Source organism: Lepidochelys kempii, chromosome 3 (genome assembly GCF_965140265.1).
Source record: "Lepidochelys kempii isolate rLepKem1 chromosome 3, rLepKem1.hap2, whole genome shotgun sequence".
Classification (NCBI taxonomy): domain Eukaryota; kingdom Metazoa; phylum Chordata; order Testudines; family Cheloniidae; genus Lepidochelys; species Lepidochelys kempii.
The window spans coordinates 130879580-130951668 of record NC_133258.1 but is presented as its reverse complement, the minus strand read 5'-3'; the positions used below and the strand labels follow the sequence as shown (position 1 = coordinate 130951668).

The 72089-nt window shown below is 44.2% G+C and overlaps 1 protein-coding gene across 2 annotated transcripts; it reads left to right on the top strand.

Annotated features, from left to right (window-relative positions):
* The first annotated feature begins 39140 nt into the window (after nucleotides 1-39140).
* Nucleotides 39141-71417, top strand: RAB4A (RAB4A, member RAS oncogene family). 2 transcript variants are annotated; one of them, XM_073338059.1, is made up of 8 exons: nucleotides 39141-39379; nucleotides 46340-46420; nucleotides 50839-50953; nucleotides 52780-52842; nucleotides 56937-57091; nucleotides 59471-59566; nucleotides 60597-60622; nucleotides 61707-61791. In XM_073338059.1, the coding sequence occupies exons 1-7, from the start codon at nucleotides 39349-39351 to the stop codon at nucleotides 60599-60601; spliced, it is 546 nt and encodes a 181-aa protein (XP_073194160.1). In that variant the 5' UTR covers nucleotides 39141-39348; the 3' UTR covers nucleotides 60602-60622; nucleotides 61707-61791. The 2 variants fall into 2 exon arrangements, with proteins under 2 accessions (XP_073194160.1, XP_073194159.1); XM_073338058.1 differs by lacking the exon at nucleotides 60597-60622 and adding an exon at nucleotides 70289-71417 and having other exon boundaries at nucleotides 39142-39379; nucleotides 61707-61868.
* Nucleotides 71418-72089: the final 672 nt, after the last annotated feature.

Here is a 72089-nt window from a genome sequence, read left to right as displayed (position 1 = left end):
TATAGGACAGGCCCAACAAAGAAAATAACAGAACACCACTAGCCGTCACCTTCAGCCCCAAACTAAAACCTCTCCAACGCATCATCAAGGATCTACAACCTATCCTGAAGGACGACCCATCATTCTCACAAATCTTGGGAGACAGGCCAGTCCTTGCCTACAGACAGCCCCCCAACCTGAAGCAAATACTCACCAGCAACCACATACCACACAACAGAACCACTAACCCAGGAACCTATCCTTGCAACAAAGCCCGTTGCCAACTGTGCCCACATATCTATTCAGGGGACACCATCATAGGGCCTAATCACATCAGCCACACTATCAGAGGCTCGTTCACCTGCACATCTACCAGTGTGATATATGCCATCATGTGCCAGCAATGCCCCTCTGCCGTGTACATTGGGCAAACTGGACAGTCTCTACGTAAAAGAATAAATGGACACAAATCAGATTTTAAGAATTATAACATTCATAAACCAGTCGGAGAACACTTCAATCTCTCTGGTCACTCGATTTCTGATCTAAAAGTGACTATTCTTCAACAAAAAAACTTCGAACAGACTCCAACGAGAGACTGCTGAATTGGAATTAATTTGCAAATTGGATACAATTAACTTAGGCTTGAATAGAGACTGGGAGTGGTTGAGTCATTATACAAAGTAAAACTATTTCCCCTTGTTTATTCCCCCCTCCCCCCACCCCCACTGTTCCTCAGACGTTCTTGAACAGCAAAGTGGCCCTCAACAATCTGGGAGACTGTTTCAGAGAGAAAAGTACCACTTACGAGATAATCAATACAACTTCATGCAGCGTTTACTGCAGGTCTTCCATTTAAGTACTGATCCAGACTAACCCTACTTCACTTAGGAGAGCTGACAGGATCATAGCACAAGGAGATGTAGCAAGCTACATACATGAGAACCAGCATGAAGTTATTTATATGCTTGTTTGCATTTTTAGTGTATATAGTGTCATACATTGTGTCATTAAATATTACTATATGCACTGATCTAGTGTGTCTTGTCTTTACCTGAGTGTGGTGTCTTGAATGCACTTTAATTAGAAAATCCTTTCTAATTTGATCTTCTGACAGAAATTTGATAAAGCATTATAGAAACTCTTACTGAAATTCCAGTAATATCCATGGAGTTTCACTGGTCTAAAACTGGGGTAGCACAGTGGTGAATCAGGTACCCACATTTTGGGTGGATTTGGAAAAAACAAAATGGGATATATTCTGGTCATTAACAACATTGAAAGTTGAAGTGAGCTGTAGCTCACGAAAGCTTATGCTCAAATAAATTCGTTAGCCTCTAAGGTGCCACAAGTACTCCTTTTCTTTTTGTGAATACAGACTAACACGGCTGCTACTCTGAAACCATTGAAAGTTATGTAAGTCACATTAAGGGTAATCAATTCTCATTCGTTAGGACATAAATTGATCACCTGCAGGAGACCAGAAGGAATTTTTTGTTAATGTACAGCATAGCATAATTGGTTACTTGAATTATAGGGTAGGGGATTTGGTTTCCCTCAGCAGCACTAGATATTGTCCATTGCTGGAGGCAGAATACCAAATTTGATGGACCAATGGTCTGATCTGGGATGGCAAATCCTTCTTTGCCATGGGGAAAACAGATATTTCAGTAAAGAATGACATCATCTTTAATAGTATAGGATCGACCGCGCCCAAATCCAGCTGTCCTGATTAACAACCTGAGTAGCCCGCTCAGACAATGAGACTTGGTTAGCATTTGTGGTTACAGACCTAATCAGATAGAACCAGAGACTTGAAATTTTGCAGAGGTGAGTAGATTCCATATTGGTTAATTTGAGGTTACCTGGGGAAGAATTTCACCAGGCCAAGAAGTGCTCTATCTCATTACTTTTCCTCTGACAGTAGTTGCTTTGGAAAGTCTACATCGCTGGCAGAAATGCAGTGTTTTAAATGCAGAATGATGGGGACCAGTGGTAGTTTTAAGGCATCTAAATATCAGAGGTCAAAAGTTTCACATGGCCCGTTCATTACGTACAATTGTAATAAACTCCTGACAAGGCATTGTTACCAGGTTTGAACCCTGAATCTTCAGCACAGATTTCAACTACTTGAGCTACAGGACTAACTACATTTCATTTTCAAACTAGATGAGAGAGAGTGAGTGAGAGAGGGAGAGAGAGAGGGTATATGTGTGTGAGAGTGACAGAGGAAGGAGCAGGAGAGGAAATCACAAATTTTCTTTCTAGGGATATTCTGTCTGACAATCAGCAAATACTCAATGGGGCAATTTCTCCTAAGTCTTTCCCTGCTGTATGCCCCTCCTATTCCATTCCCCATGCTCTGAATTAGAAATCTATGCTATCATTTGTCCCTAAGGTCTTGTCTACATGGGGAAGATGTACCCATTATACCAACATTATACTGGTATGACCCCTCTCCCCCCCTCCTCCCCCAGTGTGGACACTTATTCACATATAAGAACGGCTTTGTTTGATTTAGTTTAAACATCTTCTCAAGTGGCATAGACTAAACTGGAAAAGGTACTCAAAGTAATAAAAGCATCCACACAGGGAGTTATACTGGAATAACTATAGTTGTTTAAATTCATACATTGGATTATACTAAAAAAAATCCTTTCCTGTGCAAACAAGACCTAAATTACTTCCAAACAGGACAATTCCATTTCAAAAAGCAATACAAAATCAGTTCCTGCAAAGCTTAAAGATAGTTCCTGTAAAGAGGTCTCTTAAGCAACCCACAAGGACAGACAGGCGCCTGCAGATTTTACATGCCTTTACTTGAAAAACTGATCTTGCAAAAGCGGTTCATGATCCTTTGTACTGTCCACCTTAAATCTCTGAAGCTGCTGACCCTGTATGGAATAGTATCACTCATGACCTTTATCCCTTAAGGAATATGACTGTGCAATACCCATTGCTGTCTCATAGCAGTGCAGTTAATTTCTGAAATACTGCCACCTAGTGACAATTTAGAGATGAAGCTCAATCAACTCCACAGATTTCAGTGTGCCAGTTTTATTTATTTTTGTTTTTGTGTGTTTTGTATTTTGCTATTTTATTTTGGTTCGGTTTGGGGATTTTTGTATTTACCTTTATACCACATGCCATGGCAACCTCAGTCCTGCCCCTGACATCATCCTTATCTCATCTAGTTGTTGTTTATTGTTAGAAATCTCTTGCAGCACATTGTGAATGCCCACAACACTTTACAAACTGAGGGGCACCTCATGCACTCCCTTTAGAAGTATGGTGGTGAGGAAAACAGACTAAAAAGTCTTACATTGTATCAGTGGGAGAAGGAACAAGCCAATGGAGAATCCTCCCCCTTCCCTCCAACTCTACAGAAACATTTAGGTCAAACTCTGGACAATTGAGGCTCTTCAGAGGCCCTGAGAGAGTTGGCCAATGGGAGGCCTGTTCTCCAGAGCATCAGCAGGAGTAGCTGGGTGAGATTCTGTGGCCTGCATTGTGCAGGAGGTCAGACTAGATGATCACAATGGTCCCTTCTGACCTTAATATCTATGAGTCTATGAGCCCCCTCCGGACTCATCTGGATTTCCCTATCAGATTTCTCTTATGCAGAATCCCATTCCACAAAATCAAGCCTGCTTTGAAAGGCAAGTGTTGGCCCAGGTATGGAGTGGGAGCAAGTTTCCCAGGAGAGCTGCCATGGGAGACAGGAACCCTGGGGAGAAGTGCAGATGCACTAGGATACCCTATTAATTCCTTGGCCTTCTGCATACATATCTAGAGATTTTGCTGTGGATCCGTAGACTTCCATTATTTGGGAGGGTCATGCCCCCCTCGCAACACACACCCATCACTATGGACCCTACCCCACTGCATGGCTGGATGATTTGTAGAAACTCCACAAGCTGAAACACATGGCGTTTTCTGGCCCTTGCACAGTTTTCTCCTGCAGAAGGTGTGAGTTGGCTCATAAAACACATTCCCATGCCCTGGAGTTTTAAGACATCCACATTACTGAGGTTAGCAATTATAACATCAATAATGAGAGGTAGGTCAGAAAAGGAGGGAGTCACTTCTATGTTGAAGTAGATTTTTGTGCTTGAAACTGGAACAAAATGCATTTGCTCAGTTTAGATTATGGTGTATTTTACAAGAATGCTCACATCACTTCTGGCCAGAGAGAGAGGCTACTTGAGACACAATGGGCAGGTCTATTGTACAAAGGTGAAATATAGGTCATTTCCTCAGCATGTTGTGCAGAAATCTGGGAGTGTGGGACCAACCCTGCGTGCACTTGTGGAATATGGAAGAGGGAGCAGAGACTCAAGAGTGCACCACAGCAGATGCAAAAAACAACATTGCGAGGGCACAGGTACCAGCCTTCGTCTTGCACAAACACAGGGCATGAATGCCCCACAGGCCTGAGAGAGCCATTAAGGTGCCATCTGGAATTGGAGGCAGAGTTGGGTTTACTTTCTTATTGGTAGGGCCCTACCAAATTCATGGTCCATTTTGGTGAATTTCCTGGTCAGAGGATTTTAAAAATTGTAAATCTCATGATTTCAGCTATTTAAATCTGAAATTTCATGGTGTTGTAATTGTAGGGGTCCTGACCCAAAACGGAGTTGTGGGGAGTCGCATGGTTACTGTAGAGGGGTTGCGGTACTGCTAACCATACTTCTGCACTGCTGCTGGCTGTGTTGCCTTCAGAGCCGGACAGCTGGAGAGCGGTGGCTGCTGGCCGGGAGCCCAGCTCTGAAGGCAGAGCCACTGCCAGCAGCAGCACAGAAGGAAGGATGGCCTGGTATGGAATTCTCACCCTTACTTCTGCACTGCTGCTGGTGGGGCACTGCCTTCAGAGCTGGGCGCCTAGCCAACAGCCACTGCTCCCCAGCCAACCAGCTCTAAAGGCAGCACGGAAGCAAGGGTGGCAATATCACGACCCCCCTAAAATAACCTTGTGAACCCCTGCAACTCCCTTTTGGGTCAGGACCCCCAATTTGAGAAACTCTGGTCTCCCCCATAAAATTAGTATAGGATAAAAGCACACAAAAGAGCAGATTTCACAGTCCATGAGGTGTTTTTCATGGCTGTAAATTTGTTAGGGCCCTAACTATTGGGCTAGGTGGGAAGCACGCACTGAAAGGATAGTGCATTTCCTGCACTCCCTGGGAGCTCCTGGAAATAATGTGCTTCTTGCAGCTCCCAGGGTGTGCAGCCCATGCAACACCTTTTTAGAGGGTGCAGTGTGAGTGTCCCACCTAGTTGTGAAGTCTTCTTCCAGCTAATAATTTTGCCAATGTTAATATTTACGGTGGTATACTGTTTTCAATCATAGATTTCCAAGTGCTTTATCAAAGGAAGTATCATTGATCCCGTTTTACAGACAGGGAAACTGAGGCACATATATATTTCCGTGGTCACACAGCAGGTCAGTGACAGAATCAGGAAGAGAACACAGGTCTCCTAATTCCCTGTTCTGTGACCTATCCACTAGGACATGCTGCCTCATGTCCAAGACTCCACCAAAATCAATTCCTGTCAGAGAAGCAACTTCCTGTATATGTATTAACTATTTTTATTATAATCAGGCACTTTTAAAAAATTAGTCCAAGTATATCATTTTTTAAATAATAATATTTTGGAGCTTTGGTCTAAGAAACTGGTATGATAACACCCTCTTTACCCATAATCCAACCCCTCTTTAACCAAAACATTTTTATATCTGAATCATGTTTGGTCCCCTTGAATGAAGCACTTACCCATTAACTCCCCTGACTGTCCTAAGCCCTTTTTATCCGAATGCTGTTGATGTTGCTGACACGTCTCTGTCTCTTCGGATAAATAAGGCTGCGCTGCAATCAGATGTCCTAAGCCAGATAAGCCCTGCACACTGTGCATGACTATATCTATTAATGTTTTCTTATGTTTGCTTTTTTTAGAGCATGAATAAACTGTTAAAGTTTAAAGGGCTGGCAAATCTCGCAACATGAGGTTTTCTCGAAATTACACGCTCGGTGTGGTGCAGTAAACTAAGTCTCCACATTTTTGCCTCTGTGTATGCTTCATCCCTGCAAACTAAGTGGAACACCTTTTATGGAACCCCAGTGCTTAGCTTTGCTGCACAATAACACCACAGATCCTGAGCCCCTGAGGCTGTTTTCTGCCACTAAGGATGCTTTATGCTTCCAGAAAGTTGGATTAACCAGTGTGACAGGGTCAGGCCAGATGGCTACAGGAGATTAATTTTTTAATTTTGAAGCAAAAAAGGTGTTTTTTTATTTGCATAACACACTTACAAAACAAAACAACAGCATATGCAATGTGTAACACAGCAACCAATCACACTTGTTTTCTCATTAGCTTCAGGGGAGGGAAGTGTTCAAGCTTGCCTGGGCCCAGAGCGGGGGGCTTCCTCGACTCTCATGGTCTTCCACGCTTCTGAGTTACCTGGTGGTCCAGAGCGAGGGGGCTTCATTGACTCTCAAGGTCTGCCACCCCCTTGAGTTACCTGGCGCCACACCCGAGTGTCACCAACAATTCCCTCCTCCTCTGAAAGCACCCAACAAAAGAGGCAGGCTGTGAGGTTGACAACCCGGAGGGGGCACGTGCACCCACATGTGAAAGGACCCCTCTAAGGTGGTGGTGTCCACACTAGCACTGGCTGGGGCTGGGGTCCCTTACTCTCTCTCCCAATCAAAGGGTCAAACAAAGGGAGCCGGACGGGGACACCGAGCAGAGAGCCTCGGACAGCGCCCACCGCTCCTCAAAAGCATCAAGAGAGTCAGTGGATGCCGCCCAGAGGAACTCCGCCTGGATACATGAACGGACCGAGGATCGGAAAACGACCCCACAGTCACAGGAAACTCCATCAGCCAACCTCCTCTCTCTGGTTTTATAGATGGCTGTTTTAGCCAGGGCCAGGAGGAGGTTAACGCGGAGATCCCGCGACTTTGTGAGGCTACGGATTGGGAGTGCATAAATAAAAAGGTGAGGGGAATAATGCAACCAAAAACATAATAAAAGATTTGTGAGGAGCCGGAACAGGGGCTGCAGGCTGGCACACTCCAAATATACATGCACCAGGGTTTCCTTCACACCGCAAAAGGGACAAGTATCTGGGATGGGGTTGAACCACGCCAAGTACGTGCCCGTGCTCACAGCTCCGTGAAGGAGCTGCCAACTGATGTCCCCGACGGGCCTCGGAACCAAGGTGGAATATAGGCTGGCCCACCGGGGCTGCTCACCCTCCAAAGGTGGCAGAAGTCTTGCCACTTTGTGTTGGGGTGGGACACTAGGGTGAGGGGGTGAAGGGTGTGGAGCACGAGGGTGTATAGATGTTTCCTTGGCGCGGTTTGGAAGCGTACCGGCTGCAGTTCATGCAGCCGCTCATTGTAAAGGGGTGAGGGGGTCGATTGGGTCTACGTGGCAGGGGTCCAATTAAAAAGTCTGGCGGGCCTGGGGTAGAGGGTGGGCGGGGCGTGCCCTCGAGCAGGACCCAATCGAGGTAAGCTCTAGCAGCGGGCGGCAAAACGGCCTTCACCTCCTGAAGTACGCGCCAGGGAGTATGAGGTCTGGAGACCCTCATGCGCTGAGTGAGCATCAGGGGATCCAGCCAGTCTCCCCGGTTGTAGTCCAGGAGGTCTCCGACTCTCGTGACTTCTGCCAGGATCAAGCTCTGGCGCACCGAGCGGGACTCCGCCACCTACACACGGAGCTGGGGGTTGTGTAGCAGGGGCTCTGCGAGGAGATCTGCCCCCCTGGTGGCCACCACGGACCTGGTCGTTAAAAACAGTTTCCAAGTCCGGAGGAGGTCCTGGTAGAAGACCAGCAGCCCGGAGAGGTCTCACGGAAGACCTCCCCGACAGAGATAAAAGAGCTGCCAGTCATATCGGAGCCCTCAGATGCAGCGCAGGATGGCGTGCACCAGTACGCTCCACGCCGAACTGCCTGCACCATAAAGGAGCCTCTGTAGGGCCTGGAGGCGGAAGACGCAGGCCTGAGTGTGCAGACACTTCAGGCCCTCTCCTCCTTCGTTCAGGGGTAGATGAAGAACCCCTCCAGGGGCCCAGTGCATTCCTGACCAAAAGAACCCCAGAACTGATGTCCGGAGGTTGGTCAGGAAACCCGGGGCCAGGATCAGGGTGTTGAGCCGGTACCAGAGCTTGGACAGGACTAGTTGATTAAGCACCAGCGCTCTCCTACGAAGGGAGAGACATCGGAGTAGTCCCGTCCATTTCCGGAGCCGCTCTATCACCCTGCCCTCTAAATTTTCCCAGTTCTCTGGCGGAAAGGGATGCGTGGCAGAAAGGTAAATGCCAAGGTAGAGCAGCGGACCCGCGCTCCACCGGATGGTCTGAAGCACGGGTGGGAGGGAGCTCGCCTGCCGCCAGTCTCCTACCGCCAAGCCAGAGCTCTTGACCCAGTTGACCCGGGCAGAGGAGGCTGCCAAATAGATGGCCTGGCAAGCCTCCACCCGTGCCAAGTCACCCGAGTCCTGGACCACGAGGAGCATGTCATCAGCGTACGCCGACAGGACCAGCCGCAACTCCGGCTCCCGCAGCACCAACCCTGTCAATCTCCTGCAGAGGAGGCAGAGGAAGGGCTCGATCGCCAGAGCGTACAGCTGGCCCGAGAGGGGGCACCCCTGCCGTACTCCTCTCCCAAAGCTGACCAGTTCGGTCAGGGTCCAGTTGACCTTAACCAGACACTCTGCGGAGGCGTATAGCACCCGGAGAAAACCCACAAATTGGGGTCTGAAGCCAAACGCTTGCAGAGTGTTCAGGAGGTACCCATGGTCCACCCTATCGAACGCCTTCTCCTGATCTAGGGACAGGAGGGCGAACGACAGACCGTCTCTACGCCCGAGTTCCAAAAAGGTCCCAAACCAGAAATAGGTCATCAAAGATACTGCAGTCCGAGACGGTGTAGGTCTGGTCTGGGTGGATCATGTCCGCCAGCACAGACCCTAGCTGCAGCGAGATTGCTTTCGCTACGATTTTGTAGTCCGTGCTGAGGAGCGAGACGGGACGCCAATTTCGTAAATCACAGAGGTCCCCCTTCTTTGGCAATAAGGTGAGCACGGCTCGCCTGCACGAAAGAGGGAGTACCCCGCTCTGCAAAGACTCAGCCCAGACGGTGACTAGGTCTGGGCCGCAGATGTCCCAAAACACGTGGTAGAACTCCACGGTCAGCCCATCCATGCCTGGAGACTTATTAGTGGGCATACGAAGGAGGGCTTCCAAGAACTCAACCTGAGTGAGAGGCAACTCTAGCCGGTCTCAGTTGCTCGCGCTGACCGTAGGGAGCTCCTCCCAGAGCACTCTGCAAGCGCCAGGGTCGGTCGGATCCGGGGAGAAAAGACTTGCGTAGAAGGCTCGGGCCCTCCAGCACATCTCCACTGGTTCCGTGAGGGGGGTGCCATCTTCTGCCAGGAGACAGGTGACGTGTTTCTTGGCCCCCCTAATTTTCTCCAGGGCATAGAAGAAGCGGGAGCCGCGATCCATCTCCCGAAGGAGGCGGGTGCGGGATCGAACAAAGGTGCCCTGGGCCCGATGGTCCTCGAGGGCCCGGAGCTCCTCCGCTTCTCCCGGCACACTCCGCAGACTGCTGGCGGCCAGACGCCTCTCCAGCTCTAAGACTTCCCATTCCAACTGCTCTATCGCCACATTTCTCTGTCGGCTGGTGCCCCAAGCGTAGTCATGGCAGAAAAGCCAGGCGCGCACCTTCCCCAGGTCCCACCGTCGCCGTGCCAAGGGAAAGACACGCCGCTGCCCTCACCAGGCCAGCCAGAATTTCCGGAAGGACGTCACAAAGCCCTCATCCTCCAACAGGCTGTTGTTAAAATGCCAATAGGCCAGCCCCGGCCTCTCTGCACAGAGGGAGGCTGTCACAGTGGCTAGATGATGGTCAGAAAATGGGGCCAGCCGAATGCTGGAGGAGTGGGCTCATGAGAGATGGAAGCGTGATAAATAAATGCGGTCCAACCGGGAGTGGCTTGACCGATGGGCCTCCACCCGGACAAAGGTGAACGTGGAAGTGTCATCCGGGTGGTGGTCGCGCCAGATGTCCACTAGGGAGTGATGTTCGACTATCTCCCGGAGGGTGTCCGCGGCAGACAGGCTCTGCTCGGTCCCCGAGCAGTCTTGCTCCTCGAGGACGGTATTAAAATCCCCTCCCAGGACCAGGCACTCGTGAGAATCTAAGGTGCTGAGGAAGACAGACGCCTGCTGGTAGAATTGCAGCCACTCTGGGCCCGATGTCGGGGCATAGACGTTAACGAGGTTAACCACGAGCCCCTCCATACGGACCCAGAGATGCAGCAGGTGACCCGGCACGGCCTCAGCGACCCCTAGCACCTCAGGCCATAGGTCGGGGGAAAACAGGGTCGCCACTCTAGCCTGTCGAACCGTGGCATGGCTAAAGTAGACCCTGTCCCCCCCCCTCCAGCCACCAACTGTCTTTGGCGGTCGGATACGTATGTGTTTCCTACAGGAAAACCACAGAGTACCCTCCCTCCCGAAGGAAGGGGAGCACCTGGGACCTGTGGAGAGCCATCCTACAACCCCGGGTGTTCAACGTTGCGATGGTGAGAGGTGTCATGGGGAGGGCTGGGGGGGATCCTCACTGGCAGGGACGCTCACATCTCCCATCGGGCCGCGCAACAGCCTGTGACACATCCCGTAGGTGAGTAATTGGTCACGGAAGACACGGACCCGCCAGTAGGCCGCGGCATCCTACTTTCCCATCCCTTTACCTTCCCCCATGAGGGCCCTTGTGGCCTGGAGGATTTGAGAAAAATCCCCTCATCGCTGGAGAGCAAGTTGTACCTTGTTGCGGGAGCCATGGACATCCTCTAAAAACTTCCGCAGCTCTCCTTGCAGCTCATGGGGGGGTGGGGTTACGGTTTCCCAGTTGTTCCCCGGTGGGGCCCTTGGTGCAGCCCTGTGGTCCACTAAAACGGACAAGCAGGCTGCAGATCCCCGATGGGGTGCCTGATGGGCTGGAGCTTCTAGGCCCGCCTCAAGCTCTGGGGCGATAGGGGACGGTGGAGGGAAAATAGCAGCTCCTAATGGTTTGGGGCAGGAGAACACAAAGGCTGCTCCCTGGGGGTCATCAGTTGGGAAAGGGAAGGAAACAGCCCCGAGGGGGGGGGGGGGAAGGGCAATGACATTGTAGGAGATAAATTGGATAGGGGTAGGGGCAGGAGCAAGGGCAGAGGCGAGGTTCTGGGTTTCGGGAGGCAAGCAGATGGATGGTGGCGCCTCCCGATCAGGCTCGAGGGTTAAGGGGGTGGGGAGAGAGCTCTCAGTGACACTGGGCGCACGCTCTGTGGTGGATTTAGCGGCCACAGCATCAGGAGGTGGATTATCTTCTGTAGGGCCCCCGCCTGGGAAGGAAGTCGATTGCTCCGCACCAACGGGGGGTGCCCCTGGCGACTTGTGTCCCGGCCGTGTGGCACCGGCTGTCACCTGAGCAGGCTCAGTGGTTGTCAGTGGGGTGCCATCAGCGGCCGGGTCGATGGAGGAGTCCAGGGGTTCCTTAGAGGTGGGAGCAGAAGCAGCAATTAAGGGGAGGGAACATGGGGAAAAGAGGGGTGGACTGAGGTCGCCCAGATCGAGATTTGCTGGCAAAAGGTCGTCCTCCCCCGGATGACTGGGGTCAGATCTAAGGACTCGATCTCCTCAAACATGGAGGTTGCCTCGGGGTTCACGCGGGCTTCAGGTAGCATCAGGACAGAAGGGGCTTCCTCAAGGGTCTCGGAGGGGAGGGTCTCCCGTGGAGGGGAGACACTACCTTCCGGTGCTGCCATGTCTTTCCCGGCTGACACCAGTGGGTGAGACGCACTCGTGGGCAAAGCGGAAGGCTCGGCATCGGTGCCCCCCTTCCTGGTCTTCCGGGGGGCCTCCGCCTCAGGTAGATGAGGCGGAGCTCGAGCCTTCCGCTTGCCTCACTTCCCCTGGACTAGGGCCCAGCCCTCCATGACATCATCTGGGAGCTGGTTAGCAGGGGTTATGTCAGGGGCTAAAAGCGATGGCTCAGGGACTTGGGGGGGGGGAACGGTGGGGTAGCATAAGGGAGGGAGGATTCTCCCTGGGGCAGGCTCTCTCCCATGCCTGGTGGTATCTCTGCCACACCCTCCTCCATAGGCCCCGCCAGATTGTCAGCAGCAAGGGCGGGGCTCTCCCGCTCGTCTGGGCGTTGTAGGGGAGGTGCCTTTTGGGCCTGAGCGGGAGTAGCAGTGGTCCGAAGAGGATGGGGGGGAGGGTTCGGGTACCTGGCGGCCAGGGGTGTCAGCAATGACGGGGCCGATGTCCTGCCAGGTCTCAGGGATCCCAGGTGCCCCTCCTTGCTGGGCTAGGGGGCAGTCCCTCCGGACATGCCCCGACACCCAGCAGAGGTAGCACCGGGCCTCCCCCATGGAGAAGTACACCTGGTAACGGGCCCCCTGGTGGGGGATTAGGAAGGACCCTTGAGCGCCACTCTGTCACGCGCCGCCGCCGGCAGTAAAAGTTGCACTTGCCGGTGGAAGGAAAAGATGTGACGGAGGGTGGGGTCCTTGCAGCCCAATGGGAGAGGGCTGATAACAGAAACAGGTTTCCCCGGGGTGGAAAGGGTGGGTAGCAGGGCAGCATTGGGGAGAAAAGGAGGGACAGAGGTCAGGACCAGGCGAACGCCCAGGTCCTCCAGCAGCTCTAGGGGGACAAACACCCCCCCACCACCGCCAGGCCCCTCTCCACAACTTCCTGGGTGGCAGCCTCCAATGCTAAGGAGAAGACAACCTTCCCGTACATTTTGGAGGCCACCACAATGGCCGAGGGCCCCACCACCCTCGCCAACGCCCGCACATAGGTCTCCACGTGGGGCAAGGCGGGCACCAGGAGGCATCGGACATCGTGCTTCCTTGTCATGGTGGGAAAGGGGCCCCGGCCGCTATTGATGGTGGCAGAGGCGGTGGGCGGGAGAGATGATGAGGCGGCAGGCGGGGGGGCTGCCACCGCCCAGGCATACATTCTGGGGGCTGAGGAAGGGACACCCGCAGAGCTGGTGAAGGGGGTAGTGGGGAAGGACACCGTGGTCGGTGGCGGGGCCGCAACAGTGGGGGTGGCCCCTGCCATGGAGGGCCTGGTGATTTTAGCGTGGCCCTTCCCCTTCTTATTGCCCTGGCCTTTCCCGCCGGCTGTGGGGGGCTTCCCTAGAGTCTGGGGAGGTGATGGGCATGGCAGCGGTGGAGGTCACCCTGGTGCCCTCCATTGCTGATGCCCCAGTGGGGGCGGTGGCAGGTGGTTAACAGGAGTTGGGGTCAGGTAGAAAGGGACAAGCTGTGGGGTGGACAATTCGGGGGGGGGGCACATGAACCACCGTACACTTGTCCAGAGAGTCCTGTTTGGTTGGCTGGTGCTTCTGGCCCACGCGGTGGAATCAGGGCGAGCAGCTGAGTCCAGAGGCAGATGTTAGACAGCCAGCAAAGATGGTCGAGTGGGGGGGGTGAAGAACAGTGTGTGGGGCTTGGGAGGACACAGATGGATCGGGGGGCAGCTCCGTGCCACACCCCCTGTGTCCCTACAAACACAGTTAAGACACAGTCAAGGCCTCCCCCACCACAAGAGCACAGTTCGAAAGTTACTCAGTCTTAGGTCCCCTCCACAGCAATTTGTAGATTCCCCGGGTGGTGTTCCTCCGGTAGATGGCTTTTTCCTCCTCTGTTCAGGGCTTTCTTTTTTGCAGCTGCAACATTCCAGGGATGTCGGAGCAGATGATAAAAGTCCTCTCGGCCAAATATGGGTCCACAAACAAACGGCAAGCGGCTGGGTCTGGGGGCTGGGTCCTTCCACTCCCCGCTTCCGGGGAGCGGGCCAGCAGGCCCCCCCCTCTCGGGGGGGGAGTTAGCTGGAGCGGCAGCAGCATCCAAGGGCAGGGGCGGGGGGCTAACAGCCAGCCGGCAGCTGGCCAGAACTCTAGCAACAGCAGAGAAAGAAAAAAAAAAACAACAAAAAGAAAAGAAAGAGGGGAGAGCATCTGGCCCAGTCGGGGGAGAAGCCGAAAGCAGAGGCAAAAAGCAAGGAAAGCCCAGGCCAGAGGGCGGCAGCAGCAGGAGAGCAGGCTAAGTAGGTCCCTTTTCCCTGGGTAAGGTAACAGAACAATCAGGAACCTTCTGGAGACAATTAAGACAGACAGGCTGATTAGAACACCTGCAGCCAATCAAGAAGCTGCTAGAATCAATTAAGGCAGGCTAATCAGGGCACCTGGGTTTTAAAAAGGAGCTCACTTCAGTTTGTGGTGTGTGTGTGAGGAGCTGGGAGCAAGAGGCACTAGGAGCTGAGAGTGAGTATGTGCATGCGGACTGTTGGAGGACTGAGGAGTACAAGCATTATCAGACACCAGGAGGAAGGTCCCATGGTGAGGATAAAGAAGGTGTTGGGAGGAGGCCATGGGGAAGTAGCCCAGGGAGTTGTAGCTGTCACACAGCTGTTCCAGGAGGCACTCTAGACAGCTGCATTCCACAGGGCCCTGGGCTGGAACCCGGAGTAGAGGGTGGGCCTGGGTTCCCCTCAAATCCTCCCAACTCCTGGTCAGACACAGGAGGAGTCGACCTGGACTGTGGGTTCAAAAAAAACGACCAAGCTGAGGGCTGCCATGAAGCTCCAAGGTGAGCAAATCCGCCAATAAGTGCAAGACCCACCAAGGTAGAGCAGGAACTTTGTCACACCAGATACATGGGGAATCCCCAAGTGGCACAGAGCTGGCATAATATGTGCCTGACACACCCCTTCCCATCCCACCATGCCAGTGCTGGTTATGTCAACTCTACAGCCACTGGGGATTCCCCCATGCCAGAGAAATAAGCAGCTGGGGTGAGGAGGCCAGTTTCAGCTTCTTTTTGCCATTGGAGTGCCACAAAGGGAGCAGAACAGAGACCGGGATCTGGTTTGGAGTGTGGAGGCCTGTGAACAAAAATGTTTATGAAAATGCATAGCCACATGTTGCTACAGCATTTGCATGAGCAAATAGGATAAAGCACATGTAAGCCGATAGCTAGATGCCCAAATATCCATTTGCACTGAGGGAGCATTCAAGTTAGAGGATGGAGCAGATCAGTCAGAAACTGACCTGGAGGAAGGGGGAAAAGAAGAGGAAGGGAAGGAAGCAGTGTTAGAGATCAGTTCAAGGGATCTGTGGAGGGGATAAAGAAGAATCTGCTTGGGTTGGGAGGAAGAGGGAAAGATAGGAGCCACAGAAAAGGGAGAAGAGAGAAAATCTCAGATTGTTTTGGAACTCATCCTTTGGAGGTGAAGGAAGTCCTGCAATTCAGTCTCCAACTCTAGATCAGTCCTGGAATCCTCACAAGCTCAAAACACACACAAGGAGCCAAGGGCGTCTGTTCAGAATTGCATTTAAAATCTCAAGAGACCCAAAGATTATGGAAAAGACAATGAAATAAAGCTCTGCAGAGTGCACTGACACTGAAAATCTGTGGCTGCCAGCTCCTGGTAGCCATCTGTCCTCACCACAGAATACCAAAGAGGAATGTCCCATGGACCTGCCCCCTGGCAATTCTGCACACCTTTAGGCTCCCAGATAGAAAATAGCAGCTGCACAGTGGCCAATGGCAGTAATGGCACAGCAGCAGTATACTATCAGAGAGAGTGAAAGGACATTTCCAAATGAGATAAGGACATGATGTTGACATTATTGCCCGCTTAAGAGAGGGCTGAAACCACCCCACTTATTTCACTTTAATACCTTAGGTTTCATTTAGATTCCATTCCCAAAGGTGAGCAGCCAATTTCCTTCTCCATGAATAATTCAGCCTCCTTGTCTATTGACTATTTCATGTGTCATCTGCAACTCCATGTGTCACAGTTCATTTCTGATAATATCTCCACACCAGGCTGGAAAATATTTTTCCTTTACTTATTACACAATATTTGCTAATTCTTCCGCTTGAAGATCAAAGCGCTTGGACTTGCTCCACGAAAGGATTTTCTAGCCTGTGGCTGCATATCAACCACAGGTCTGGCAAGGTTTCAAGATTAAATGTTAGCATTGCTAGGGGAAGCTTTGCATACGTTACTGAACATTTCAGTGCTGCACAAAGAAAACAAAGAGAAGATTCCAGTTTTCCAACCAAATCCAAGATTTAGGATTTTCAGTAAGACACAACCAATTCTCTTTTTAACTTTGCCAAAAACAAGATCGAAGGCACAAGGAAGCAAATGGGAAACGTGTTTTCTAAGGGCCCAGTCCAACTCCAATTAAAGTCAATTAAAAGATGCCCAATTCAAAATGCACAGCAAAGGTTGATTGGGGAAATGCCTCTACACTAAACAGAAGGCCAACAATGCAAAAAGAATGTCTGGGGAATAGGCTTACAGGTCAAAATTAGAGATGGGTCTGATCTGGACCTAAACTTCCCCCAAAATCAGGGGTGTTTGGATCCAGAGATTCTATTTGCTCCATTACCCAGGAAAAGATATCTACAAAGTTTGAATTCAGGTCCAAACTTCCTCCAAGTTCAGTGGTAAATGAGTTCGGAATTTTGACTCAGGCCTATCTTTCCTGCAAATACGACGGCTGGCAAGACACAGGTTCCTTCCCATAATCTAGACACTGTTCCCTTATCCTGCACATAAGAAAAAGTAGATCACAAATCTGGACCGGATCCCAACCTCAGTGGCTCTGCTTGTAACTGCAAATCTCCCCCATTGGGACTGGAATCTAGCCCTTCAGAGTTAAAAATAATTTAGATGAGCTGAGCCAAGAAAATAAAAAGGAAACACCCTCCTAATACCCGCTTGGTGCTAATGAAATCAAGCTGTATTATTAAAAGTCATTGCTGCTTTCTTTTTATTATAAGTACCAGTTTACTTTATGTACAGTATAGCTAAAAAATAAAGGCTCCGTTACCTTATATTTCAGATGTTAAAAAGGGTATTATGGGGGAGACCCTGTTCTAAGAGTCTACCTCTACTTCTACTAGGAGCATCATCAATGATGTTCTGAATCCCCCGTAGATACCTGTGTTGGAACTTGTTTGAACCTTCATCTATCACCGAGACCAGATTTTAGATTTTTTTTTTTCCAGTTCATACAAGTTCAGATAAGGATCTGGTGGTTCGTGCTTTAAGCACAGAGCCAGCTGCTGTCAGTCCTGTCAGATGTACAACATACTCCAGAACTTGTGCAGACCCAAGGGCAAAATTTGGCCCAGAGGACAGGAGCTGCATGTGCCCTGGGAGGAGAAAATAGACCTTCCAACTGGGCATCCCTGAAAGCCATAATAACAAGATAACATAATCTCCCTCCCTCCCCATAAAATAAAAAGCAATGAACGATATTTACAACACTAACAAAGGCTGCTGTCTGCCAAGGTTGAGATATAGCCAATGACTTGCACTCTGTTTACCAAATATGGATAAATAAACTGATGACAGAGTAAAGGTCAATGGCATATTTGTCCTAACCCTAAATTACACAATAGTGTCTCAGGGTGCAGATATTACTTCACAATAAGATGAGCAAACACCAGAAAGGAGAGCTAGGATTCCTTTGGAGAACTTCCCCAGTTAGGAAAATGGGTCAAATCCTGGTCTCAACTACATGAGTCTGAGTTCAGAGTAACTCCACTGGAGTCAATGAAATTATGGTTACTGATATAGATTGGTGTGACTGACAGCAGATTGTAGTCCATTGGATCTATATGAGACTGTATGAACATTGCTGAGCTGAGCGTGAAAGCCAGGACACCACACCAATCCACTCCTTCTGAGAGATACCAATCACTCTCCTTGGACACTGGGCATTTTTCTTCCTGATTTTAGAGTAATGTCTTGTTGATGAATCACAACCCTGAATGGAGGGTACAAATCATTATTATTATCCCTTATTTATATCATGACAGTGCTGCGAGGTCCTGACTGAGAGAGGAGCCATGCTGTGCTAGATAAAGTACATTGAACCTCTTTCCACAGGCAGGGCCCACCTTGCCCTGGGGGGCATTCACTCACAAGGCAGAGGGTAAATGGTATGTTCACTGGAACTCTATCTCAGGGATTCTACCTGAGATAAGATTTTAACCTGTGGTCTGGACATCTGTGGAACTCTACTGGCAGAGGATGATACCAGGGGATGCACTTACGAGTGCATCTTCTGGCCACACTTCCTCTTTAATCACCACCTCCTACTTCCAGAGCCCTCGGTGGAAAAATTGTGTCTTTGTAACTTCCCCCAGTGGATTTTTTGCCTCAGATGGCTCTGTGCCCAGGATTACATCACTAGAAGATGGGATAATCCAGGGCTGAATCTATTGCAATGTGTTATCATGACATTTTAGACAATAATGCTTTTCAGACGGAGTCTAACCTCCACTCATCCTTGGGAGCCAGGGACCGGGAGCATTAGGAAACCCTGCTGTTGCATATGCGATTATAGGGAAGTCTAGTACAATTAAACAAAAACTATACACAAAATAATTGTGGTTCTTATTACAGATGGGACAAAATCAGAAACTTGAATCCAAAGTTCTATGGATTTGTGACAGTTGAGATTCAAATCCCGTTGTGACATCCCATACGTATGGTCTTGGTTCAGAGCAGTATTCAAAACAGAAGGGCTCTGTTTTCTTGGTTCACTGGTATTGTGACTGAAATCTCCTCTGAGATTTTGGACCAAGACTCAGAAAGTAAGATCCACCTTTGACCTATCGATATCTCAGTGATTGGCTCATATACAGATAGGATGAGTGATAGATTAATCTACCTATATATACTGTAGCTACAGTAGCTAGGCACAGTGTGGTAGATCAAGGTTTAGAACCCCATTTGATAACTTCTTCTACACCCATCTTCACATATTCTCCCCTACACACAGAGCACCTTCTCTGAGCTGGTCTGCAAAACCACTACCCCACTCATTAAGGACTCCATCCTACTCCAACTATAGTCAATGGAAATTCTGTCATTGACTTAAATGGAGTAGCCCATAAATCCCTCCTGAAGGCCTACTTCTTCCATGATGCCTATAAGAAACTAGCTAAGACACCTATTAGTTAATTTCATGTATCTATGCATGAAAGAATTGCACATATATGTGAAGGGAAGGATACAATATCACTGGAACTAAGTTAGGGAACTACTGTGAGGGAAGAGGAGTAGATTGAATTGTGGGGAGAAGTTATAACGATGTCCCTGTCATTCTCCTAATCACTTTTTTGTATGTTGTATTCACTTCCCCTGCCTTCTGCCTGTGTGAGATTCTATGGTTCAAATCTTGATGCAAGAAAAAGAGGAAATTCATTGTAGGAGTTATTCATCCAACTCTATTAAGGACATTTCAACCCTAACTCTCAATTTTCCAGACCTTAATATTACTTTAATTGTGCGTTAGCAATGACATAGCTAAGTGTGCTGGGATTTCCTTGAAAAACGCCTGATTTCCGGGGTATTATAGCTTGGTAAAGCAAAACCCTTCCAGGTTGAAATGTGAGGTGTTCAGCCCAGGAAGGAATTCTTTGCAGCATTTGGTAAAACAATAATCTAATCATGTAAAAATGTAAGTACTGCCTCAGTTTGACTTGAATGCTGCTAGATGTTAATAATAATGGGTAAACAGTTTTAAAATATTTTGAACTAAAATAAACTGCATGATTTATTTTATACATAAAAAATAACTGAAAAACAGAGCATGTTAAATGGAAGAGGCTATTTTGTGTCTCTTTAGTGCTTCTGATATTTAAATCTGCCTGAGACTAGGGAGAAATGGGTTCAATTCCCTGTTCCACCACAGGCTTCCTGTGTTTGGCCATCATAGTCATCCTTGGCCATCATGATAAGCAGCTGCTCAAACAGTTCCCTCTGCTGCTGGAGCTCCTACTCCCTCATCGCTCTGTCATGCTTGATGTACTTCGCCACCACCCACTCCTTGCCCGCCCTCCACATGTCCAGGAACTGCTCCAACCTTTGTGGAAAATCCCTATGTATGTCCTGCAGGAGGTTGTCCCTGGGCCTTTTCTTTTTGGCCCCACTGGTTCAGGGTCCTTCTTGCCCAAACAGGCTTGGGTGGGAGCCTTGCTCCAACTGAGGTAGAAGGTCCTGCAAAGGCAATGAAAGATTATTTTTTCCAAGGGGGGAAAAAGGTTTCTCCCCTTTAATGTTTTGCATAACAGCAAGGCCAAAACTTGAACCTTTGATCTCCTTGGTATGCCATTATTCCAACTCCCTACATTTTCCTGCTCAGAAACAGCCCCAGCCCAGCAAGACAATGGTAAATATTTCATATTTATTTGAATAATGTCTCCAAGAACCAGATGTCCCCAAAAACCTTGGTGTCAGCCTCCAGTCAGCTAGCAGCATGCTGGGATGGCATCTCTGTTCAGTCAGACGCCCTTCAAGTGCTATGTAGAAATGGAGCAGGCCATGTAGAATGAGAGGTATAAATTCTAACCAGATGCATATGAACTGGTAAGTGATTTTTAGTGCAGGGGAACAGAGTAGGTAGACGGCCAGGAGAATACAGCCCCAGGGAATTGTGGGAAGGCAGTGGAGGACTATCAGAACCTAAGTCTTGTAACCCATATTTCAGCCTGCAGTCACACTGTGAAGTAGGTGTGTTAGAGCCTGAGTTAAAGTGAAATCTGGGCTCTAACCTTTACTCGCAACTGGATAAGCAAGCCCAGGTTCAAAGCACATATAAATCCAGCGAAAGGGGTTTTGTGTGTAGATGGTGGGAGGAGGGTTGGGTAAAAGCCCCGATTAACTCTGCAGTGATGACATATCTTTGTCGCTCTGTGCCTCAGTTCCCCATTTGTAAAATGGGAATAATAGCACTTCCATACCTCACTGGAGAGTTCTATATGCATTAAAGACTGTGAAGTGCTCAGCGACTACAGTAATGGGGATCATATGAGCACATTAGACTGATAAATTGAAATGTTTTGTATTTTGCAAAAACTGATGCTTAGAATGACTAAAATAGTCACTGAAACATTGAGCTGGAGCTGTGCCAAAAAATATCGATACTACCCCAGGCTAGAAGTGTACACTCCTGTTGCAAAACCAAGGATGGATATGCTGCTGCCCCTCAGCTTGCCTGCCGGCTTGGAGTACATCCTGAACCCCAACAGCCCCTACATAGTGCCCCCGCACAAAGTGCTTTACTGGTTTTCTTTACTTGTTTCCAGTCCAGTAGGGAGAAGCTGTCTACATCCACTGATTGGGTTAGTAGAAACTTTTTGAGATTCCCCACATCCCCTGAGTAGCTTTGTGCTGTAGGTCTTTACATTTGGAGCTGAATTCTAATCTTGACAAGTGCCTCAGCAGCTGGTTTCATAAACAGCCTATCAAGACAGAATGGAGTATGTAAGATCCAAATGAAGCCCTTACTCGTATGCTTGTATTTGGAAGTGCCATGAATGTTCTGTTAAAGGCCTTAGTCTGTGGAGCTGTCTACCATCGGAAATACGACTGAGCCTGTGTTTTGTAACACCCTTTGCACAACCCTGTCTCCAGTAACAGAGCCACAGAATAGCCCCAGCAACGTCCTCCTAAGAGAAAACCACCTGAATGACCCTGCATGGAATACACAGAATCAGGGTTGAAAATTATAGTCCCTTTTAGCTGAATCAACGTGAATCTCATTTATGTGCATGGTATTCAGATTCTGCCATAACAGCTGCATTATAAATGCATAGATAGGCGTATTATATTAATCTCAGATTTCACAGAAATAACTCCTGAAACCACTTTGGGAAGGAAACCCATTGGATTTATGACATTATAGGATTTTCCATTAAGACTTATGCAGTTGACATTAGCTTTATATGTAAAGACTTTATACAGATCTAAATCTGATTTCTGGAGTTTCATAGAATATCAGAGTTGGAAGGGACCTCAGGAGGTCATCTAGTCCAATCCCCTGCTCAAAGCAGGGCCAATCCCCAACTAAATCATCCCAGTCAGGGCTTTGTCAAGCCTGATCTTAAAAACTTCTAAGGAAGGAGATTCCACCACCTCCCTAGGTAACGCATTCCAGTGCTTCACCACCCTCCTAGTGAAGAAGTTTTTCCTAATATCCAACCTAAATCTCCCCCACTGCAACTTGAGACCATTACTCCTTGTTCTGTCATCTGCTACCGCTGAGAACAGTCTAGATCCATCCTCTCTGGAACCCCCTTCCAGGTAGTTGAAAGCAGCTATCAAATCCCCCCTCATTCTTCTCTTCTGCAGACTAAACAATCCCAGTTCCCTCAGCCTCTCCTCATGTGTTCCAGTCCCCTAATAATTTTTGTTGCAGTGATTGCATGGCTCAACAAAACAGGGATTAAATGGCTCAGCTGCTGTAGAACTTAATCCTGATCCAAGAGCCAAAATTTATTGTGCAGTCAGTGTACTGCAAATCTTAGGCAATGACCCATCAATTAATGTATATCAAGAAGTCAACTTTCCCAAATATGGAAGGTGACATACACTGACTATTTACATTGTGGTGCTTTAATTGATCATGTTTATAGAAAGAAGGTTAACACCAACATACAAGCAGGGCTCTCAGAGCTAAATTGACAAAAATCCTGTGAATCGGATATTTGCATAGCTTTGAGTCATGATGATCAGAATCATTTATGTTAACGTGTGGAGAGGGACTTGCATTCTGTATTCTGGTCCCACTCCACTAAGGCTGTTTCCCATGATCCATCAACAGAGCTAAAAATCCCTTGTGTTCCTTTATCCCATATAAAAGGGCATCATATACTTTTTTTCCTGTTCCTCATTCTGGTACCCACTCCTCAGAGAATATACACAGTTTATGCATTGTTTCAGAGTAACAGCCGTGTTAGTCTGTATTCGCAAAAAGAAAAGGAGTACTTGTGGCACCTTAGAGACTAACCAATTTATTAGAGTATAAGCTTTCGTGAGCTACAGCTCACTTCCTCAGATGCATATCGTGGAAACTGCAGCAGGCTTTATATATACACAGAGAATATGAAACAATACCTGCTCCCACCCCACTGTCCTGCTGGTAATAGCTTATCTAAAGTGATCATCAGGTGGGCCATTTCCAGCACAAATCCAGGTTTTCTCACCCTCCACCCCCCCACACACAAATTCACTCTCCTGCTGGTGATAGCCCATCCAAAGTGACAACTCTTTACACAATGTGCATGACAATCAAGTTGGGCTATTTCCTGCACAAATCCAGGTTTTCTCACATCCCCCCCACCCCCGTACACACACAAATTCACTCTCCTGCTGGTAACAGCTCATCCAAACTGACCACTCTTCAAGTTTAAATCCAAGTTAAACCAGAACATCTGGGGGGGGGGTAGGAAAAAACAAGAGGAAACAGGCTACGCCGTACTCCTGCTGCAGCTAGTGGAGAGTCCAGGCCGCTGGACCACTCCCCGCACAGAAACAGGCCTTTTACCAGCAGGACAGTGGGGTGGGAGTAGGTATTGTTTCATATTCTCTGTGTATATATAAAGCCTGCTGCAGTTTCCATGATATGCATCTGAGGAAGTGAGCTGTAGCTCACGAAAGCTTATACTCTAATAAATTGGTTAGTCTCTAAGGTGCCACAAGTACTCCTTTTCAGTTTATGTATTGGGATCAGCAGGATTTTCTCCTTTATTATTCAGCTTCTTCCTAGCGCCATTGACTGACATTGACATGACCTTACACAGAATAGCCTGGGCTTCTTTGCTGGCATATACATGCCTTATTAAAAGGAGAAGAAAGATTAAAGGTTTCCAACTGCCTACTGCAAGACATAAGAAAACAAGAACAGCCATACTGAATCAGACCAATAGACCATCTAGCCTGGTATCTTCTCTCTGAAAATGGCCAGTGCCAGATGCTTCTGGCAGTTTTAGGTTTAGGGACACCCAGAGATTGGGTTTCATCCTGACCATCTTGGCTAATAGCCATTGACATAGGCGCTGACTTTTCATTTTGCTGATGGGTACCCCACACTGGCTCTGCCCCCTTCTTGAGGCCCCACCCACACTCCGCCCCAGGGCCCTGCCCCCACTCCAGATTTTCCCACCCCACTCCGCCTCCTACCCTGAGACCCCCTCCCCCGAGTGCCTCCTGCCAGCTGCTGGCTCCTTTCTGCCCCCTCCTGCCTTAAGGGCAGTGACGGGGAGAGGGAGCAGAGAGGAGTGAGTGGTGGGGCAGCCTTGCTCAACAGCTGATCAGTGGACGAGCCAGTGAACTGCTGCTTGGAGGTAGGGCCAGCCGCTGAGCAGCTAACTGGGAGCTAACCCCAGAGCCACCATGGCAGCAGCCCCAGCCAGGCCTGTGGGTGCTGAGCACCCACTATTTTTTCTCCATGGGTGCTTGAGCCCCTGAGCACCCATGAAGTTGGCATCTATGGCCATTGATGGACCTATCCTCTATGAACTTATCTAATTATTTTCAGAACCCAGTTATAATTTTGGCCTTCACAATATCCCCTGGCAACAAGTTCCACAGGTTGACTGTGTGTTGTGTGATGAAATACTTCCTTTTGTTTGTTTTAAACCTTCTGCCTATTAATTTCATTGGGTGACCCTTACCTATTGTGTTACGTGAACAGGTAAATAAGTCAAGATAACTTCCTTATTCACTTTCTCCACCCCATTCATGATTTTATAGACCTCTAGCATATCCCTCCTTACGTACCATAGCTTTATATAGAAGCATTATGATATTATCTGTTTTTTATCTCTCTCATTTCTAATGGTTCCTAACATTCTGTTAGCTCAGGGGTTCTCAAACTGAGGGTCATGACCCCTCGGGGGTCACGAGGTTATTACGGGGGGTTGCAAACTGTCAGCCTCTGTCAAGGTTCCTTCCCCACTCTGAACGCTAGGGTACAGATGTGGGGACCTGCATGAAAAACCTCCTAAGCTTCTCTTTACCAGCTTAGGTCAAAACTTCCCCAAGGTACAAAATATTCCACCCTTTGTCTTTGGATTGGCCGCTACCACCACCAAACAAATACTGGTTACTGGGGAAGAGCTGTTTGGAAACGTCTTTCCCCCAAAAAATACTTCCCAAACCCTTGCACCCCACTTCCTGGGCAAGGTTTGGTAAAAACCCTCACCAATTTGCCTAGGTGACTACAGACCCAGGCCCTTGGATCTTAAGAACAATGAACAATCCTCCCAACACTTGCACCCCCCCTTTCCTGGGAAATGTTGGATAAAAAGCCTCACCAATTTGCATAGGTGACCACAGACCCAAACCCTTGGATCTGAGAACAATGAAAAAGCATTCAGTTTTCTTACAAGAAGACTTTTAGTAAAAATAGAAATAAATAGAAGTAAAGAAATCACCTCTGTAAAATCAGGATGGTAGATACCTTACAGGGTAATTAGATTCAAAGACATAGAGAACCCCTCTAGGCAAAACCTTAAGTTACAAAAAAGATACACAGACAGAAATAGTTATTCTATTCAGCACAATTCTTTTCTCAGCCATTTAAAGAAATCATAATCTAACACATACCTAGCTAGATTACTTACTAAAAGTTCTAAGACTCCATTCCTGGTCTATCCCCGGCAGAAACAGCATATAGACAGACAGAGACCCTTTGTTTCTCTCCCTCTCCCAGCTTTTGAAAGTATCTTGTCTCCTCATTGATCATTTTGGTCAGGTGCCAGCGAGGTTATCTTTAGCTTCTTAACCCTTTACAGGTGAGAGGAGCTTTCCCCTGGCCAGGAGGGATTTCAAAGGGGTTTACCCTTCCCTTTATATTTATGACAGCCTCCACTCCCAAACCCTGCTTCACCTCCATCATTTATAATAGTGTTAAATATAAAAAAGTGTTTTTATTTTATATGGGGGTGGGGGTGACACTCAGAGGCTTGCTGTGTGAAAGGAGTCATCAATACAAAAGTTTGAGAACCGCTGTGTTAGCTTTTTTGACTGCCACTGCACATTAAGTAGATATTTTCAGAGAACTATCCACGACTCCAAGATTTCTTTCTTGAGTTGTAAAAGCTCATTTAGACCCCATCATTTTGCATAATTGGGATTATGTTTTCCAATGTGCATTACTTTGCATTTATCAACATTGAATTTCATTTGCCATTGTCATCCAGTCACCAAGTTTAGTGAAATTCCTTTGCAACTCTTCAGAATCAGTAATTTTGTATCATGTTGAGTAATTTTGTATCATCTGCAAATTTTGCCACCTCACTGTTCACCCCTTTTCCCAGATCATTTCTGAAAATGTTGAACAGCACTTTTCCCAATACAGATCCTTGGGGAGACTGCTATTTACCTCTCTCCATTTTGAAAGCTGACCATTTATTCCTACCCTTTGTTTCTGATCTTGTAACCACTTACTGATCCATGAGAGGACCTTTCCTAGTGTCCCATGACTGCTTAGTTTGCTTAAGAGGGACCTTGTCAAAGACTTTCTGAAAATCCAAGTACACAATATCCACTGGATCACCATGCATGTTCACAGGTGTTGGAATCTCCTGTGTGGGAATCAACCTATTTGGCAACTGCAATTGTTCATGAGCCCTCTTTTCTCTATTGCTTACATATTCAGTTTATAACATGAGTGTCCACAGGTGCAATCAAGAGTCAAGAGGCGTATGGTGCCAATACTTATGTCCTGGCTGTATGCAGAGACCTTCCTATACTTAAGATGGTACTTCCTGGGTTATGCAGGCCAGATATCTAAACAGATGGTTGCTTGGCACCTATGTCCATGGCAAGGATCTGATTAGCTTGTGTGCAGGCACAAGGACAAGATGGGCATGTATGCAAGTGCCCAATTATGTGCACCAAGTGTAGCTGATGAGGATAAGAGGCCCTTCCGGGAACACCTAAACAACTGTCCAATGTGAACTTCTACACTCATGGTTAAAGGAAAGTGCTACTGATAAGTCTACTCAGAACACAATCTTAAATATGCAACAGACTTGACATTTGTACTAAGCCCCCTTTACACTACCAGAGTGCTGCAAAAGGCCCTTAGCATAAAAAAGAATCAGATCCACTGACTGTGGAAAGTGAGACCGTGACCACTTTGAATCAGGAGGAGGGTTGAGTTGTTGTGTTAGCAAAATGTGTTGCTGTGGAGTGTAAAGTAGAGATTCCCCTTATGGTTGGTTGGAGCAATTTTCCCCTTCTTGAGGGACTTTGCAGTACATGGTGGAAAAAGCATAGTTAAACGTCTACACCCTAATTTAACCCATTTGATAGGCATCCGTTTAGGCAAAATGGATCTAAAAGACTTCCTTGGCTCAGCTGACTTTATAAGGGTAGCAGAGTGAAGAAATCTATACTAGCTACATAACTACTAAGGATTGCTAAGAATTGAAAGTGGTATAAAACTTAGTTTACACACTTTTTGGTGTGACTTACGCACTCAAAAAATCATTCTTGAAAAATACTCTTGAAAGAAACAAAAGAATAATTTGATATTATACATTGCCAATATAGCAGCAATATAGGATTCATTGTATTGTACTGTGTTGCTGATCTAATATGAACCCCAGTCCCCCAAAATGGATCCACATGAGAAGACTCCCACACCACCATGGAGAAGTTTTAAAGATAGGAGCCATAAACGGCAGTTTTGACTTATATGGTCTCTGACAGAATTTCACTGAAAAGCATGTCTACTTCATTACCATTCGTTTTGATGCTTTTTAAACTTAAAAAACAATTTTATAAAGTTACTTGCTGTGAAAGTTCCAGCACTGGCAGTTCTAGAAACCACATTCTCTAGGTATCCACAGAACAGATACAATGCTGCACAGGTACCAGCAGTGCAAGCTTCTCTACACTGCTTTGCCAATGTATGACAGGAAGGGAGAGTGCTATTCAGTATCTGCCACAATAAATCTTGTATGCAGTGTTGCTCCAGTGGTGTTGATCCCAGGATATTAGCGAGACAAGGTGGGTGAGGTAATATCTTTTATTGGACCAAGTTCTGTTGGTAAGAGAGGCAAACTTTAGAGCTTACTCTGATCTCTTCAGCAGACCTGAAGAACAGCTCTGTGTAAGCTTGAAAGCTTGTCCCTCTCACCAACAGAAGTTAGTCCAATAAAAGATATTACCTCACCCACCTTGTCGCATTAAATCTTGGTCTTTCTGCTGAGCACCCCAACAAAAGAGTCAATGAGTGTTAACTGTGCTGTGTGGTTTTGTGATGTGAACAGCTGAGAAGCTCGATTAAGATCAAACACATTTTACATAGGCCATCAGTAGGGCCCTACCAAATTAACAGCTGTGAAAAACGTGTCATGGACCATGAAATCAGCCCTCCCCCATGAAATCTAGCTATTGGAGAAGAGAGGAAGGGAAGGGGGAGGAGTGGCAGTGTCTGAGCCAAGGGGTCCTACCATGCCTGGGGCTCCAGCTGCTAGTCCCATTCAGGCTGAGGAAGGACAGGACTTTCTCTTCCGCTGCCCAGCTGTTGCTGCGGGGAGAGCAGATCCACCTCCAGGTACCTCCCCCAGCTGCAGGAAGCTCCAGGGCTAGGCAGCAACCCGAGAGCTTCCTGCAGCCTCTGGCAAACTTCTGCGGTGGAGGCTAGTCTGATCTCCCCCACTCCTCCTGAGAACAGCCATGCAGGGGAAGAGCAAGTCCCGTCCCTCCTCACCCCAGCCCGGACTACCAGCTAGGAGCTCCTGGCTGGGGCACTCCCAGCAGCATGGGGAAGATCAGACCCACCTCCAGCTCCAGGAACCTTCTGCAGCTGCAGGAAGCTCTGGGGCTGCTGCCTGCAGAGCCCAGCTCTGAAGGCAGCGCAGAAGTGAGGGTAGCAATCCCACAACCCCCTCATGACCCTCTTTTGGGTTGGGACCCCCACGGTTACAATACCGTGAAACTTCAGATGTAAGCATGTAAAAACGTGAGATTGACTAATTTTCAAATCTTATGGCCATGAAATTAACTGCAATGGATGCGAATTTGGTAGGGCCCTAGCCATCAGTAACAATGTTCAGTCACTACCAACCTGGGCTGGATTTGAAAAAAATGCTCATCCATTTCAATTTGATCACATATAGCTAGCTTCCTTAGAAATAAAAAAGAAGTATCTTCACATAACACAAGTATTTTCAAGGTACTGAAACTACAGATATACTCCAAAAAAGGAAAACAGCAGGATTAATCATCCAGAGATTCAGCAATGGTAGGAAAAGTGGTGGTTATGGCCAGGAACAGAAACCTCTTGTGGTAACCATAAGCAATGTACTTTTTATATAGATATTTATGTAGTTAGGACCAAATTCTGCCTTTAGATACACTTGCCCAATTCCCACAGAAGTTAAAGGCACTTGAGAACTACAGATGTAAACTGCACAAGGTTTCTCTTTAATCAGATTTATTTGTACAGAAAAATAGACAAATCAGAAACTCCTGGGTCTGTATAGATTCACTTGAGAAAGCAAATTCCAAAGTCAAGCGTGACATTAAGGGCCAGATTTTTAAAAGGTATTTGGGCATCTAGAGGTTCAGACAGACACTGACTATCTCTACCTATGCACCTCTTTAGGCACCTAAATACCTTTAAAACCATGGCCCTAAACCCTGAACTTGTGCGAAAAATTGCACATTAAGATTTTGATTTTATCTGGGATGATGAACTGCCAGCAGCAGGCCTTGAAACGCCAAAACAATTTGCCTTCAACTGAATATGAAAAACATAATCACATTCAGCGATAATCATTGCTTTCTAAGCAGAAAGAAAATAACAGTGAGATTAACTAGCATCATCTGTAGTCAGTGTGGTTTGAAAGCTTGTGTCTCATTAACAGAAGTTGGTCCAATAAGAGATACTTCCTCGCCCACCTTGTCTTTCTAATATCCTGGAACCAAAAGAAGCTACAACCACACTTCATACATTCAAATCAATAAATGCTCAGACAGTTGTGGAACGGAATCAAGACCATTACATCACATCTTTGAGGATATTTGTTCCAAAAACATGATCCAGTTGATCAGACTTCTGTCACATGACCTGGCTCTGAGTTCCTTAGAACAGACGAAAGAGCTTCATGTTCCAGAGGCTGAACTAGAGACTCTGAGTTTTCCCTAGTAATCTATTATGAAGCCTTGTGTTTCAAGGATGTCATGATAAAAAATAGCAAGCATTTCAGCCATTTTCTATTGTTTAAAATGAATAAATGCAGCTTGTTATGTCCCAATATTCCTACATGTCACCAGCATAAGCATTAGTTAAGCGACACCATCAGGCTAAGTTGACAAATACATGCCGATGCTCCCACAAAGCTGTACTTACCATAGTCACTGCATATATTTAAGTGTTCTTCATAATATGACACAAATTTTCAAAAGTGACTAGTGGTCATGGGTGCCTCCATTTTTGGGTGCCCAGCCTGAGATACCTTAAAGGATTTTCAGGAAGAGGGTGCTTGGCACTTTTCTAATATTCAGGCCCTTTAATATATCTCAGAGTGGGTGCCCAAAAATGTAAGCCACCCAAAATCACCAGTCACTTTTGAAAGCTGGACCTATGCTCTATTTTCCTTGTGAACCTCTTATACTGTACATTTCTGTTTTTGACACAGGGATTCTCTGAACATTTGTGTCCTATAAAACCCCATGACAAATAGTTTCAACACAACAAATAATGTAAAATGTTATATAATGTTCTACTGCACATAAAAAGATGGGGCCAGATCATGGGCTGCATTAGGGCAACTTTGCACCATTCTACTGGCACAAAACTACCCTGAAGCTAACTTATCCAATCACTGGGGGGGATTCTCCCTACATAGGCAGTTTCCTCAGATGACACAGAGCCACTGCAGGGGCTCCTGTGCTCTCTCTCCTCTCTGCAGTTGGTGCAGAAGGCATGGCTAGAGGAAAGGGAGTGTAACCAGGGTGTCCCTTTACCTTGTCAAGCACTATCTACCATAATGGTTCCATGGCTGGTAATGAGCACCATATAAGAACCTCTGTAGAACAGAAAAGGAGTACTTGTGGCACCTTAGAGACTAACAAATTTATTTGAACATAAGCTTTCGTGAGCTACAATGGCTCATGGGCTGTTGTCACTTATTCCAGGAGAAGATCCCAGTGCAGATCTACTGCATGACCGAAGGCGCTCAAAGGTAGATTAAAGCCATTCCTCTTCCTCAGCTGCATCAAACACTCCTTGGAACAGCCATGGATTTGGTTCATAGTATTTAAGTGCCATATACTACCTTCAATCTTCAGACACAACTGCTGTTAGCCATCAGTGCGAACTGTGTGTGGATCAGTGGCAGCATGTGGTCTTCAGCGAGGGCTGGCTGAGGGAAACCCAACTCCTAATGACATTCAGTGCTAGTACGGTTGGGTGCCTAACTCCTTTAGGTTCCTTTGAACATTTCAGCCATAACTATACATGTATATTTAATTTGGACTCTTTTCATCACTGGTTCAATGCCAGTTGAAGGCAATGGCCTCCATCTGCCACAGATTCCCTCTGTCCTTCCATGTCAAGTGCCCATGGACCAGGAAAGTATCATGAGGGAGGGAGACTCCTTGTATCTTTCTCCCCATTCCCTGAGCACTTGAGAGCTACAAGCACAAGTAGTCCTCGTTCTTTCTGCTGATACAGACTAACACGTCTACCACTCTGAAACCTGACACTTAGACTGATTTCAGTGCCTTTCACATGTGGCCTTTTAGTGCCACCTTCAGGTTAACCCGAGATTTGCTCTGTGTGCTTTCTTCTGAGCACCAGTCCTTCCCTTAGTCCCATTGCATTCCAAGACTAGCAGGAAGCCATGGAGTCTGAAGTAGATGCAGGTCCAAACAAAATCAGATCTGAACTTCAGATTCAATTTCAACTTTGTATCCTTGTAATGGGCAGAAGCAAAACATCCAGATCTGACCAACCCCAAACTTGTGGGATTTTAAATCCATATCCAAATTGGTACTTTCCCAGTATTCAAGATATTTAGCTTTGGAATATTATAGAGAGAGGTTCCAGCTGCAATCTCACATCTGAATCCAGATCCAGGGTTTGATTCTGAGGTTTTGATTCAGGCCCATCTCCATTCATACACTCACATTTCTGGTATACTGGTTAGTTGAAATTTGTTGTAATTGTAAATGACTATGGGTAAAATTTCTAAATGGACCTCATGTCTAACCTCTCATTTTGTGTCTGCAATTTTGCACCCATAATCAACTGCAGGCATAAAATTATGGTGAGGTTAACTGTGGGTATAAATGATAGGATTCAAATGTCTGTTGATCTAATGTACTGGCACAAACTGATATTTCCATGTTTACCTGCTATCTCATTTGAGCCTGCATTTACTAGCAGGTGCCACTGGCTGCAAGCACAAAATCAGAGGGCATTTTTTTAATGGGCTCATTTTTAGTGGGCCTATAATTTCTTATTATCCCACTCAAGTTAGATGCTGGTGAGGTTAGTTCTATGCAACTTTATTTGATGGTTACTAAAAAATAGTGGCTTGTATTAAGATACAGTAGTCTACATTTTCAAACAGTAGAGCTGTCAACTATGTACTTCCCAGTTTATGTGGATCTTTTTTCTTGATTTGTAAGTTTTACTTCCTGTTCTTATTTCATCTTAAAAGCAAAACTACTCAAATACCCCAATCCCAACCCAACTCACCTTTTTCTTCATTCTTAGACTCATAGACTTGAAGTTCAGAAGGGACCATCATGATCTAGTCTGACTTCCTGCACATTGCAGGCCACAGAACCTCATCCACCCACTCCTGTATTAGACACACAATCTCTGGCTGAGTCACTGAAGTCCTCAAATCATGATTTAAAGATTTGAAGATACACAGAACTCACCATTTACACTAGTTTAAACCTGCAAGTGACCTATGCCCCACGCTGCACAGGAAGGCGAAAAACCCCTAGGGTCTCCACCAATCTGAGCCAGGAGAAAATTCCTTCCCAATCTCAAATATGGCGATCAGACCCTGCACATGTGGGCAGGACCCATCAGGCAGATACCTGGGAAAGAATTCTCTGTAGTAACTCAGAGCCCTCCCGTCTCTTTGCCTTCATCAAAACCACCTCCACCTATCCTCTTTCTGTTCAATAATAAAATAATAATATTCAGCACTTTATAGAGAGTTTTACATTTTTAATCACTTTATTACCATAAACACATTAAGTAATCTTTTGGGGCCATTAGTTGCTACTATTTCTCTACCAATCATTAATCTCTGCGTTGTCACACTCTCCTAGCAAGCTATCCATAATTAAAGAATCAAAGACAAGAAAGGTCAAATGTGACTAATTGCTATTTTAATGAAAATGCCACTGCTGTATCTCTGTGCTCTGATCCTGGTGTAAAACCACGTATCTCTGACCAAGTGAATTTGTTTTTCTTGTTTGATGGACATTGTAACCTTTTTCTTTTTGGGGGAAAAAAAGAAATCAATAGCATCTATACTGAGGGATTCACTGACCCTGGCCCCTTCACCCAACACTGCCCTCATGCTGGAGTACAGTTGGCTCATGTGAAGATCTGGCCCATGGCACACAGACAAGTAGACCTCTGTGAGAGTTTCTTGCCTCCTGCCCCAGCCCCTGCACAGCAGAACCATACCAGGGGACTTCTTAAACGTTGCATTTTAGACCCTCTTAAATGGTGTTATCATGGCTAAGGCTACGTTTTAGTCACGGGTATTTTTAGTAAATGTCACAGACAGGTTGCAGTCAGTTAACAAAAATTTATGGCCTGAGACCTGCCCATGACTTTTACTAAAAATACCCTCAACTAAAACTTGGGGGGGGGGGGGGGGGCGGGAGAAGGAGGGGCTTCCCGAGGGCTCCGTGGGTGCTGGGAGAGGGCAGCTTGGGTGCTGGGGAAGGCGGGCAGTGGCACATGGCCCGGGACCCCTGCTGGTGCTGGGGGGGGAGGAGAAGGTTCGCAGGGCTGGCAGGCTCTTTATTTGGCTCTGCACCTTCCCCCCCCCCCCCCGCAGAGTTTGGGTGTGGGTGGGGGCAGGGGATTGGGACATGGGATGGGGTGAAGCAGGCTCTCGGCGGTGCTTACCTCGGGGGCTCTCCGGAAGCGGTGACACATCCCCTTGCTCAGCTCCTAGGCGAAGACATGGCCAGGCAGCTCTACACGCTACGTCCGCCTAGACCACTGGCTTCACAGCTCCTATTGGCCGGGAACAGCGGCCAATGGAAGCTGTGAGGTTGGTGCCTGCAGGTGGAGGCAGTGCAGAGAGCTGCCTGGCCGTGCCTCCACCTAGGAGCTGAGTGAGGGGGATGTCACCGCCTCTGGGGAGCCCCCAGGAAAGCACCGCTGCATGGGGAGGTGGTGGGGAGAGGTGTGCAAAGCTTCTTATGTATCCTTATAAATACAGTACAACTTCTAGTAACATTGGGGATATTCAATAAGTTTGAATAATTGAGGTATTTTAGGTAATCAAGGGAGTTTTCAATTTAATTAAATGTTGTCATGGGATATGACCCTATTTTGGGTAACAGAGATTATCAGATAATTAATATTTGGCTAATCAGAGTTGCACCCTATTAAGAATCGGCTTCATTTCTTTATATATGTAAATTGTTTAAATCTCAGCACAAAAACATTAAAATTTTTCTAAAGCTCATTAAATGCCCTGATTAAAATACCACTGGCCTCTACAAATGGCGAATTAGAGAGGATTTTCTTGACCAAATTACCTTAGGGGTAACTACCCCACTCTTCACATATTCAAAACTTCCACAGATTCCAAGATCAGGCCTTTATTACTAACTGCCCAACAAAGCAAAATGTACTGACTGGTATCATGTACACCCACAAAAATTATTTGAATCAGTATTGAATAACTATCTATTTCTAAGCACAATTTTAAAATTCTACCTTTTCTCTCCTTTGGAAAAGCCCTACAAAATTTTAAAAATATGAAAACAGTAAGATTCTATGGAAATGTAATAGATTTCTATAGAAGTTGCTCTAAAAATATGGATCCTTTCCATAGGTGGTTTTTAAATTATCTTATACAAACCAAGAATACAATTGTCTATTGCACTGTATATACTTTTTTTAAAAAATCTTTAGAAAAGTTATCACTTCCTATTAAACTATATAGGATTATTATAAGATTAAGTTCTATGGGTCTTTTTCAGAAGGATTACCTCATACATTACTACTATCTTTCAGCCATTATTGAAAACTCCTTTCTAAAGCACACTTTTCTAATTTGAACATTTGAGTTATTATTCATGTCCCTCTCCACTGTTGCCTATTCATGGCAACCTCCTTCTCCATCTAGCCCTGAAGCACATTCTTCAGATGAAAGAAAAGGAGTACTTTTGGCACCTTAGAGACTAACCAATTTATTTGAGCATAAGCTTTTGTGAGCTACAGCTCACTTCATCGGATGCTCATCGGTAGCTCACGAAAGCTTATGCTCAAATAAATTGGTTAGTCTCTAAGGTGCCAAAAGTACTCCTTTTCTTTTTGCGAATACAGACTAACACGGCTGTTACTCTGAAACAATTCTTCAGATGGTTAGACAAAGGGATCACACAATTTATCAACCACCAGGGGACACTATTGACAATGGAAAGAGGATACTAATGTTGACTCATTAAAGGGAAAAGCAATGTAAAACAAACTCCTGCGTGTGTACATGTATATAGACGTAGATATAGATATTTAACTTACTATTGTTACAAGTAACATTTAAGATTACAATACCTGAATGGAAATGGAGGAAAAATTTATTTGACTCCCCCCCACCCCCGTTTGTTTACTTTGTGCATTTTAAGTATGTGCAATCAGGTTTCACTGTTTTACCCTATATAATAAGTAGCTATTCAGTCAGTTTCTTCTATTGCTTATGTGTTTTAAAGAGGTGTTTTAAAATGACAAAAATAGGTTTCCTACCTGAAACTACTAAGATACTGGATTCAGAGTAACAGCCGTGTTAGTCTGTATTTGCAAAAAGAAAAGGAGTACTTGTGGCACCTTAGAGACTCAAATAAATTGGTTAGTCTCTAAGGTGCCACAAGTACTCCTTTTCTTTTTACTAAGGTACTGAAATTTACCAAATTTCAAGCAGATGGTGCCTCTTTAAAACCCTTATTATCAATATTTATGAATGCAACATATATAACTCAGCATAATATTATGTTAAAGCCAACACAGCCCACTGAAACAATGTTTTAAAAACAAAAGGTACTGACTTACAGAATCTAGACCTTATTAGTTGATTCATAAAAATGACATAATATATCAGAGGATGGCAAAAAGCCATGTAAATAAACCAGACAAGTTCCAGACCTATTTAAATTTATTAATAAAGTTTCAGTTTGCAACTTTGACAAAACATCATTTCTGAATACCACTGAAGTCAATGGGGCTGGTAGATGCAGATGTTCACCAGTCTGGAGCTTGTTGCAGGACTAGGGCCCTAGACCATAGACAGGTGGTGTCAGCTTCCATCTTTCCCTGGAGGTGTTCAACCCCTGCTCAGCTCCAGACCCCTTTCCCCAAACCCCCACCCATGCCCTGCCAAGGGTGACCATATTTCCCAAAGGGAAAATGGGACATCCCTAGTCACTCACCCAAGCCACCGACCCCCCTCCCCACAAGGCTGTTGCCAGTCGCTGGAACCCTGACAGCCCCCCGCATGCTGGAACGCTGCCAATCCCCCAGCCCTGCCTCCCCCACCGAGTGGGACTGGCATTTCCACTCACCTCCCCACCTCACATGCCTCTGCACAGCACCCCACTTTTTTGACAAAAGTGGGCATTTGTCCCATTTGCTCTTGCCAACTGATCAAGTTGACAAGAGGAAATGGGACAAATGCCCACTTGTGCCAAAAAAGTCAGGACAGCCGGAACAGGACTTAAAAAAGGGACTGTCCTGGCCAAAACGGGATGTATGGTCACCCTAGCCCTGCCTCTTCCTGCCCCTGCTCTACTCCAGGCCCTGCCCTCACCCCACCCCTTCCCCCAATCTCCCTCCCATTCACACCCCTCCTCTGCCCCCTCCCCCAAGCATGTCCTATCCCTGCTCCTCCCCCAGCACCTCCTGCATCCCATGGAACAGCTGATCCATGGTGGGCGGGAGGCTCTGGGAGGGAGGGGGAGCAGCTGATCAGTGGGGCCATCGGCAGACACAAGGCACTGGCAGGGTGGGGGAAGCTTGGCTGCAGGTGGGTGCTAAGCACCTGCTAATTTTTTTTCCATGGGTGCTCCAGGGCTGGATTACTTGGCTTTACGTTGATACCTCTTCCCTCATTTCCAAGAAGCTACTGGACAGCCAACAGATAGTAATAACTTTTATTCATTTCTGAGTAGTGCTGAATTTGAGCCAGCCACCTAGAAGTGAAAGGCAAGAACACCTGTAACCAACCTCTGAGCCATCCTGTCTCCTGCATTTATGTTAACTATGATATAAATTTTTGTAGACTTTGGAAGCTGCAATATAATATAAAAGTGACCTATAAATACATTAAAAAATAAAATGCTGTAGTTTAGGAACACAGGAATTGCCATACTGGATAAGACTACAGGTTCATCTTGTCTCTGACAACGGCCTGTACCAGATGCTTCAGAGCAAAGTGTAAGAACCCCATAATAGGCAGTATGGAATAATCTGCCTCCCACAGAGGTCTCCCCTGATCTTTAATAGTTTGGGAATGGCTTAATCCCTGAAGCACAAGATTTAATATCCCTTCCAACATTTTTGTTGTACATTAAATCAGTTTGTAAACATGTAGTAAGATTTTTACCATTTAAATGTCCTGAATTAGATTATTCCATAATTTGACCTTTCCATCAGAGGTCACCAACCTTTCTTATGGGATTTTAGCCATTCATCCAAATAGTGGTTTGAGGTACAAACTTGAAATTTGCTCCTGCACACTTGTGTCTGATTTCTGGGGAGGTTGGGTGGAGACTGATTATCAAGAACTCACAAATCTAACCATTTACAAAAATCATCACAATCCCCTAGGCGTGGGGGCCATGTTTAATATAAGGCCTTTGATGTGGAGACATGAATGTCCTTTGAGGTCAGCAGCTCTATTAATCAGACAATCTTGAGAAACTCATTTTAAGTGAAAAAGAGAAAAGGAGGACTTGTGGCACCTTAGAGACTAACAAACTTATTTGAGCATAAGTTTTCGTGAGCTAAAACCCACTTCATCGGATGCATGCAGTGGAAGATACTGTGGGGAGATTTAATATACACAGAGAACATGAAACAATGGGTGTTACCATGCACACTGTAAAGAGAGTGATCAGGTAAGGCGAGCTATTACAAGCAGGAGAGGAAAAAAAACCTTTTGTAGTGATAATCAAGGTGGGCTGTTTCCAGCAGTTGACAAAAATGTGTGAGGAACAGTAGGGGGGGAATAAAGATGGGGAAACAGTTTTACTTTGTGTCATGACCCATCCATGCCCAGTCTTTATTCAAACCTAATTTAATGGTGTCCAGTTTGCAAATTAATTCCAAATCAGCAGTCTCTCTTGGGAGTATGTTTTTGAATTTTTTTGTTGTAATATTGTGACATTTAGGTTTCTGTAATCGAGTGACCAGAGAGACTGAAGTGTTCTCCGACTGGTTTTTGAATGTTATAATTCTTGAGGTCTGATTTGAGTCCATTTATTCTTTTACCACAAGTCCTCCTTTTCTTTTTGCAGATATAGACTAACACGGTGGCTACTCTGAAACCATTTTAAGTGCGTGTGTCACCGGCAGCCACAAGCACCCAAGGGGGGTGAGGGGGGTGCTGTCCACTAGAATCAAATTGCTGGCAGCCCTCAGGTTCCTGGTAGCCAGCCTGGCCTCAGGCCGTGTTAAGAGGCACCTCAGGGCCCAGGAGCTGCCCAGGCCAGCATAGGAGAAGCGGCGCTGCGGGCGGAAGGGTCCCCTCTATCGCGCACCCGGGCTGACGAAGCGACACCACTCACGTGCCTCCCACGCAGTTACTGGCCCTCCCCCAGCCGCGCCCAGCCCCTCCCTCTCGCCCTCCGTCACCTGTCCCTTGCGCAGGCAGCCACGCCCACGTCCCCTGCTCAACTCCCAACGGCCTCCGCGGCTCGTTCTTAAGCCACGCACGTGCGCTCTGTTTTGGTGAGAGCCGTTGAAGGTGGGGAGGAGGGCGGAGAAGGGCAGACAATGCGCATGTGTGAAGGGGAGACCACGCCCCGAGAGGTGGGGTGGGTGAAGAGCTGCGTGCGCACGCATGCGCAGATGGGGCAGTGCGTGCCCGTTCCGAACCAGTTGCTGCTGCTGAGGAAGCTTCTGGGGTTGGGGGGTTTGTAGCGGCGGCCGCTGTTGGGACTCGCCCCCCCCCCCACCCCGGCCATTTGTACCTGGCGTCCTGAGGCGCCCCCCAGGCCCTCGCTCAGCACCAGCCGAAGGCGCGACGCTTCCAAAATGTCGCAGACAGCAATGTCCGAGACCTATGGTAGGAGCCGGGCCGGGGCTAGCGGGGCGCGGCGCGGCGCTGCCCGGGCGGCTCTGCGCTTGCGGGGCCCCGGAGGGTTCGCTCCCTGCTCTCCCGTGCGAGGTGCCGGGCCCCCTTGCGGCCGGCCCGCAGGCGATGCCCGCGCCCTGTGCGGCGGTTCGGCCCGGTAGGGGGCAGGGCACGCTGAGCTCCCGGGGGGCAGGGGCAGGGGATGTCAGCGGCTGCCGGTACTGCGGGACGGGTCTGGGAGCTCGGGTGGCTCCGGGGCCATCGACTCCCCGGCCCCAGCGTGTGGGATGCAGCAGGAGCAGTTTCCTCTCTGGGCGCAGCGCTGCGCGGGTGCCTCGGTGCTTTATCATCCCGCGGGGGGAGATTTGCATCCTTCTGAATTAGGAAGAGTTGGCCACAGCTGGAGACAGAACAGGAAATTTGATGGACTCATGGCCTGACCCAGTTTGGCAGCGGGCTTTTAGCTCCTATCCTTCAGCCAGACTTTTTCTTTACGTTTGTGAAACAAGCAAACACTAAAATACATTCCCTGTGTTGTCAGCTTCCTGGATTTCACCGTCGTCCTTCTCTTTGGTGCTCAGTACAAGAAGCCTACAATTAGAATGCCTAGTTTAATACGTTTTTTCAGTGTTGAGAACTGGTGATTTATTTGACTTGTTGGTGAAATTCAGGCCTTGAATCTTAAGTAGACACTTAATACTGTTGTATTTTAAAGGGATTCAGAAGGAACATCAGAGATCCATTGTTTTAGCAGGAGGTGATTGTTACTTTTGTGGCAGTGCTCAGAGATTTTAATTAGGATTAGAGTCTTGTGCTAGATCATGTCTTTCTATAAGTTTGTACGGAGCCTATGTCCAAAATGCTTAAAATCAAAGATAAAATATGTAAGTATAGAAAACCATAGGAGGGAATGGGGAAAGAGGACAAGAGAACAGTGATATCTTGTCTATGTAAGCACGCTAAAGGACAAAGTTAAGGCAATCAAAGGGCCTGTGCCCAGCATGGCCATCTTCTTGCCGCTTGGTCTGGCTTACCACTGTAGCTGAGGGTTGTAGTGCTCTCCTCCTGCCCTAGAGAGGGGAAAGGGCAGTTCATAGTCGTATTGAGCGCATCCTCAATTTAACAGGACATCATTGTAAGGGTAAGTACAATAACACATTTACTTGAAGAAAAGGAGTACTTGTGGCACCTTGTAGCACCTAATAAATTGGTTAGTCTCTAAGTACTCCTTTTCTTTTTACAATACAGACTAACACGGCTGTTACTCTGAAACATTTACTTGAGGTTCCTTCTTCTGCATTGGACTTGCCTGTGTTTGACTGCAGTGGAGTCTCAAACAGGTCCTGGCTCATGGCATAGCTTGATCAGAGGTGAAAGTAAGCCGGTACGCCCCGGTATGGTGTACAGATAAGAGCCAGTGTGCCGTACCAGGACCGGCTTTCCCAGAGGGCAATTTAAAGCCCTGGGCTAGCGGCGGTGGGGCTGCGGCAGGGATTTAAAGGGCCCCAGAGCTCCGCTGCTGCTACCCCGCCGGGGCCCTTTAAATCCCTGCTTGAGCCCTGCTGCCCGAGCCCTGGGGTAGCAGTGGTGGGGCTTTAGCGGGGATTTAAAGGGCCACAGAGCTCCAGCCACTGCTAGTGCCCCGGGGCCCTTTAAATCCCTGCCGGGGCCCTGCTGCCTGAGCCCTGGGGTAGCAGCGGCCGGGCTCTGGCAAGGATTTAAAGGGCTCCAGCAGCTGCTACTGCCCTGGGGCCCTTTAAATCCCTGCCTGAGCCCTGCTGCCCAAGCCCTGGGGTAGCGGCAGTGGCGGGGCTCCAGCGGGCATTTAAAGGGCCGGGACGGTAGCAGCGGCTGGAGCCCCAGGGCCCTTTAAATCCCCGATGAAGCCCGGCCACCGCTACCCCAAGGCTCGGGCAGCAGGGCTTAGGCAGGGATTTAAAGGGCTTTGGGCTCTGGTAGCTGTTACCACAGCGGAGCCCCAGGCCCTTTAAAGTTCTGCCAGAGCCCCGGGGTAGTGGTGGCAGCTGGGAGCTTCCAGGGCTTCTCAGTGATTTAAAGGGCCTGGGGCTCCGCTGCAGTAGCGGCAGTTGGAGCCCTGGGCCCTTTAAATCACCTCCAAGCCCCAGGGCTCCCAGCTGCCTGTGCAGCTGGTAGCTTGGGGGTGATTTAAAGGGCTGCGGGCTCCCAGCCGCCACTACCATGCTGACCAGTTTTGTGACTAATGATGGTATTTCTTGTCATCTGAAACTCTCTGGTGCATGCCATATAGTTACTTTTTTTCTGAAGATTTGTTTTTAAACCAGCTTCTCTGTGTTATGAGGATCTTAACTACAACCAAAGATTAACATTTCTAAACTCTTCTTTTAGCCATAGCAGCAAATTTTTGTGTAATGTCTGAGTGACCTTCTTCTTTCAGTTGCACTGTCCAGAAAGAATGACAGAATTTAAGACAGAAGCTCCTCTAGGATGACAGCTGAATGGAATGTTGGAACTAAGGTTTCTTTGTCAGTTGTGAAGAAAGAGAAAACAAACCACAAAATGAAGTGACTTGCAAAGTGTTTTTGCTTCCAATTCTGCTCTGGGAAGAGATGACTGAAAAGACATTCAGGCAATTCAGCAGCAGTAGAAGCACTAAATATAAATTGCTTTCAGTGCTCTAATACTACATGGAGTGAGCATATAGAAATCAATTTTGTTCCTCACTGAGTTTGAATAAAGACTGGTGTATGCTGAAATTATAGCTGGACCAAGGGGATGCGTTAAAACCCATTTTCGTAGGGTAGACAGGACTAAAACCATGTTTCTGAATCATGTTAAAGCTTTGGCTGTGTCAGCACATGTCAAGGACAGTTCAAAACAGTTAAATCCTGTCTAAATTACAGAATGGAATGGAGTCGTAACGGTCTTCTGACACAATTGTACCTGGAGTGTAGCATGGATCTTTGTGAGAGGAGTTTGCCAAAACAGCAGAGTGAAAAGTACTCTCTTCTCTTTTTACCTGTTGCATAATGTATGGACAAAGGGCATGTGGTGAAATTAAGTCTGTGCACTTTGTGTAAAAAATATTTCCATTTAATAATGCGTGTTCAACTTGTGCAACTCATCCAAAAGACGTTATTGTAGCATTTTTGCTCCACAGATATGCTCCTAGTGTATACTCTGAAACATATCTATGTTTGTCACTGACAAAAAGTTTGTTTTTGTTCATACTTACTGTAAGATGAAAAGAGCTATGTGGAAATAAGATGGATTCTATGCTGGTGTTCTCAACATACATTCTAGTAGCAAAATCTTCAATAAAGAGGTGTGTGTGTATATATACTTCAATTTACACCTTAACCTCACTGTTGCAGCTCATTTGAATCAGTGTTGCCTAAACAGGCAGTTCAAAAAAAATGTAAAAAATTAAATTGTAAACTAAATTTGATCTGGAGTCGACTGTTTAGATGACAAAAAGTTTGAGGCATGGACTGTCTCCTATTGTAATTATACTGCACAATGGGACCCTAATCCTGATTTGGCCCTCTGTGCTAGTATGATACAAATAATAAGAGACAACCCTGGAATACCAAAATGCCATTTTCACTTTTCAGAGTAGAATTTGAAGGGATACCATCATCTTCAAACTTTCAGACACATTTTTTAAATACAACTGTTAGAGTAATTGTAGAGGTTATTTGTAACTGGAAAAAGGTTAAAGAGGAAAATATCTTTCATATTTATTTTTTTTTAGTTTATACACTAAGTGCTATCAAATGCACAGGGTATAGTCAGGTTTCAGAGGGGTAGCCATGTTAGTCTGTATCAGTAAAAACAACGAGGAGTCCTTGTGGCCCCTTAGAGACTAACAGATTTATTTGTATTTGTTTTTGTATAGTCAGGTTTACTGTGTCTGATGTGGCTCTTTCACACAATGTGGTGGTGGGGATTTAACGCTCCCCCCCACCCTTTTCTTTTAACTACAAAATCTGACAAGGAGCCTTAGCTAAGTGTATTACCTAAGACTACTTGATTTTAAATATGGGTTTAAAGTCACTGATATACTTTAAATCTGGGAGACTGTATTGAACCAAACTGATCACAATGAAGATACAACGTTCTTTTGAAAAGCTTGTGTTAATTCTTAAGTGGGGGAAAAATCTGAATTTAAAAACTTTGTCAGATATCTACAAAGCTGTCAACTGATGCCATCTTGGGACACTGTGGGATTTTATGATAAATGTCACAGTTTGACGCAGGCAGTAGTCTTGGAGGCTTTCCAGATGGCCCAGAGAATGAAATCTTCTGAAAAGCATGCATTTTGGTAATACAGAAGTTGGGAGAAGAACTGTAGGCCAAATAAAGGCGCCTAGGAACCAGTGATATACACTGTGTGAAGCCCTACCTTTCAGTCCACTGGGGAAGATGCTATCCAGAATGCCCATCAACTAGAACAAAAAACCCTCCTGTGTAACTGTAAACGAAGCAAGAATAGCTGGATGGAGGAGTGAAGTTTAACTGGGAGAAGAATTTGGGAACAGAATGTAGTGAGGAAGAGTGATCCTATACTTGTGAGTAAGTCAAACATCTCAAATTAGCAGAAAATATAATGCTTTGATATAATTCTAACGTCATGTGTGGCACCAAAAAGGCAAAACACAACCATAATACAGTGACAGTGTACGCTGTCATTGTAGAGATGAATACATTCTGGAGGAAAGTTTTACAGACATAAGAGGGATGGAAACATCCAAGCATCAGTCTTCTGTTCTGTCTTCCCATTTACTCTTCAACAGCAGGATTTTATAAACACTGAGAAATTTATTTGTGGTGGTTTTGCTATTCCTATAAAATGCTTAATGATACCGTAACAAAGAATCATTCCCTAAAGCTAACTGATTGATTAACCAAAGTGACTATTACCTGTAGTTTAGTGAGTTGGACTAGTTGTTTCTTGTTACTTTGTCCTTCAAGATTTTCAAACTAGTAGATATCTTTTTGCACCTAGTTTTTAATAATAGATTGGAAGAGAGAACCAAGCTTTCTGCTTTTTCAACTTCAAATCTGTTTTTTACCTTTGAAATAACTAGTCATGGAACTGAACAGTTGAATAAACGGAAATGACAAAAATACTGTCTTGGTACTTGCAGAAAAGGCTAGTTGTCAAAAGCTGACGGCACTTTAGCAGACTCTGTCCTGGTATTTAGCTGGTGCCTTCCACCAGACCAGTGGTTTGACTTTTTTAAAAAAACTTGGTAACAAACATGTACTGATTAATATCTTTTATTAACATAAATGATTTTAATAGATTATAGTAAATTTAGGTCTCAACACAGGTCATAATTAGGCTTACTTTTAAAAATAAACTTAAGTTCAATTTTTTTAAAAAAATATTAATTCAATCCACCCTGAATTAACATGCCAAATTTAATCTTTATTGCCATGTATTGGGAAATTGATATGAGAAAATTTATTAATATCAGACTTAAATGTTGGGGGAAAAAATCTTTCCTTTCCTTGACATAAGCAAACAGTGAAAGTAGTTCCATAAGGGAAGGGTGAAGCAGGTGTGGGCAGAGCACAAATACTGAACATGTAAATGAGCCAAATATAAAGAATTATTCAGTTAACTTCTATTTCTGAATCACTTTTCATGGCACAGAAGTGGCTTAATTTTTAAGGGAGATGTGAAGGCAGTGATCCTGGAATATAACTTTTTTTTTTTTAAGCCTGTACATATTTTCTGTATCTGAAACAAGTTTTTCTATATATTACAGTAGAATATGGAGTTGTGTAATTAATACACATACGCTTTTAATTTGTTTTCATTAATCCAAGCATAACAGCACAACTCAAGGGTTTTGCACATGGATTGATGATACAAATGCATGACCACACTAACTATCTACAGAACATCAAGCTAAAGGGTGACGAATTTCTGGAGGTGGTAGTGCTCAGTATTGTGTGTTGGGTTTTTTTGTTTTGGGGTTTTTTGTTTTTTTTTAAAAGTGAAGTATGTCCGTTTAAAAACTGAGTTTCTTAATTTCTTTGTAGTAGGTGTTATAATACTAAACTTATTTATTCCTTACAAATGGCTTATGTATCTTGAGTCCAACAGTTTATTGATTTGTAATATGGTTATGCCACAGTTTTTTTTTTTTTCCCTGAACTCTAACAACCACTTTGTGTATCAGTATATCTTGAATGGTGTTTTGATTTTGTTCAGCGTCATGGTGAATTTTTTTAGTTCTTGATACTACAAATAGCAATGCTTCATTTTCTCTTGACTGTCTTAAGGTTGACTTTTTCTGTGTTCTCTTGATGTAAGAACTGTTACATGAAGCAGATCAGTTTTCATGTGTTTAAAATAAATCACCTCTTATGCTCTTAACGGCCAAGAGGCATGGAAATGGTATTACTTCTAAGTAATATCACTTCTTCTACATTTTATGATCGGAATCAATTCCTAGGACTTTCAGTATGACTTTCATTTTGACTTTACAGAAACATCTTCATGTACAAGAACTGTGTTGTAATGTCTGAGCAACTTGAAATGACTTTCAAATAGTGTTTAGGGCTCTCATTGTGAAAAGTGGGGATACTACGAAAAACATCTTTAAAGACCACCTATCTTACTATGCCTTTGTTTTTTTTCTTTAAATTGCCCTTTTAATCCAACTTCTCTGCTTTTTAGTTATCTATCCCTATAGCTCCATAAACGTAGTGCTGTAACTCTTTTAACCCCTTTATTGCTACCTTATCTTTATGGCCATTTTCCTAAGTTTCCTATCTATTCCTCCTCTTTAGAATAACAGCTAGTGGCAGCTGGCTGACTGAAGACTTGTTTTCTCCTTACCCTTATTTACTTGGTCTGTTGACAAGGCAAAAAGCAGATATTAAAACAGCAGTAAATGTCTCATAGTTGGCTCTCTTCACTTTCATATTTGCACTTCTTTTGTTTTCATTCTTCAGATTTCCTGTTTAAATTCTTGGTTATTGGAAATGCTGGAACTGGCAAGTCCTGTTTGCTTCATCAGTTTATTGAGAAGAAATGTAAGTATTTATGTCTGCATAATGACGTGTCTGATGTTTCACCGTACACTAGTTTTTAAAGCTCTGTCCACACTGACATCCATTTTTTGCTAGCCACAACATTGTTTAAAAGTATTTTGTACTAACAGCATTTCTTTAACCGGTGTAGACAGAAATTTCGTCTGGGAACTGTGTTCAAAACCATGTTCTAAAACTGTGCTGTTTTAGAGGGAGATGATCAATACTATGATGCTCAGTAATAATTCTTGTTCACATTGTCTAGGTAAACCATACTAGGGCATGCTAGTAGTGAGTGTTTAAGCAAAGTAAACTAGCATGTTTCTGATGCCAGAGTGGGCTGGGCCAACACTTGTGAGAGTACACCTTTATCTATTCTGTACTTGTTTATATTTGGCAAAAAACTATTTTAATACAGAGTTGACATTGCTTGGCGGCATGTCGTTCCTTTGCAGAACATTGAGTTGATCAAAACTGAGACTTCAGAAAACCAGCAAATGCAGAGTTAAGGTTGCCCATGCAACTTTAACTCTTCTTTTCTCTTTCAGCAGTGCTCCCAATACACCCCCTTAACACACATACCTTTATTCTGCAAACTCCACAGTTGCAGAGCTCTTCACTTCCTTTTACAGCCCATTCTCTCTCACTCACAGGATTTCATCTAACAGTATTAGAGAACAAAAAAGAACAGGTTGTCTATACCCTCTTCAAGCAATGACTCATTATTCACATTGGCTATTGGCATTATAAGATTCAGGGAGTTCCAGCTCCTGGCATATACTCTCACACTTAGCCAACTCCTCAGAAAAAAGAGCATACATGTTGCAGGAGCTTGGGGTGCACTGGCAGAACTGGGGGGTGCTATGCCTTCTTCACTTAAGCCTCTAACCTCTCTCACCTCCCCTGCCAACCATCTCCATTTTTCCCCCTCCCTTCATTGCAGCCACAAACCCTCCTCCCTTCCTGGGAAGCCTTCACACATCTAACTTTTTGTTCCCCTCCAAAATGAAAGTGCCACCCCCGACTGTCAGGTCTTGTCTATGCTTAAAATGCTGCAGCAGCACAGCTGCAGCACTTCAGTGAAGGCGCTTCCTACACCAATGGCGTAGGTAATCCACCTCCCTGAGAGGCAGTAGCTAAGTCAACAGGAGAAATGCTTCTGTCGACAGTGCTTTCTACATTTGGAGTAGGCCAGTATAAACTTGCATCATTCAGGGGTGTGGATTTTATATACCTGTTTTTCCTTTTACACAACCAGAGCACAAACTTATGGACATAAGTTGCTACTGTAGACCAAGGGCATGTCTACACTACAAAATTAAGTCAACTTAATTTATGTCAGCATACAGCCACTGCAGTAATTGCATCGTTTGGGTGTCTACACTTTGCTCCTTGTGTCAGCAGGCACGTCCTCACCAGGAGCGCTTGTACTGTCAGTAAAACAACAAGGAGTCCAGTGGCACCTTAAAGACTGTGGGTAAAAAACTCTCGTGGGTAAAAAACCCACTTCTTCAGATGCATGGAGTGAAAATTACAGATTATAGGCATAAATATATATTTGCCCTTCTCTTCATATGCCACTATATATTTATGCCTGTATCTGTAATTTTCACTCCATGCATCTGAAGTGGGTATTTTACCCATGAAAGCTTATGCCCAAATAAATCTGCCAGTCTTTAAGGTGCCATCGGACTCCTTGTTGTTTTTGTGGATACAGACTAACATGGCTACTCTGATACTTCGTACTGTCGGTGTGGGGTATTGTGGGATGGCTTCTCAAAGCCAGTAACAGTCCATGTAAGCAATTCAGTGTCTACCTTGGCACTGTGTCAACCTAACTACATCAACACTGACTCTGTGCCTCTCATGGAGGTTGAGTTATTAAGTCGACACAGTGGGGGGCAGATATGTTGGTGGGAGCGAAATTTTAATGTAGACACTTACATAGTTAGATCAGTGCAAGGCGGCTTATGTCAACCTAACTCTGTAGTGTAGACCCAGACCCAAGCCTCAAATTGCAGCAACCTTCTGCCACTAAGTTCAAAACTCCTTTTGTCTGAAGTGGGGTGTTATGATTGTTAATTGAATGGTGAGTTCACAGCCACCAAGAGGCTGTGATTCATCCCTTGTCTGTGATTCATCCCTTCGTAGTACCTCTCAGTTTAACAGAGCAAGGCAGCAGAATAAACCATTTTGTGGAGTGCTGTAACTTGGGAACCCCTTGGTCAAATGACCGCAAATTTGGATCACTAACAGTATTGTGCCCCCACTAGGCACACCAAATTTCAGAGTAATCTGTTTTATTTTTAGAGTACTTATAAGAGACTAGTTTAAAACATATGGATGACAGCAATGGAAACTCTAGCTGTTTTACTGTATTGGCACATGCGCACTATAAAAAATGTTTTTTCTTAAATACTGTTGTCACTAAATGCACTACCTTTGACTCGCATCACATCAGCAGTTTGATCTGTAGCTCTGGGCACAAAAAAACCTAACACCACCCACCTAAAACAATGTTTAAGAAATGGCTCTTTTGGGGGTGGAGGCTTCTATTTCTGGAACTCTGGGCTGAAATGACTCCAAATTTGTGTCATTAATCCTACCTGCTGATGAAAGAGAAATCAGACTAAGACTGCTGATTTTAGAAAACTTAGAAAGGTCCACCTTTAAACAGATGTCATGATTCACCCTTTAACTATAAAGGCACTCCTATGCCACTATAAGGCATGGCAGTGCATAATGCTCTCGAAGCATTTCACAAAGATGGGAAGATTTTATTGCTATTTATCTAGATGGGCAGCTGAGACAGACAGAAGTTTACCAGAGTGTCCTGAGGAAACTCAACTGTCTCCCAATGCCTAGTCTCTTGCTATGACTGATAGATAGGACCTTACCAAATTCATTGCCATGAAAAACACGTGGTGGATTATGAAATCTGGTCGTTTGTTTTTGTTTGTTTTTTTACCCTATACTATGCAGATTTCACGGAGGAGACCAGAGTTTCTCAAATTGGGGGTCCTGACACAAAAGGGAGTTACAGGGGGTTTGAAGGTTATTTTAAGGGGGTTGCACTATGGCCACCCCTACTTCTGCGCTGCCTTCAGAGCTAGACAGCCGGAGAGCGGGGGCTGCTGACTGAGGGCCCAGCTCCGCAGGCAGCAGCGCAGAAGTAAGGGTGGCAATACTATACCATGCCATCCTTACTTCTGTGCTGCTGCTGGCAGTGACTCTGCCTTCAGAGCTGGGCTCCTGGCCAGCAGCCACTGCTCTCCAGCTGCCTGGCTCTGAAGGCAGCACCACTGCCAGCAACAGAACAGAAGTAAGGGTAGCTGTACTGCAACCACTCTTACAATAACCTTGTGATCACCCCACACAAATCCTTTTGGGTCAGGACCCCTACAATTACAACACTGAAATTTCAGAATTAAATAGCTGAAATCATAAAATTTATTATTTTTTAAATCCTATGACTGTGAAATTGACCAAAATGGACTGTGAATTTGGTAGGGCCCTACTAATAGGCAACCCTGCCTTTCATGTTAGCAGATACTTCGTTGACTCTGGTAGTGGTGCTTAAATGTAAGATAAACCAATAAAAACATTATCACTTTGGGTCATGCATTCATTGTCATGATATTTAAACAAAAATGAACTGGGATTCTGATACACAGTGTGCATTATGTACGGTTTGTTAGCTAGTTAATAAACTATTTAACCTCCTGGTTGACCCATGCAACACTCACATGGCCCCGTAGTTATGCACTGGGGCATGTTCCTGTACTTAAGCAGGTGTGAATTGCTGCACATTTTGAAATATGAGCTCCGTATGTATGCACAAGAACAAGCTTATTCGTTTACTTTACAGGAGAAATAGAGCCTCTATATTTGTGGACAAGACTGAGTCCGTTGTGTTCTGCTGTTGTATTGAATTGATCTGTTTTTAAAAAATGTAGAGCCTGAAACATGGTCATACAGAGATTATATTAAAATTACCCTAAAATTGCTAGTGGGTTCAGTATTATGAAGTGGCTGTATTTTAAGAGAATCTTTCCTGCAGTGATATTTTGAATTGGTCAGGATATTCAAAAATTGAGGGGGAAAATGTATTGATGGCACTGGAGATACGTTGGATTATGTACAATTCATCTGGTCTTTTGACAAGCAAGTTGTAACTTTATGGTTACAGTTGAAGAGTTTTGCTCCTGCCTAAAATGGGAGCATATGCTTCACAGAAGTTGATTTATCTAGCATTTACAGTAAGTGGTAGAGATCTATTTTTAATGGCACTTTCACTGTTTATACTCTCACCTTCACAATGAATATATATTGAAATGTTTCTAAGTTATGTAAAAACGTCTAATCATAAACCTGAAATGTTTTCAAAATAAGCACTAAATCTGTTTTTCTTTCTATTTTAGTCAAAGATGACTCAAATCATACTATAGGAGTGGAATTTGGTTCCAAGATAATAAATGTAGGGGGTAAATATGTAAAATTACAGATATGGGACACAGCAGGACAAGAGAGATTCAGGTATCTTTTTCATTTACTTTATTAAAGAATATTTAATACTAAATTGGAGGTGTAGATATTATGGACCAAATTCAGCCCTGGTGTAAATGGGTGCAGTTAATGTCTGAGTCATTGGAGTTGTATCTGCTTATGTCATGGCTATGTTATGTCAGTGCTCTGTTCCACTGAGTCAGATTCTCAGCTTGTGTAAACTGGTGTAGCTCCATTGACTTCCTCAGTTGATGCAAGTCGGCATCATTCTACTGTTCAAGCCTTCTGTTTTTCATATATTGAAACACCACTCATGCGGTTGGTTGTGTAGTGTAAGTTTATATAATGGTTAAGGTATGTAAATAGAGTAATACATGCCTTAAGTTTGCTTACCAAATTCAAATATCATGTTATCACATTTTGAGTACTCAGATTTGTGTGGGAAACTTCTGGCTGGAACAAGGAAGTGCCAGGAAACTATATGCCAATCAAAATATACAAGAAAATAAATCACAATATCAATGTAGTCTTTTACAAAAATAGTCCTAGTACATTTGTCAAATACATTCATAGTCTGCCAAATACACTTCTAGAGAAACTGGTCTATGTCCCAGACATGTTGGTATAGGTACAATATATTGTTAAAGGTACATTGGTGTTTTGGTTTTGATAAGTGAAGGTCATTGCCTCTCTCCACTCCCTTAAATGATTCAGACGGCTATTTATTATCTGGTATATTCCAGGATCCCAGTTAAAATGCAGATACTGAAGGTTTTGATACAAATATTTGAATTGACCTCTATCTAAAAGTACTCAACGATACGTTATGTCTAGTTCAATATTCTTTAACTGAACAGTTGATCAAAACTCCAATTAGAAATTATCTTTAGTTGCTTAAAGCTAAACTACAACTGACCTACACTGGGTGACTCTCTTTATCTGGGTTTATCTGGTGAAGTTGCAAATTTTTAAAAAAATATCATGTCTGAAACACGATGTACTTTCATTGCAGTGTAGACATACCCAGGGTTAGTGGAACTCAAGTTAGCAGACCCTGGGTTAGTTAACCTAGGATTTGAGCATCTTTAGGAATTGTTGAACCCTAAGTCCCAACCTGGGGTACCAGTGTCTATGAATTATGAGGGCCCAAGTCCAAACACCCATATCCCAGATTTTTTAGCACCTCCCAAAATGTTGCCATTCTAGTCTGTTGTGGTGCAGCGTGGGAGAACTTCACTGTTCACGAAATTTGACAGAAGACAAAGTAATAGGGTTTGAACCTTGGGTTCTGGCTTGACTGTAGGGTCCTGGGTCCAAGCCCCGGGTTAGTGCTATTTGTTTGTAAATGGCCGAGGGGGCTAGGCTTGAGCCAGAGTTCCGAACCTGGGCTAATATTGCAGACAGGGTAGATATACCCAGTAAGAGCCTCTTAGGAAAACCTCCACTGGAGGTCATAAAAGACAGACCAAATAATAGGAGAAATGAATTTCAAAGCTGAAGACTCCTGAGAATGTCCTGCTGTTGGGCAAACCAGAGGACTGTTCATGCACCTCGGATGATCACAATTGCCCTGGAATGAGTGGATACAATCTCTCATGTAGCCAGGACCCAGAGAGTTTGGAACTCCTAGGTCAAACGCACAGTTCAAACTCTGCCTGGAAGTCACTTGGTAACCAGTGCAGATTGCAAAACATTGGTGGAAGGTGCTTCCTCCAGGAAATACTGCTTAATTAGTTGCTTCAGTTTCTGAATTGTTTGAAAGCGTAGCCCCATATGGAACACATAATGGTAACCCAGACTTGAGATGACAAAGACATTATGGGAGCATAATTTTGCAACTTAAAATTCCCTTTCAGGTCTGTAACAAGAAGTTACTACAGAGGTGCAGCGGGTGCTTTGCTTGTCTATGACATTACCAGGTAATAAAAATTAACCATTTCTGGCTTTTTCTTTTTTACTTAATAGTATCTAGTGTCAAATGAATTATAGACTTAATTCAAAATGTTTTTCTTTAAAATCAGTACTTAGGGGCTTATCAGTTGGACGTGACAGAGGAGGAGAGAGACGTGGTTGGTTTGTTCAGTTACAGGATGCTTTAATGTGGTGTGGTTGTGAAAAAAGGCAAATGTGTTCCTAAGGTATATCAGGCAAGGCATTTCCAGTAGAGAGAGAAGTATTAATGCCATTGTACAAGGCATTGCTAATAGGAATACTGTGTACAATTCTGGTGAATGAATTCAGCTGGAATGAATAAAATGAATTCAGCTGGAATTGGTGTAGAGAAGATCTAGTAGGATGATCAGGGTCTAAACAGTGAAGTTCCACTCTGATCTAAAACAGCATTAATATAAGGTAGAAACAGAATAACAATCTGACACTAGTTTACCAAGCCCAGGGTGTCACAAGTGAAGAGCAGAATTTAGCCTCTTTACTGAGGAAGCAAATTCTTTTCTGGAAACCTGACTTATCTGTGTGCTGGTATGGCGGTTCCCCTCTTGCTCTCTGGAGAAAGTGAGGTGGTTAGCTGGATCCCCCCAGATTTGGGAGGTACAGCTCTAGATGTAGTACTAGAATTACTTCTGTTCATGCTTCTGTCTTAATTTTTTATTGTAGGGGTCACTGAGCTTCCTTAGCTGGTAGTGAAACCCAGTTCTCAACAATGGTTAATCAGATAGCTGTGTTAACTTCTATATGCACTGATTTTTTAGGATCAACTGTCTTCTCCCCACTGACATTTTATAACCAAATTCTTGTGGAACACCAGTCTGATCAGAGTGTAACTGACTTATATAAATCCTTAAAAATTCTTTAGAGGTGGTGTTCTTGCTTAATATGGCAATAGGTGCTGTTAAAAAAACAAAAACAAACAAACAATAAATCCGAAGCTAGATAGCTACTCAATGTTTAGCTAGAGGAATTTTGTATTACCACAAACATGAGAATATATACAGAACGTTTCATAGTTATGTCATTATACTTCACTAGCAGTTTACTGGTGTACACATGAGTTCATCAAAAAAACTACTAGTCTAAAGCTCTTGTGCTAAACTTCATTCCAAAGTGAGCTCTTATTGCTAATTTCTAAACCCCACTGAAAACTTCCACAAAAATAAATACCGATATGATTGTAGTGTACAAGACCACTAGGTTACTCAAAGCAGTAACTTTGTTGTGTGCAAGACATGAACGAATTAGAATGGAACAAGCTACACCACTTTTATTTCACCAGCAATACCCACAAGCAAGGGTATACTGCTAAACACCCATCATTTAAGCAAGCACCATACCCTGACAGGTGATATGAAATAGAGCCTAGAATGAACTATTGGCAAGATTATTGTATACCTCCCTGGGCTAGATGGCCCTCGTGTTATCCTTCTGGGCATAACCCTGACACTCAGCAGTCTCACTATATGAAGAAACTAAGGGAGATCTCTTATTGGCTCCAAAGATCCGGGATATGTCAGTTTCTAGAGAGAAGGACCAGTCTCCAGTTATTATTCCAGATATACTCTGGTAGTGCTGAAAGGTTATCAAGAGATCTCTCCAGAGCTGGAGGACATGGCATTAGCATTGCCTTTCAGAGGATACAGTCTTGTTTTAAAAATTAATAGGAAGAATTGCAACAACTCTTAAAATTCCTCCTGTGGCAGTGGAAAAATTCTACAGCCTAAATTTGATATCCTTGGTTCTAAGAAGGTGACTACATTGCTGCTATTGAATGAGCTTTTAGAGCCAGCCAAAAACATACGGTCCAAGCCTGCATCAATACAGGCTGTGTCCAAGTAGGGAGATAAACTATTATCAGGTTCCTTAAGAAAACTTTATTTTCACATTCACTCTAGTTGGGGCTGCAGTTCAAAGCTCAAAGGCCCATCAAGTTGACTTTACACCAGCAGACAGAAGGAAAGATGATAAATTTAACTGGCAGAAAAATCATCTTGTTGGCAATACTTGGCATCGGAGTATCCAATTACCAAGAATACAATGGCAAGGTACTAGTTGCATCTTTAGGAAAAGATGGTGATATTTAAAGATCTCTTCCAGAAGATCAGAGAAAGCTGGTTAATACACTGATATCAGAGGAACAGTTAATGGCAAAACACTGATTGCAGCATTCGATTCCTCTGATGCATTTGGAAGAGCAGTAGCCTCAGCAGTTTCTTAAACATCACACTTTGCTCAGTCTGTCTTCAGAGACAAAAGTAAAAGTAAAGAACCTCCTGTTTGAAGTGTGATAGCTTATTCTCCACTAAAACGAAGGATACTAGGCCTACTGCCATGTCCTTGGGAGTATACCAACCTCCCAATGGAAACCTGAAGTAAGTCTTTAGGTAACAGACAAAAAATATCCATTTTCATCTAGTTCCTCCTGTTTTAATCAAAGGTTACAATACCAACATCAATGGGTACTCCTTGATAAGCTACCAGTAAAAGATCAGGAAGACTCAATGACTTTTTCTGGGTCAGACCTGAGGCCACAGACTTGATCTGAGGATCAAGAACGATGAACCAATATGGAACCATATCTCCCTCCTCTCCCCCCATAGCCTCATTTGGATACCACCTATATAATTTTCAAAATGTTGTGTCTGGTTATCCCAGTCCAAAGTGGGCATTTGGAAATGATACAAAGTGGATGTGTGAGCCAATTCAAATCCTTCACCCCCTCCTTCCCTATTCACATAGCGAGAGGTAGATTTATTTTTTTTAAAACCACCCTACCAAAACAAGGCATTCCACTTCACATGCTTTCCCCCCAGGGACAGGATGAGAGAATAAACATGTGACAGGTATGTAGTCACATTGTTTAATGCACTACCAGAAAGCACTCCGATACTATGGTGATGAGCGTAGTATAAGAATCTATATACAATAGATTATTCAGGAGTCCCTCTTATTTATGAAAGCCTGCTATGAACAGAGGTGCTCTCTCTTTCTTTTGGAGATGAGGGCCATAGAAGAAGTGCCAAAGGAGTTCAGAGGAAGAGGTTTTTACTCAAGATATTTACTGATCCCAGAGAGAGATCTATGATCTATATTGAACCTCAGGAAAGTTTATATTCTGGATGTTAACCCTAGCATCTATTATACCTTCCCTTGCCCTTCAAGATTGGTTTGGAGCGCTCCATCTCAAGGATGCATGTTTCAAATGCACAGAAAATATCTTCATTTTGTAGTGAGGAGGAAGAACCATTTCCAGTACCACATTCTCTCATGTGGTGTGTTTACTGTCCCCAAGTGCCTGTCTGCAGTTGGCAGTGCATTTAGAGTGGAGATTCATGCATACCTGTCCTTAAACAATTGGCTAATCAAAGCATCCTCAAAATTAAGCCTTTCCAGGGCTATTTCCACACAACCGGCCTGCCTTCTTGGCAGACTAAGACTCATGATAAAAGAGACTGTCACTTTTGCTTTCCACTCAAAGGATCCTCTTCATAGGAGTGATTCTGGAGACTCTGGTAGGAACAGCCTTTCTGCCAAAGGACACATTTTTAAAAATTTGTCTTCAGCTATAAACTTCCCCTCTTCCTTGGAGTTCTAACTGAATTCTTCAGAGGGCAGTAGAAGGAAGTGAGGTGGCCAGAACATCATGCCCCCTTTTATAATCTCTGACTCAATGTTGAGGAACAGTGAAAAGAAGAGTAGGAGGATGTGAGTGCTCCAACAAGTTCTATCAAAAGAATTCACTTATCAGAGCTGCACCATTGACATATCTCATGAGTGTGAATATTCAGTCTATCGCAAAACTCTGGTGACAGTAAATAACCTCTTGTTATGCTCTTCATATGTAGATCTCAACATGCTTTACAAAGGAGATCAATTTTATCCCCGTTTTCAAAATGGGGAAACTGAGGTGAAGTGATTTTGTCCAAGGTCACCCAACATGCCAGTGACAGAGACAGGAATAGAACCCTGATCTCTTGAGTTCTATCCTTTAGGCCACCCTGGTCCAGAAGTTTATAGAAATATTTGTAATTGTATATTATTGAACTGTTTTTGTGTTATGCAGCCGAGAAACCTACAACGCACTTACTAATTGGTTGACAGATGCAAGGATGTTAGCAAGTCAAAATATTGTGATCATACTGTGTGGGAACAAAAAGGATCTCGATGCAGATCGTGAAGTTACTTTTTTAGAAGCATCCAGGTTTGCACAAGAAAATGGTAGGTAGTCTGTCTAATCTGGTATTGAAGATGTATTTTTTTTACTTGAAATTATTCAGCTTTTGTGTCTAAGGAACTAACGTTTGCCCACTTACAAACCTTGTTAAAATCCTAATACTATTGTCAGTGTAATGCCCCTTCCCTTTAATCTAATATTAAATACAGAGGGCTTCGCTGAAGTAAAGGGGAAGGAGGGAGGAAATTTCATTCCCTGAGGATCCCATCATGTAGTTTCCTGAGAGAGTCAGTGAACAGAACTCTCTTCCCTGACAACAGAAAAGGCCAAAAAGATGGCCCACAAAGCCCCCTTGTTCCCAGGAATCCATGGGAGGCTAGAACCATCCATGTAAGGGCTGTGTGCCTCAGGTGCTTCATCCCCTACTTCCTGTTCCCTAATAGCACAGCTGCATTGAAGCCACACTATCAAGGATTCCACCTACACATAACTACTCTCCAGGCCCTCTTAAAGGAGGGTTTCTAACTATAGAGAAGATCCACTGAGAAAATAATATGGCAGAAATACAGGCAACGCAGCTCCAGGCTATATCTTCATAGGGCTGGGGAGAGAATGATGAATGGGATCTTCTAGCTCCCACTCTTTTCCCCCTGTGAGGATCCCTCTCCTATGGAGATCCTTTTGCAGGTTCTTGGGGTAGGATGGTGCACAAAGGCAGCTTCCATGTGGGAGGGGTGAGATCCAGGCATGGAGGTTCCCCTCCCTGCATGGATCTGAAAGAGCATTACCTGGGCAAAAATATGAAAGTTATAGGCCAGCTGATTCTTTTCTGCAATTTAAGGAGAGAAAGGGAAGGAAGACGGAACAGTGTTCTTTTAAAAAAAACAAAAAACACACCAAGACCTGGTCTCAAAAATCCAATCTTAATTGTTTTTCAGTCTCCTACATGATTTTGCTATGATCCAAAAATTGCAGGCAATGCAACATTATGTGAGGATCTGAGTGTGGGGAGTGACTTCAAACGTTGTTTCTCACAAAGAGGAAAACAGTTGTGTAACTTGCTCTGTTAACTGGTGATAACATATAGTACAGTACTTGCTTTAAGCCACTGTGGAGCAGCATTGATTAACCTTGTAAAGGGAAGTTAAGCTTTGAAATGTAACATGAATGGTAGGCAGGCAGGCAGGCAACATCTCCTAAGAAAATCAGGACGGACAAGGCAACCCAGCAAATCCTATAAAGTGACAGTCCTTTAGCCGCTGGAACAAATCAAGTTGGTATTGTCTAGCCAAAATGCAAATATGCCCTTGGTTTGGATAGTGGGTGAAGGTATCTTGGGCTATGGCTGAGAAGAATGGTGGGGTTTCCCTGCTATTCCCCTTCCACCTTTAAAACAAATCTTTCCTAAGTAGACCTTTTATTGAGGGATGGATTTTCTGAATAGCTTTCTCTCTCAATCTTAAAATTTGAATTTTATAACTGAAAGGTGAGGAGAGGGTATTCCCAGGTAAAGTTCACTTCAGAGGACTGGATAAAGATGCAGTAAACTTCCAAATAACTGTATTGCTATCATATTTGAGATAAAGTGGTAAGCTGAATTTTCATCCAAGAACTAGCTCATGGTGCCATAGAGACAATATGCAGCCTTTTGTAGTCTAGAACAGCATTTTTAATTTGTGTATGATCAAGTATCTATTTGGTGAATGTAATGTTGTTTGTGACCTATTTGGGAAATATTAGCCACCGATTTAATCTCCCTTCCATTAGAGATTTTAAAAATTGCTCAAAATAAGTGTATTTTAGGTTTGGCTTGGAGCAGCTTCATAGTTTGGTGCTCACATCACCGTTTCCTCTCTGGCACCATGCTTGCAGCTTTTAGAGCATTTTTTAAAATATTCACTGGAAAACACTTGTGCTGAATAACAGCATGGTGAGTTAAAGGAACATAGAACACAATCAATTAAAGAATCCATATCTGTATTACTAAAACCTCTTGATAAATCTAATGTGTTACCATAAATGCTGGCTGATTTTTATCCTCCACTTGCTTTGAACAGTAAAACTAGATGGGCCTGTGCAGTTGGTTTCATTTTCCGGTTCCCATGCACAAGCAGAATGCTGTTCCATTTGAGTTTGCAGCACTTGAGGGAGAATGTTTAAATCTCAAACCAAAACAATTTTTCAATTGCATATAATCATGAATATGTCAATATTCAGTATGTTCTAGGACTTCTACCTTCAGAACCTAATTTTTTTTTTTGTATGGGAGGGAGGCTAAACTGCTTCAGAGTCTCACTTAAAAATAGCTTCTGTTTAAAAGACATTCTTACTGTTCTGACAAACTTTTTCTTGTTTCAAGTACAGTAAAGAGTATTTCAAAGTTTTAATGACCTGAGATTTTATTTTTCTGGCATTAAATGCAGAGCTGATGTTTTTGGAAACAAGTGCACTAACCGGGGAGAATGTTGAAGAGGCCTTTGTACAGTGTGCAAGAAAAATACTTAATAAAATTGAATCAGGTAAATTGAAATAAAGATTGGTTGTTAGAATGTATTTTCACTTCTTGTCCCACAGTGAAAACTACAGAATCTCACAGCTTTGGAATTTCCTTATAGTAAAAGTTTAGTCACAGTGCATCAGTAAATCTATGTAACAGATTACACGTATGAATAGATTAAATGTGTACATTCTTTTGTTGTAGAAAAATGTCCCTTTCTGTTTATCCACCTCTTACCTCCCCATATATGTTAACAGGAATGAACATTAAATTTAATTGCGTTCATCAAAAGGAGACTGTACCTCCATAGAGTTTCTTAATGTTAGACTTAATATTCAGCTTTTTGGTTGCAGGCTGCATGCTCTGTGGCCTTGTTTGTCTTCACAAGAACAGAGCCTCTGAATTAGGAAGACTTAAGTTTTAGCAGCTTTCTATGCTGCATCACTATCAGAGCAGATATGACTCTTCAGATCACTTTTGCGCCTGCTTTTATATAGGTAGGGAATAATAATATCAAGGTGATTAAATAGATCATATACTTACATATGAGACCTTGCCTTGCTATAGAAGTGCTCTGATTGACCTGAATGGCTTCTGGCTGAGGTCAGCTTATTCATTTTTATTTTTGCAGGCTCCAGAATACACAAGGTGCCTCATAGTACAAGTGAGACTTGATTATGGTAATAGTCATGGCAGCAAATCCACTTTCTAGTCTACTTGGTGCCTCCATAAAATAACTTCTTAAAATTGGCAAAATCAGGAAGCTCAGTCTAGTAGGGAGCCAGTTTCCATGTTTTGAATTCCAAGGACATATTTTGAATGTTCAGGAACTCTTTAGTGTAAATTCCTCTGTTCCTTTTTAACTCAATCAAGGCCAAAACTCCATTTGTTATTTGTATTTTAAATTAAAATGGACCAAAACAGAAAGCTCACACCTAGTGTATCAAACTGATCTATCTATCCCTGGTTTACTGTGGTACTTTTGATCCTTGTTTGTTTGAAAACTAGTCTCTAAAATTGTGTAACCTTTTTTTTTTTCTTTTTCTTCTCAGAATGAAATTGGAACTATAAAGCAAACGTTAGTTATTTTGGACTTTAACTACCTCTATAACGGAATAGACCTCTTGCTGCAGTCAGAGGGCTTGTCTGCACAGGGAAGTTAGTGCACAGTAAGCTAGAGTGTGAATTTAAAGTGCATTAGCTATTTTGCACAAATTTCCCCATGTGGACACACTCTACTGCATACTAAGGCCACATCTACATTACACACCACTTTTCAGTGGCATGTAGTGTACATGTAGCTAAATGCCACCAGGGAAGGCACACTGTGTCAACACTGCAGTGCATAGCTACCCAAGTTAGTGAAAGCCTCTGGGAGCGGGGAGGCCATGGGAAAAGGCTTCAGCTGCTCCCTGCTGCCAGAGCCTTTCCTTGCTGCCTCTCTCCACCCTCCCCCCCGAGCCTTTTCCTGCTGCTGGAATCTTTCCCTGAAGAGAAAGGCTCCAATGGCAGGAGCTGGCAGCCTTTCCCTGCCACCTGCCCACTGCCACAGCCTTTTACTGCAGAGGGAAAGGTTCCTGCAGCAAGACACTACACTGCTACATTTAGCAGTGTAGATGGGTGGCACAGCTTGGGCCAGTAGAGAACATGTAGGGAATGTACTTGGGGTACATATCCACACACTTCAGGTGTCTACTCTGCTGGCTTAATCCATGCCTTGCCATCTGCACTGCTATTTATACCCATACTAGGAGGGCTGTGCGTGTGTGCCCACTGCCAAAAAAAATCCTGCAGTGTAGAGAAACACTGCACTTTGGGCAGGCAGAGAAAGCTACTATGCACAAGGCACTTTTAGTGCGCAGTGTAAGTGTTCCCACAGCGAACTAGTACACACTAACCGCTGTGGGCTTTTTCCCCATGTAGACAAGCCCTAAGTCACTTGTAAGATGCACTGCTTCAGTTCTGTTCAAGGACTGGACAATTTGAAACTACTGTGGGAAATGAGATGGAATTATCTGAATGATAAAACTGTGATCCTGTTCTTTATAACTGGGATAGGAAAACATAAATGCTAATAACTTTATCTAGTGTTAGCTATTTTTACTTGTAATCTGTTATCTACAAATGAGGATAACTTATAAGGCCATTTTGTTTCTCGTCAGGTGAACTGGATCCAGAAAGGATGGGCTCAGGAATTCAGTATGGAGATGCTGCCTTGAGACAGCTGAGATCCCCACGTAGAGCACAGGCTCAAAGTGCTCAAGAATGTGGCTGTTAAAGAAAACACAACAAAAAAAATTGAACACTTGTTCTAGAAACAAAAGGTAAGCCATAGAAATTGAGAATGAGCATCTTTGGTAGGTTGCTCTACCTCATTAGTTTATTATATTGATGCCGCCATACAGAGCCTTCATATTTTGTGGTGTTGGACTTTTTCACAGCTAACTTGTTTGGTTTTGGGGGTACCAAGGTGAGTTGTCACCCCTCCCCCCTTGCCTCCAGTATGAGGTAGAGTTGCTTGCTCTTAGCTGGATGTCAGCTCCCTGACACCTCCAACCTGTTCGTCACCCATGCACACTTCTCTGGGCAATGCCAGCCCTTTCCACATAGTTCTCTGAAAAATCTGCTCAATGTGCAGTGGCAGTCACAAAGATAAATGTTAGGAATGGGATAGATAAGACAATAAATACCGTAATGCCACTATATAAATGCGTGGTGTGCCCACACCTTGAATACTGTCTGCTGTTCTGGTTACCCCATCTCAAAAAGATATTTTAGAATTGGAAAAAGTACAGATGAGTGCAACAAAACTTATTAGAGGTAAGCAACAGCTTCCATATGAGAAGAAATTAAAAAGACTGGAACTGTTCACCTTAGACAAGAGATGACCAAGGGCGGAATATGGTAGAGATCTATAAAATCATGAATGGTGTGGTGAAAATGAATAAGGAAGTATTATTTACCCCTTCATGTAACACAAGAACCAGACGTCACCCAATGAAATTGAAAGGCAGCAGGGTTAAAACAACGTAAGAAAGTGTTTCTTTACACAGTCAGGCTGTTGAACTCATTGCCAGGGGATGTTGTGAAGGCTAGAAATATAACTGGGTTCAAAAAATAATTAGCTAAGTTCATGGAGGATGGGTCCATCTATGGCTATTAGCCAAGATGGTTGGGCAAGGAACCCCATGCTTTGGGTGTCCCTAAACCTCTGACTGCCAGAAGCTGGGACTGGATGATGGCAGATATCCCTTGATGTTCTGTTTCATTCCCTCTGAAGCATATGGCACCAGCCACTATCTAAAGACAGCATTCTGGACTAGGTGCACCATTGGTCTGAGCCATATGGCCATTCCTATGTTCCTTTACCTTGCAAGTTAAGAATAGGTGTACTCCCGTCCCTGAGTTCTTTTGATGTGTTCCTGTAGTGTCCAGCTCCTTGTCTAGTGAACACTCACAGAAATACCAGGTCTGTGGTCCCCAAGGGAACAGTGTACACACCAGCTTACATGATGCAGCTCAGGATCAACACCTTGCTTAATACCTCAGTACTGAGATACTGTTATAGTGAAAACAGCAATAGGTTTATTAAAGATTCAAGAGTTGGGGAGTAATGATAATGGATAAAGAAGGGCTACATAAAAAACAAAATTACATGTTTTCTAGGTACTAAACTTAACTATTATGTTCAACTTTTGTCTAACGAAGTTTTATCTAATCCAGAGCCATTTGCAGCTTCTTTAACCAAGGCTGGTTGTGATCCTGTTTTCCTGAATGTAAATGCACTTTACTTCCTAGGTGCAGGATTAGGGGGTGTCTTCCTTTCCTTTTACTTATGTCCCCAAAGTTCATTGTCTGTACTTAGAAACAGTATATCCGCATCACTTGTTTTTCCTCTCTTCTCTGTTGACTTGCATATCTCTCTGTTGACTTCATATGTAAATGTGCATCCATTGTGTTAACTTAAAATGCTTAATTTACATGGCAACAGAGGCACATGAATAAACATGTTCTGTCTGACAGGAAACCTGTTTTTCCACCTCTGCTATGACACAGAATCTAAGAACTTATTTTCAGTACCCATACACAGCTCTTCATGGTGTCTGTACATACATTTCACAACAATAACAATGACCAGTATGAGCCTAGATTTCATTTAAGACTTCACATAACATTCTTTGGTGAACCAGAACCTGTGTATCATGATCAGGATATTCTTGTAACCTCCTTGCCAGTTAGTGTTGTGGGGTTCTTGGGTTACAAAACCGTTGAACAATAAAGTAATATGCAAAGGTTCATTTGTGCTGCCATTTTCCTCTTCAAGTAGAGGTAGGTTCCATGCGTCAACTGTTGAAATATGAAATGATTGAGAAATTCTATAGAATAAAAATAATCAAAGGCCCTGCTCTTTGCACTGTTCTGCTGCCATGAAATATGTTCTAACTTTTCAATAGACATCTGTACTGTACAGAAGTGCAAACCATTTCCACGGTGTCATATGGAAATATTTCTAGAAATCAGAATTCAAAAAAACATAGGGTACACGTCCATATCTATCAAAGGCTTTTTTCATAATCAGTTTTTTTTAAAGTAAATGTTAAAAATCAAACTTGGTCTTTAAAATGAATTAAAATATAATATGTTGTTCCAAACATTCTCCTCTTCCTTCTAGGAAGAATAGCCTTAGGTGTCTTGCATCCCTTCTTATGACTTGAGCGGAAATGCAGCAAATGCTTCTTCCCTTTTGCTGGTGTAAGACAGAGTTACCACTTCAGGCTGTTGTCTAAAGTAATTTGCAGCATATGGGGGAGCACCAGTCTGACAGATGTCTCTGGGAGACAGAAAGGGAGGCTAGAATGTAACATCCCTCACTCTCTTTTCAGGAGTTCTCAAGCAGACTGTGGAAATGACGGGCATGTTCCAATGAAGATCAGCAGCTGATTTCTCCTTGCAAGAATGCCTGACTGTTTCCCGCATGGCTCTTGAAACAAAAAGGGAGGCAATGAGCTGTGTTTGGCCAGCCCTTCTCAGAATCAGAGTTGATGCTTCCCAACTCTGGAGGTGTGCCAGGCTGGAGAGGGAGAGCTATTGATAGACAAGCCTGTTTCCTCTCCTCCTTCCAGTAGCACACAGGGGCTTACAGATGGGTGGAAGTCAGATGCTCTACTTTAGGGAGCTCAGCAAGCTGGTTTGTTTGCTTAACTTCCTCAGGAGCACTTCTCCCACTCTCCAGTTTCCTTCAACTATCTAGGGTTTTCTTGAGGGCTTTTTTCATCTAGCTGTCCATCCAACCTAAGAATGGCCATACTGGGTCAGACCAAGGGTCCATATAGCACAGTATCCCGTCTTCTGACAGTGGCCAATGCCTGGTGCCCCAGAGGGAATAAACAGAACAAATAATCTTCAAGTGCTCCATCCTGTCACCCATTCCCAGCTTCTGGCAAACAGAGGCTAGGGACACCATTCCTGCCCATCCTGGCTAATAGCCAGTGATGGACCTATCCTCCATGAATTTATCTAATTATTTTTTTAACCATGTTATAGTCTTGGCCTTCACAACATCCTCTGGCAAAGAGTTCCACAGGTTGTGCGCTGTGTGAAGAAATACTTCCTTTTGTTTTAAACCTGCTCCCTATTAATTTCATTTGGTGACCCCCAGTTCTTGTGTTACATGAAGGAGTAAATAACACTTCCTTATTTACTTTCTCTACACCAGTCATGATTTTATAGACCTCAATCATATCTCCCCTTAATTATCTCTTTTCCAACCTGAAAGTCCCTGTCTTACTAATCTCTCCTCATAAGGAAGCCGTTCCATACTCCGAATCATTTTAGTTGCCCTTTTCTGAACCTTTTCCAATTCCAATATATCTTTTTTGAGATGTGGTGACCACATCTGCACACAGTATTCAATATGTGGGCATACCATGGATTTATAGAGGCAATATATTTTCTGTCTTATTATCTAGCCCTTTCTTAATGATTCCCAACATTCTGTTTGCTTTTTTGATTGCTGCTGCACATTGAGTGGATGTTTTCAGAGAACTATCCACAATGACTCCAAGATCTTTCTTGAGTAGTAACAGCTAATTTAGACCCCATCATTTTATATGTATAGTTGGGATTATGTTTTCCAATGTGCATTACTTTGCCTTTATCAACATTGAATTTCATCTGCCATTTTGTTGCCCATTCACCCAGTTTTGAGAGATCCTTTTGTAGCTCTTCTCATTCTGCCTGGGACTTAACTATCTTGAGTAGTTTTGTATCCTCTGCAAATTTTGTCACCTCACTGTTTACCCCTTTTTCCTGATGATTTGTGAATATGTTGAATAGGACTGATCCCAGTACAGACCACAGGGGAACACCACTGTTTACCCCTCTCCATTCTGAAAACTGACCATTAATTCCTACCCTTTGTTTCCTATCTTTTAACCAGTTTACCAATCCATGAGAAGACCTTCTCATGACTGCTTACTTTGCTTAAGAGTCTTTGGTGAGGGACTTTGTGAATGGCTTTCTGAAAATCTAAGCACACTATATCCACTGGATCACCCTTTTCCACATGCTTGTTGACCCCCCTCAAAGAATTCTAGTAGATTGAGGCATGATTTCCCTTTACAAAAACCATGTTGACTCTTCCCCAACAAATTATGTTCTTCTATGTGTCTGACAATTTTGTTTTTACTATTGTTTCAACTAGTTTGCCCGGTACTGAAATCAGGCTTACTGGCCTGCAATTGCTGGGATTGCTTCTGGAGCCCTTTTTAAAAATTGGCATCACGTTAGCTATCCTCCAGTCATAGAATCATAGAATATCAGGGTTGGAAGGGACCCCAGAAGGTCATCTAGTCCAACCCCCTGCTCAAAGCAGGACCAATTCCCAGTTAAATCATCCCAGCCAGGGCTTTGTCAAGCCTGACCTTAAAAACCTCTAAGGAAGGAGATTCTACCACCTCCCTAGGTAACGCATTCCAGTGTTTCACCACCCTCTTAGTGAAAAAGTTTTTCCTAATATCCAATCTAAACCTCCCCCACTGCAACTTGAGACCATTACTCCTCGTTCTGTCATCTGCTACCATTGAGAACAGTCTAGAGCCATCCTCTTTGGAACCCCCTTTCAGGTAGTTGAAAGCAGCTATCAAATCCCCCCTCATTCTTCTCTTCTGCAGGCTAAACAATCCCAGCTCCCTCAGCCTCTCCTCATAACTCATGTGTTCCAGTCCCCTAATCATTTTTGTTGCCCTTCGCTGGACTCTCTCCAATTTATCCACATCCTTCTTGAAGTGTGGGGCCCAAAACTGGACACAGTACTCCAGATGAGGCCTCACCAATGTCGAATAGAGGGGAACGATCACGTCCCTCGATCTGCTCGCTATGCCCCTACTTATACATCCCAAAATGCCATTGGCCTTCTTGGCAACAAGGGCACACTGCTGACTCATATCCAGCTTCTCGTCCACTGTCACCCCTAGGTCCTTTTCCGCAGAACTGCTGCCTAGCCATTCGGTCCCTAGTCTGTAGCTGTGCATTGGGTTCTTCCGTCCTAAGTGCAGGACCCTGCACTTATCCTTATTGAACCTCATCAGATTCCTTTTGGCCCATTTGGCCCATTTTTGAGTCATTTGGTACAGAAGTGGATTTAAATGATAGGTTACAAACTATAGTTAGTTAGTTCTGCAATTTCACATTTGAGTTCCTCAGAACTCTTTGGTGAATATCATCTGGTCCTGGTGACTTCTTGCTGTTAAATTTATCAGTTGGTTGCAAAACCTCCGCTAATGACACCTCAATCTGGAACAGTTCCTCAGATTTGTCACCTAAAAAGAATGGCTCAGGTTTGGGAATCTCCCTCACATCCTCAACCGTGAAGACTGATGCAAAGAATTCATTTAGTTTCTCCGCAATGACCTTATCGTCCTTGAGTGCTCCTTTAGCATCTTGATCGTCCAGTGGCCCCACTGGTGGTTTAGCAGGGTTCCTGCTTCTGATGTCCTTTTAAAAAAAAAAAAAAAAAAAAATTGTATTCCTTTTTTGAGTCTTTGGCTAGCTGTTCTTCAAATTCTTTTTTGGCCTTCCTAATTATAGTTTTACACTTCATTTGCTAGAGTTTATGCTCTTTTCTAGTTTCCTCACTAGGATTTAACTTCCACTTTTTAAAGGATGCCTTTTTGCCTCTCACTGCTTCTTTTACCTGTTGTTTAGCCATGGTGGCACTTTTTTAATTCTCTTAATTTGTTTTTTTAATTTGGGTATACATTTAAGTTGAGCCTCTATTATGGTGCCTTTAAAAGGTTTCCATGCAGCTTGCAGGGCTTTCACTTAAGGCACTGTACCTTTTTAATTTCTGTTTAGCTAACCTCCTCATTTTTGTGTAGTTACCCTTTCTGAAATTAAATGCTACAGTGTTGGGCTGCTGTAGTGTTTTCCCCGCCACAGGGATGTTAAATTTAATTATATTATGGTCATTATTATCAGGCAGTCCAGCTATATTCACCTCTTGGACCAGATCCTGTGCTCCACTTGGTCCTAAATCAAGAATGGCCTCTTCTCTTGTGGGTTCCAGGACTAGCTGGTCCAAGATGCATTTAAGGTGTCAAGAAACTTTATCTCTGCATCCCATCCTGAGGTGATTATGCACCCAGTCAATATGTGGCTAGTTGAAATCCCCTATTATTATTGAGTTTTTTTTATTTTAATAGCCTCTCTAATCTCCCTGAGCATTTCACAGTCCCTATCACCATCCTGGTCAGGTGGTCAGTAATATATCCCTACTGCTATATTATTCTTATTCAATCATGAAATTACTATCCTTAGATTCTGTGGTACATTGGTTCATTTAAGATTTTGACTTCATTTGATTCTATGCTTTCTTTCACATGTGGTGCCACTCCCCCACAAGCAGAACCTGTTCTGTCCTTCCAGTATATTTTGTACCCTGGTATTACTGTGTCCCATTGATTACTCTCATTCTGCCAAGTGTTTGTGATGCCTATTATATCAATATTTTCATTTAATACGAGGCGCTCTAGTTCATCCATCTTATTATTTAGACTTCTAGCATTGGCATATAAGCACTTTAAAAACTTGTCACTTTTTAGGTGTCTGCCACTTATGTGATGTAATTGAATGAGACTTTTTTCATTTGACTGTTTCTCATCAGATCCTACCTGTATTTTATCATCTTCCATCCTCTCCTCCTTACTAGGACATAGAGAATCTTCATTTATATATCCTCCCGCTAAGGGATGTCTGTGTCCGAACCATGTGCTCTTCCGCACCTGTCAGCTTTCCCCCATCCCTTTAAAAACTGCTCAATGACCTTTTTAATTTTAAACTAAATGCCAGTAATCTGGTTCCATTTTGGTTTAGGTGGAACCTATCCATCCTGTATAGGCTCCCCCTTTCCCAAAAGTTTACCCAGTTCCTAATAAATCTAACCCCCCCTCCCCCTCCTACCTACACCATTGTCTCATCCACACATTGAGACCCTGCAGTTCTTCCTGTCTAACTGGCCCTGCGTGTGGAACTGGAAGCATTTCAGAGACTGCTACCATGGAGCTCCTGGACTTCAATTTCTTACCTAGCAGCCTAAATTTGGCCTCCAGGACCTCCCTCCCATCCTTCGCATGTCACTGGTACCTACATGTACCACGACCACCAGCTCCTCCCCAGCACTACACATAAGTCTATCTAGATGTCATGAGAGATCCGCAACCTTTGCACCAGGCAGGCAAGTCACCAAGTGGTTCTCTTGGTCATCGCAAACCCAGCTATCTGTTTCTAACAATTAGAATCGGCCATTACTAATACCTGTCTCTTCCTAATAACTGGAGTTCCCTCCCTTGGAGAGGTATCCTCATCTGGAAGGAGGGTCCCAACTACAGGATCATTTCCCTCTGCTTCAGTTGGATGTCCTCCTTCCTGGAGACTTTCATCCTCCTCAATAACACAGAGGCTGTCAGACGGGGGGTGGGACCGTTCTACTGTGTCCTGGAAAGTCTCATCTATGTTACCTCTCTGTCTCCCTTAGCTCCTCCAGCTCAGCCACCCTGATCTCCAAAGCCCGTACACAATCTTGGAGAGCCAGGAGCTCCTTGCACCGAATGCACACATATGTCACCTGCTCATAGGGCAGGTAATCAATACATGCTGCATTTGGTGCAATAAACAGATGGTTTTTGAGGAGAGCCACCCAGTTGCTCTGAGCTGCAGATGTATTAAAAATAAAACTGGTCTTTGAAACGCAATAACTGAATTATTTTCTCTGCATTCATTTTGGCCTGCGTGTGATATAGTATGAGTAGTACACATCCTCTTCATTCAAGTTGCTAGCAGAAATCTGAACAGAGGAGGTTGAAACTTAAGAAAGAGAGCAAAGTTTTAAAAATTTGCAAATATTGATTTCTTAAATCAACTGTCATCCTTAAATCCTAAAATGAAACTTTCTATTCCTAGTGTAATCTGTGAGTTGGCAATCCCTCAATCAAAGGGCTTTAAAGGGCTTTGTGCTCTTTAAATGAAGGAAAACTAGAAGGAGGATGCAGCTTGAGGGATCCTGAGTTTGCAAATGACTTGAAGAATGCATCCATCTGAAGTCCCAGGAACTTCAATGGGGCTTCGCAAGGGTGCATGTGCATGGATCCAATTGCAGGATTTGAACCTTTTTTTCCCCCCTAAACTTAGAAAGCTTAAATTTTCATAAAATGTTCACAGCAATGATATGTTCTTTTGTATTTTTCAGATGTCCATGCAATTGGTGTTTGTAGCAACAACTGACAAAGCTTGAAGGCTATGCAGTTTTTTAAAAACATCTTTACTAACGTATGTGAACAGAAAAGCCACTGCTGGAAAAACAGTTCTGTATGGTGGTAGGCAAGAATGTGCATATGACACAGCAGACTGCAAAACAAACCTGACAATTCAGTGGACAATACTAAGACTCACCTGTATGTAAACCATTTTCCGTTACATATTTTTGTCACTCACCTTTAAAGTATTGCTGTATACTGTATATAATGTAACAGTAAATTTCCAAAGCATGATCTACTTATGTTTGATATAATAAATGTTGCACTAAAAGCAATTATATTTTATTTTTTTAATCATATTAACTAAAACTTGTTAACTGAGTTAGGCTTTGTCGTGTTTGTGTTAATTGCACACTAGGTTATGTTTATGACCTGAAATACAAAGCCACTGGCACTGTCACTGATTTTTCCTTCTTCACTACGTTTGCCACACTCTACAGGGTGTTTACATGATCATTCTTGAAGTACGGTGAGGACATTACCTACGTTTACTAATCTGTCAGATTTGGAATGGACGTTTTAATGAAGTGCATCTGTCCTGTTTTCTGACCATTCTTAAATAAATTTCTCTCAACTATATTTTTTCCTACTTTGTAGGTTAAAAATGCTGCTGCTAAGTCTCTGAAATGACTGCTGTCTGACCTTGGATCTTGGAATTTTTTTCTGTGTTCTCTGGTTCTTTTCTTTTCCTTTTCTACTTCTGTTGTATAGAAGCGGGGGCCAATGAGGTTAGTGGGTTTGTTTTTGTTTGGAAAAACTGTGCATCTTCTATTTAATGATTCTAATGCTGCGTGAGGAGTCCATGAGAAATCATTGTGGTGATCTTTCATGTGTCTGTAATGAGAGCAGTTTCTATAAGGTATTGCTTAATCTCATTAGACTGCACTTCTTAAAAATGCTTTAGCTACTAATAAAGCAATCGGCCATAAAAAGTAATGGGTGCTGCTGAATGCATACCTGTTCAGTGCGGCCAAGTGTTTCAAATGTACGGTATCTAGGAAGTGCAACCAACTATGCTGAATGTGGAATTTTCATTAAAATTTATTTTAAATATTCTAAAAACTATATATGGTATTATGGGATTTTAAACATAGGGCTTGATGGTTCTAATTGGAGGGTCTCTTCATACAAGTCTCCCCTCTGGCCTGCAATAGGGTACCATCCTCCCTGTTGTCAGATCCCACTGAGGGTATTTCATAGTGTTGGTGATTTATATACATGAGGAAATGGAATATAGGTGGGCTACATGCATTTTTCTCTCTGCCCCTGGAAACCATCAGGTATTCAGCCTGTCATATTAACTTTAGTGCAGAGTTGTTTAGGATGTTGGAACCTCCCTCCTGAGCTCTTTATTGTGGGGCAAAACAGCCAGCACAGGAAATCCTGTTGTCGTGGCTCCATTAGAGCTATACTAAGGCGGTGGGAGAGAGTCCAATGACAGCAGGAAGCCTAGATATCCACATCACTCTCCAGGAGTGGTGGGAAATCTATATAGCTTATGTATTGCCACTTAAGGACCTATGGAGTGGGGGCATTTCTGAAAGGAATGTAATAAGGAGGGGGGTCAAAGGGTTTCTCAAGAATGTAAGTCCAGAATAACTCCATTGAGCTTAAGGTTATACAGGTGTAACTGAACAGGATTTGGCCCAAGAAACCTAGCAACACAAAAAATTATTTGTCAGACATCTATTACAATTCCATGGGCCAAAAACTGCATTACTGAGGGATACCTGA

Coding starts and splice junctions, on each gene's coding strand:
- RAB4A (XM_073338058.1), top strand. CDS start 39,349: ATGTCGCAGACAGCAATGTCCGAGACCTATG. Junction 39,380..46,339: donor AGCAATGTCCGAGACCTATG/GTAGGAGCCGGG, acceptor TTCATTCTTCAG/ATTTCCTGTTTAAATTCTTG. Junction 50,954..52,779: donor GCAGGACAAGAGAGATTCAG/GTATCTTTTTCA, acceptor ATTCCCTTTCAG/GTCTGTAACAAGAAGTTACT.